Below are 67,211 nucleotides of genomic sequence, written 5' to 3'. Positions count from 1 at the left end.
TGTATGTAAATTGTTGGCAAACAAATCAACTTAAACAATTATGAATAGAGTCTATGACAGACAAGTTGTGGAGAAAGTAAATGGGTCTGAATAATTTCTGAAGACACTGTATATGTCTAAACCATTTCAGTGTACTTCAGTGTAAAGACTGGGCTACATATGTACGGGACACTGCAGGTCTGTCAGATTTTCAGTCCTTCCAATTTATTCAGTGACCCTTGATCTTCAGTAAATACACTCTTTACCAGAACATAACCCAAAATCTAAGGGTGTATTTAAGGAGCCCAAGTACGAAGCCCCAGGTGTGACATGAAGAGGAAAACTGATCTTCTTTTCAATTGCCATGGTTAGAAAGGATCCAGGTCATGTCAAAATGGCATTGCTCTTGGGTGAGCTTGAAGCTAGTTATATGGCCCTCCACTAATATTGGCACTCTTGTTAAATACAGTCCATAAGTATTTCAACAGTGTCACGATCGCCCCCAGTAGCTCTCTCAGTTACTGGTCCTCTACCACCCTGGTGTCCCTCATTTGGACTGTTCCCCCCAGCCCACGAACCCTGCACAGTTAGGTGGGACAGTTCTCACAGGTGTTTTGCACTTTGGTAATTATGATTGTGATTTCTGTCCTTGCTTTTCGTTGGTTCATTGAGCAGTATTGTTTGGCAGGTCAATGTAAGCGCTACAGTCTACTTTCTGCGCTTTAATTCTCAGTCTTCTAGCCTAATAGTGTATTAGGTGCTATCTGTTTCTTATTACCTAATAGAGTATTAAGTAGGTTCTGTTCTCTAGCCTTTTTTGTTTGTAGCATTCAGTGTTGTTAGGGTGCTTTAGCCTCATCCTGTTTTGCCATTTATTTTGGCTAGGTTTTGGGGCCCTGCCCTCTGTAGCGTCTTGTTCAGCCTGAGTGATCAATACAACACCTACACCTGAGCCCTTGGCTCAAGCCTCTTCCTTCTTCACCTTCCGTGACAGTGACAAAGTTATTAATTAGGTGTCTACCATATTAGAGTTGAAATTAAATAATTAACATCAAGTCAAAGTGCAGCTTTAATTTGAGGGAAATTACATCCATATTTTGGATGTAGGTAGTACAGCACTTTGCAGGAATTACAGCACTTTAAATGTGGTCCTGCCCTTTTTAGGATACCAAAAGTAATTGGACAATTGGCTGCTCAGCTGTACTATGGTCAGGTGTGTTACCTCTAGTTAATTTACAAGTAAGCAGATGAATGGTCTAAGTATGGCATTTCTAGGTTCAAGTGTGGCATTTGCTTCTGGAATTTGTTGCTATTATAACTCAATATGTTGTCCAAAGCGCTGTCACTCCAATGCAGAGCATCACCAGAGAAGAAACCCAGCATCTGTTGATGTTTTAGGCAGTCATGGACTGCAATGGATTTGCAACCAAGTATTAAAACTCGCATTTTAAATTGACTGTCAGTATGCCCAATAATATTTTAACCTTCTATAATCGGGGGGCTATGTACAAAAATTGACAAAACCCTTACATTAAAGATGAAAGTCTACACTTAAAGCACATCATGATTGCTTCCTTTCAAAACGGTTTTGGTTGAATGCATAGCCAAAATGCTAAATTGTGTCACTGTCCAAATAATTACAGACCTGACCATATGGGCAAAATGGCAGTGAAAAAATGTCTTTATTGTTTATGCTTTTGATCTTTCATTCAAAATATTTACAATATTCAAACTAAGTGATGTAAAACTATTGAAAGAAAATAAATTCTTAACATGAAACAAATATATTTCTCAAATTTGTGTGCCACAGTTATTGGCACCCCTTCATTTAATATTTTATCCAACCTGACTTTGCCAAGACTAAAGCTCTGAGTCTTCTCCCGTAATGGGTAAAGGCATCTGTGACCATTCCTCCATACAGAACCTCTCCAGTTCCTTCAGAATCTGGGTTCCATGTTTGTGGATTTCTTCAGCTCATCTCACAGGTTGTCTTTGGGGTTAAGGTCTGGGACTTGGATGGCCATGGCAAAACCTGGATTCTGTGGGCAGCTAACCATTTGAATAATGATTTCGAAGTGGGCTTTGGATCCTAGTCCTGCTGGAAGATCCAACCATGGCCCAGTTATAGCTTTGTGGCAGAGGCAGTCAGGTTTTGATTAAATATCTACTGGAACTTGATGTCCATGATAACATGTAGCCTAACAAGTTATCAATGGCATTTGGGAGAAAAACAGCTCCACAACATCAAAGATCCATCACCATACTTCACAGTGGGTATTAGGTACTTTTCTGCATGGCTATCTTTCTCTATGCCAAAACCATTCTGGTGTTTGTTTCCAAAAAGATCTATTTCAGGCTCATCTGTTGGCACTTGAGTTTGAGTTTTTCTCTGGACTTTCCTGTGGTGACGGATGACTATGGAAATATGTCACCTCATTTATACCGCAGTGAAACAGGAAATCATGGCTTACCACTTACACTGCATGTACAATTATTAGGCAAATCTTGCTCTCAGTCAATCCAAAATGTAATTCAACTTCAAACCTGAATGTTTAACAAAGGAAAAGTGAGTTTTGATCTTTCTTAGGGGAATACATAAGAGTGCAGAATTATTAGGCAAAAAAATAATAATCTCCCAACTCACGTGTTTATTCTAAATTTTTTAAATGTAACAAATAAGTAACACAAAATGACAATTTTTGTCCATACCATACCATACCATCTTCTTCCGCTTATCCGGGGCCGGGTCGCGGGGGCAGCAGTCTAAGCAGGGATGCCCAGACTTCCCTCTCCCCAGACACTTCCTCTAGCTCTTCCGGGGGGAAACCGAGGCGTTCCCAGGCCAGCCGGGAGACATAGTCCCTCCAGCGTGTCCTAGGTCTTCCCCGGGGTCTCCTCCCGGTGGGACGGGACCGGAACACCTTCCCAGGAAGGCGTTCCGGAGGCATCCGAAAAAGATGCCCAAGCCACCTCAGCTGACCCCTCTCGATGTGGAGGAGCAGCGGCTCTACTCTGAGCTCCTCCCGGGTGACCGAGCTTCTCACCCTATCTCTAAGGGATCGCCCAGCCACCCTGCGGAGAAAGCTCATTTCGGCCGCCTGTATCCGGGATCTTGTCCTTTCGGTCATGACCCAAAGCTCATGACCATAGGTGAGAGGAGGAACGTAGATTGACTGGTAAATCGAGAGCTTCGCCTTGCGGCTCAGCTCTTTCTTCACCACGACAGACCGATACATCGACTGCATTACTGCAGAAGCTGCACCGATCCGTCTGTCAATCTCCCGTTCCATCCTTCCCTCACTCGTGAACAAGACCCCTAGATACTTAAACTCCTCCACTTGAGGCAGGCACTCTCCACGAACCTGAAGCGGGCAAGCCACCCTTTTCCGACTGAGGACCATGGCCTCGGATTTGGAGGTACTGATTTTCATCCCCACCGCTTCACACTCGGCTGCAAACCGTCCCAGCGCATGCTGAAGGTCCTGGTTAGAAGGGGCCAACACGACAACATCATCTGCAAAAAGCAGAGACGAAATTGTGTGGTCCCCAAACCTGACACCCTCCGGCCCCTGGCTGCGCCTAGAAATTCTGTCCATAAAAATTACGAACAGAACCGGTGACAAAGGGCAGCCCTGCCGGAGTCCAACATGCACTGGGAACAAGTCTGACTTACTGCCGGCAATGCGGACCAAGCTCCTGCTTCGGTTGTACAGGGACCTGACAGCCCTTAGCAAAGGACCCAGGACCCCATATTCCCCAAGCACCCTCCACAAGATGCCGCGAGGGACACAGTCGAATGCCTTCTCCAAATCCACAAAACACATGTGGATTGGTTGGGCAAACTCCCATGAACCCTCCAACACCCCGTAGAGGGTATAGAGCTGGTCCAGTGTTCCACGGCCCGGACGAAAACCACACTGTTCCTCCTGAATCCGAGGTTCTACTATCGGCCGTATTCTCCTCTCCAGAACCCTGGCATAGACTTTCCCGGGGAGGCTGAGAAGTGTGATCCCCCTATAGTTGGAACACACCCTCCGGTCCCCCTTCTTAAAAAGAGGGACCACCACCCCGGTCTGCCATCCCAGAGGCACTGTCCCCGACCGCCACGCGATGTTGCACAGGCGTGTCAACCAAGACAGCCCCACAACATCCAGAGACTTGAGGTACTCAGGGCGGATATCATCCACCCCCGGTGCCTTGCCACCGAGGAGTTTCTTGACCACCTCAGTGACTTCAGCCCGGGTGATGGACGAGTCCACCTCTGAGCCCTCATCCTCTGCTTCCTCAATGGAAGAAGTGACAGCGGGATTGAGGAGATCCTCGAAGTATTCCTTCCACCGCCCGACGACATCCTCAGTTGAGGTCAACAGCTGCCCACCTCTACTGTAAACAGCGTTGGTAGGGCACTGTTTCCCTCTCCTGAGGCGCCGGATGGTTTGCCAGAATCTCTTCGAGGCCAGCCGATAGTCCTTCTCCATGGCCTCACCGAACTCCTCCCAGGCCCGAGTTTTTGCCTCCACAACCACCCGGGCTGCAGCCCGCTTGGCCTGTCGGTACCCGTCAGCTGCGTCAGGAGTCCCACAAGCCAACCAGGCCTGATAGGACTCCTTCTTCAGCTTGACGGCATCCCTTACTTCCGGTGTCCACCACCGGGTTCGGGGATTGCCGCCTCGACAGGCACCGGAGACCTTACGGCCACAGCTCCGAGCGGCCGCTTCGACAATGGCGGTGGAGAACATGGTCCACTCGGACTCAATATCTCCAACCTCCCTCGGGATCCAGTCGAAGCTCTGCCGGAGGTGGGAGTTAAAGATCTCTCTGACAGGAGACTCGGCCAGACGTTCCCAGCAGACCCTTACAGTACGCTTGGGCCTGCCGAGTCTGTCCAGCTTTCTCCCCCGCCATCGGATCCAACTCACCACCAGGTGGTGATCAGTTGACAGCTCCGCCCCTCTCTTCACCCGAGTGTCCAAGACATACGGCCGCAGGTCAGATGAGACGACAACAAAGTCGATCATCGACCTGCGGCCTAGGGTGTCCTGGTGCCACGTGCACTGATGGACACCCTTATGCTTGAACATGGTGTTCGTTATGGACAAATTGTGACTAGCACAGAAGTCCAATAACTGAATACCACTCGGGTTCAGATCAGGGGGGCCGTTCCTCCCAATCACGCCCCTCCAGGTGTCACTGTCGTTGCCCACGTGGGCGTTGAAGTCCCCCAGTAGAACAATAGAGTCCCCAGTCGGAGCACTTTCCAGCACCCCTCCCAGAGACTCCAAGAAGGTCGGGTACTCTGCACTGCCGTTCGGCCCGTAGGCACAAACAACAGTGAGAGACCTATCCCCGACCCGTAGGCGCAGGGAAACGACCCTCTCGTTCACCGGGGTAAACTCCAACACATGGCGGCAGAGCTGGGGAGCTATAAGCAAACCCACACCAGCCCGCCGCCTCTCACCATGGGCAACTCCAGAGTGGTGAAGAGTCCATCCTCTCTCAAGGAGTGTGGTTCCAGAGCCCAAGCCGTGCGTAGAGGTGATCCCGACTACCTCTAATCGGAACCTCTCAACCTCACGCACTAGCTCAGGCTCCTTCCCCGCCAGCGAGGTGACATTCCACGTCCCTAGAGCTAGTTTCCGTGTCCAGAGATCGGGTTGTCTAGGCCCCTGCCTTCGACTGCCGCCCGATCCTCTTCGCACCGGCCCCTTATGGTCCCTCCTGTGGGTGGTGAGCCCACGGGAGGGCGGCCCCACCTCACCCGTTCGGGCTGAGCCCGGCCGGGCCCCATGGGGGATGGCCCGGCCACCAGGCGCTCGCATACGAGCCCCAACCCCGGGCCTGGCTCCAGGGTGGGGCCCCGGCTGCGCCATACCGGGCGACGTCACGGTACTCATAATGTTGTTCTTCATTAAGGGGGGTTTGAACCGCTCTTAGTCTGACCCGTCGCCTAAGACCTCTTTGCCTTGGGAGACATATAGCCCCAGACAACATAGCTCCTAGGGTCACTCGGGTACTCAAACCCCTCCACCACGTTAAGGTGGCAGTTCTTGGAGGGGACAATTTTTGTCCTTTAAAAATATTCAGTGACCAATATAACCACCCTTTTCAATTACTGCCATGATGAGCCTTCCATCTATTGAGTCTGTCAATTTCTTGATCTGTTCACGATCAACTTTCACTGAAGCAGAAACCACAGCCTCCCAAATGCTGTTCAAAGAGGTGTATTGTCTTCCCTGACTGTAAATCTCGTTTGAGAAGGAACCACAAATTCTCAATAGGATTTAAGTCAGGAGAGGAAGGGGACCAGGTCATTATTCAGGCATCTTTGTGACCTTTGCTGGCTAACCAAGTAGTAGTGATGGAGGATTGTCCTGCATGAAGATCATGACATTCTTGAATGCTGAGAACTTCTTCCTGTACCACCATTTGAAGAAATTATCTTCCAGAAATTGGCAGTAGGTTTGGGAGTTGAGTTTCAGTCCATCTTCAACCTGAAAAGTTCCAATTACCTCATCCTTAATGATAACAGCCCATACTAGTACCCCTCCTCCACCTGGCTGGCGCCTGACTGAAGTGGTGCTGTGTGTCCATTAGTAATCCAACCACAGGCCCATTTATCCCATCAAGAGTCACTCATTTCTTCTGTTCATAAAACCTTTGAAAAATCTGTCTTAAGGTATTTCTTTGCCCAATCTATACAGTACTTTTCACATCTTATTTAGTGGTGGTCGTGTTTCAGCCTTCTTGACCTTCGCCATATTTCTGAGCACTTGACACCTTGTACTTCTGGACATTCCAGGTAAGTTGCAGTTCTGGAATATGGTGGCACTGGAGGATAATGGGTTCCTGGTAGCTTCATGTTTAATTCTTCTTAAGCTTTTTGCAGGTAATTTGCATGTTCTCTCCATCTAATGAACATTCAAGTTGATATGGTTTGGAGTTGGAAAATGTGCATAGAAATAATGATACGATCAGAATACTCACTTGCCTAATAACTGTGCACGCAGTGTAAGTGTTAGTAATCACCCAGGTGAAGTTAAAACTGTAAAATAAAAAGGGGGATTTACATTGGTTAGATTTCACTCATAAGAAGTTCTAGGGCTGCCAGTGATGGTGACATGACACGTTTTGCAGAAAAACTATTTCAAGGAGGAGACCCCGGGGAAGACCTAGGACACGCTGGAGGGACTATGTCTCCCGGCTGGCCTGGGAACGCCTCGGTGTCCCCCCGGAAGAGCTAGAGGAAGTGTCTGGGGAGAGGGAAGTCTGGGCATCCCTGCTTAGACTGCTGCCCCCGCGACCCGGCCCCGGGTAAGCGGAAGAAGATGGTATGGTATGGTAAATAAATGAAGAGGTGCAAATAATTGTGGCACACAAATCTGACACATTTTTTTTCAATTGTTATATTTTGAATAGATCAAGAGGATAAACAAAGATTTTTTTTCACAGCCCTTTCATATTGGCAAGGGTGCCAATATTTGTGAAGGGCCATGTAGCTACAGTTGCTTCAAACTCACCCAAGTGGAATGTCAGTTTGGCATAATTTGTATCCCGACCATCTGTTTTGCGGTATTTTGAGGCCTCAAAAGAGTATTTAGTTCCCTCGTATTATTTCATTCCTTCAAAATAATTATTTTGTGGCCTCAAAATAGTGTTTTGTTCCCACAAAATAATTTTCTTCATGTCACCTCTGGGGCTCCATATGCCTTATTTGTTATGTGTTTTTTTATTACTTGAAAACATTGTGTGAAAATATGGTAATTTCAAAATCAGCAACATTGAATATAAAGACCCTATTCACATTTTGCGCCAACACTAAGCTTGCAGTTGGTTGATGTTTTACCCCACACAACCACCAAACTTTTAAACTTTGCAGAAACTCCTGGCAAGCGCTTGGTTTATAATTCTCTGTAGATTTACTTTGGTCGGCTCAGTATGTCCGCAAGCACCTATGCCAGAGGTGTCAAAACGGTTCCATGGAGGGTCGAGTGTCTGCAGGTTTTCGCTCTCACCTTGTACTTGTTGTTTAGGTCTGAACTGGGAACCAATTTATTGGAAAAACCAAAAACCTGCACGCACTTGGCCCTCCGTGGAACCGTTTTGACACCCCTGACATATGCGTACGACTGCGGACGAGGCTCAACCATGCAACCACAGACGTTGTTGCGGAACTATTCGCCTGCGCGAATGTCACCTGCGATTATTTGGGCCACCAGCGATTGGTTTTCAAAACGCAAGATAAGGAAATAAACTAACCGGCATTCTTAGCTTAAAGTCAGTGTCATGAGTAGCCAATTATTTCCATTTATCTCACGTCTGAAGTCCAGAGCCAGCAGAATTACATTTATATATATGAAATTAATAAAGACTATAAAATAAAAAATAAAACATGCAAAGTCTCATAATATTTTCGCGCACTTGTAAAAGTTATGCAAGATGTAATCATAACTTTTCCCCCCAGAAGTATCTGTAATCCTATCACAATATGTTGGTAACATAACGGATTAATTACTGAGTAGGCTACACGCAAGTCCCCAAACCTGGTTCTCCCAGGGTTGGGATGCCTAAATATTGACTAACTACCTAGCTGACAAATAAAATACAAAAAAGGTTTAATTGTATGCTAAATAGATTTGATTGGTGTGCAACCTCCATCTGAGAAGAGAAAATATAACAAAACACCAATAAGTGTAATAAATGAAATATGGTCACTGATTGATCGAACCCATAGACAAGCTGATGAACTTAAACTAAGAAATGTTTTGTTTAACAGCATCACCTGGTGGCGTTTCCCTGTAGTGTGCTTTCCCAGAATGCAATTGATAATATTTAGAATGTACCACTATAACAAAACATAGGGAGACTGCCCTTCATCGTATACTGGTATAATCATTGTAAAATCATAAAGACACCATTAAAAATGTTAATCTATTCAGAAATGCTCGTCTAAATTCAACTAGATGCATATTGTTGGCTTCAATTTAATGGACCTACACCACTTGTTCATCTCAATATTGAATAACATTCTAATCTTCGTTATAATAGGATGACCCCACACAGCCGTAGGTATTTCCTTTCTCTGTACAATTCGCAGCCATGAGGTAAGGGCCTTACTTTTTGTCATGCATTTATTCGTTAAAAAATACGTTTTGATTTGTGTTTCAGTGTAACATAAAGTTAATGAATTTGTCACCAATGCATTCAACCCCTTAGGTACTCGATAAAGCAGTTAATTAAATGTTGTGTGCTGACATGGTCAGAAATCCGCTATCATTAGCTAGTAGTAGTAGTTCTAGCATGTCAAAACATGTCTACCACTAGCTTAGTCAGCCGGATGAATTCATTTGTCCAAGCAACCCAGCCTAACTAGAATTTTGTACTAGGATAGTCTTTCTCAGTTTATGGTAGCAGTAGTGGACGAGTAGTATACGTTTCTTGTTAGTAGTTTTCAGTGTAACTATCATACCTCGTTTGTCTTTGTGGGCTGGCTAGCTACTACTGGCATTGGAAAATACACTACACATGCCAAGATGTCACTGTCACTTCACAGTACAATGATGCATTTTATCTTTAGCTATGGTTGTACAACATCTGTAAAACTAGAAAATGAGACAAGGAAACATTTAAGTTGTGAACTACCTATTCCAATTAGTTCAGTAGTGCGTATGTGTCATTTTATTTGAAGGCTAACTTGGATTGTAACCAACTCGTACTTTTCGTTATTACCCAGCATGCTCAGGCTTCAGAAGCGTTTGGCGTCCAGCGTCTTGCGCTGTGGCAAGAAGAAGGTATGGTTGGACCCCAATGAAACGAATGAGATCGCCAATGCAAACTCCCGTAAGATTCCCCACTTTACACCTTACTGCGGAGATTGTAGCATCGACATATTCCACTGTTGCTGAAGTCAGCCTGGCTTTATCCCTCCAAATTATCACCAGCCTTGATTGTACTGGAATTTCCCGTAATGTAAAGCCAATCAGTGATCAAGGTTGCCTTGCCAGTTTAGGCACTTTTATTTGACCTGATCTGACCCGACCTTAAGCACTTTAAACATTTTTGTAAACATTGATACCAGAAGGCTGCAAATACATTTTTAATCGATTTGGGATGTGAGAACCATTCCATGCTGCACATTATTGGTGTGTTGTCTAATGTAAGCTCTATGGTGTAGGGATTTCCATAGTGTAATAATGCATTCCCAGCTTTAGTTTAGGGAAGTGGTTCATACTTTTCTTGTTGGTCCAAACCTCTCCGGTCCTTCATAAGATATAATTAGAGAGCTTGCAAACAAAATAATTGTCAACAGATTAAAGCCATTTGACTAGTTGATTCATGTCTGCTACAACAGAATTATGACATGACTGTGACAGGAGAGCATCTTTACAAACACTGAGTTAGCAGATTGTTGACTGAGTAATGTGAGATGCCATTAGAGATTCTTAAACTAGGTGGTAGTTTATGGTCTGCATTCTCAATTTTCTGTGCCGCAGGCCAATGTGCCAACATACTCAAAGATTAGCAGTACAAGATCCATATTTAACACTGTGAAATGGACCCTGTTTTGAAGGATGGCACCATGCAAGTTAATCACCCTTTCCAATCCTCCGCCCACACACAGGCCAGCAGATCCGCAAGCTGGTGAAGGATGGGCTGATCATCAGGAAGCCTGTGACTGTGCATTCCCGGGCCCGTTGCCGCAAGAACACCCTGGCCCGCCGCAAGGGCCGCCATACAGGCATCGGTAGGTGCAGGGGTCCACAACACCAGCAGCGTATTCATGCCAGCGACAACGCAATTGGTTGTGAAACTTAATTCAGAGTGTACTGGGTAGGGCTTATGCCTTCTCAAGGACCTGTCCGGAGGTCCGGCTTGTCAGTTTTTCAGCGACCGTTCCATTCCCACTGCCACGAGTGTCTAGATATTTCAAAATGCTTAAAATATCTAGACAATTAAAAGGCTATCTAATTCGGTTTGCAAAGGACAGTTCTGAAATCTGATCAATCCAGTGGTGACTAGCTCCCCCCCCCCCCCCCCCCCACACACACACACACACTTAATTGGCTAATTACACCTTTAATGGTCGATTGTCTTTCTCAGGTAAGAGGAAGGGTACGGCGAATGCCCGCATGCCGGAGAAGCTGTCATGGATGCGCCGCATGCGGATCCTGCGTCGTCTGCTGCGGCGGTACAGGGAGTCGAAGAAAATTGACCGGCACATGTGAGTCTGTACCCGTAGTGGTCCGACTGTGGATGATTGACGGGCGCATGTGAGTCTGTACCCGTAGTGGTCCGACTGTGGATGATTGACAGGCGTATGTGAGTCTGTACCCGTAGTGGTCCGACTGTGGATGATTGACAGGCGTATGTGAGTCTGTACCCGTAGTGGTCCGACTGTGGATGATTGACGGGCGCATGTGAGTCTGTACCCGTAGTGGTCCGACTGTGGATGATTGACGGGCGCATGTGAGTCTGTACCCGTAGTGGTCCGACTGTGGATGATTGACGGGCGCATGTGAGTCTGTACCCGTAGTGGTCCGACTGTGGATGATTGACGGGCGCATGTGAGTCTGTACCCGTAGTGGTCCGACTGTGGATGATTGACGGGCGCATGTGAGTCTGTACCCGTAGTGGTCCGACTGTGGATGATTGACGGGCGCATGTGAGTCTGTACCCGTAGTGGTCCGACTGTGGATGATTGACAGGCGCATGTGAGTCTGTACCCGTAGTGGTCCGACTGTGGATGATTGTCATCCTGCAAAAGTAAGAACATTCAGATATACTAAAATAAGGGACAGAACCACAGCTGAGTATCGAATCCAATTTTGATTCGTCAAGATTGTACTGGAGTGTTACATGTTATTGGAAGTCCTGTCATTTTCTTGGAGACATTCTGGGCCAGCCTGATGTGGTTAACTTTGAAAGAACCAGCACAGTTGAATTTGCTGACCTTGTGGACTGTTTAGCAGAGATGGGGACAAGTCACACATGGTCAAGTCCAAGCAAGTCTCAAGTCTAAACCATCAAGTCTCGAGTCAAGTCTCAAGTCACAGTTCAGATAAATCATGCAAGACAAGTCAAGGGTTCACCCTAAGCAAGTCGAGTTCTTATAAGTTTCAAGTCAAGTCACAGAACTAAAGAGATGAACACACACACACACTGTCCTCTGTTTCTGACGTGCGCTCGGTGCGAAGCTCGATTTCAAAATCAAATATTTTCCTCCTCTGTGGTACAATTTTGAGGGGACGAAGCGGAGGGATCTTGAATCAACCTGAAGGGGTTGTATTCGCTATAACAACCGCCTCGCTATACCTTATCCCGCTTATTACATGGCTACCTACCAAATAAATCTATAATTTGACACAAAATATTGATTTCAAAAGGAATTTATTGATTTAAAAACGATTGTATTGCTTCCTCTAAAGAAAATAGTCCATTCCGTCTCTGGTTAGAATCCTGCTGCGTCCATAGCAACGCGCTGTTGTTCATGGCAACGGTCTGTAATCAAGAAATAACACTCATTTTGCACTGGAATTCAGCCAATCCATGTAATAAGGGCTAATTATTGTGACTGGAAAGCTGCCTAATATGTAATTACGCTGTAATTATTCTTTAAAAAAAACAACTCTTCGAAATGTTTAGGTGCTTGTAATCACATCGGCGCCTCCATGTTAGCCTTTCATGCAGTAAAGTTAACTGTTATGGAGTAAGCACAATGCTTTTTAGTTTCTACACGCAGTCCACAAACACTTGAAAATGCCCACATTTAATACAGACATTATGGCCTACGTGTAATAATATACATGCCCGCTCATTTTAAGATGCCCATCAACATTAAAATTCAGGCTATGCCACTGTTATAGTCAAATGCCCTTAAATCTATTTACCAGACATATTCAGTAATGATAATGGTCACATTTCTAACAAGAAAAAAAAAAAATATATATATATATAATATGCAACCAAAGCCAAATTATGACAAACAAAATATTAATTAATTACATTAGTAACTTAATCGTTATAGATCTTAGTGAAACTGAATATAAAGAGATTCCTTTCTTACCTTTCCTTGTGGTTCTTAAAATAACGAATTAAATTTGACGTTGTTGCATATTTTGCATCTGGCAAATCTTTTTTTATTCACACGGTACAGTTCAAAGTCCTTGTATCCAAACGATACTATTTGTGGAGTTCGACTAACGTTAATGTCTGCCATGTTTGGCGCGGTTTGAATTGTGCAGCGTTAAAGGCACATACACTGATTAGTGGTGCTGATGTCACAACATTTAAAATAATTGTATTGCTGTTTGTTTATTATAAGTTCAAGTCATTGTCGAGTCTTCCACTTCAAGTCAAGTCTCAAGTAACTTGTTCTCAAGTCCAAGTCAAGTCATTTTCATACTTTAATCAAGCAAGTCACAAGTCCTGAAAATTGACTCGAGTCAAGTCATGTGACTCGAGTCCCCCACCTCTGCTGTTTAGTAATGAAACCCATACAAACAGGTATTGTTTAAATGGTTACTGAAAACAAACCTTGTCACCTGGTCTACCAAAGCCAACAGCCACAGATTCTTTCCCCTGGATACATTGGTGCCACTACGTTTTATTTGGTGACACCAGCCCATGATTTTATCGTGGAAACATTGGTGTAGCAGAACTGTTATTACCTTTGTCAGTTCATGCCAATGCAAATCTTATTTTTTTGGTCGATTCTTTTTCTATCAATATAGTTTAGTTTTAGTAGCAGAGTAGTGTCCTTTGGATTCTTATGACCTATTGGAATACAATGAATGTACTTTTTATTGAATACATTTTTAAATGTGCCTTGACTTGCACCAATGCAACCATAATAAAAACAAGCTGAAACTTTGAGGGGTTGAACACCACTAAAATGTTGCAGTCTGGAGCCACACTATTGGTTTTAGCTAACTTAAATAATGTGTGGTGTGACTGCAAATGGGGTGTTATTTTTGATGTTTTGTCATGTAAATGAAAGCATGTCCATTATCTTTTTTAGCCTGAGCCAGCCCCTTTTTCATATTCTATAAAGAGATTTCACTTATAAACTAAATGAAAAATGCAGTTATCCTTTAATGGGGGTTGTATAATTTTATCACAGTGAAGCAAGAACTTCCTCGTAACAGCGTAGCGATTGGTGCTTGGGTGCTCAAGACAAATGGGGGGCAGTGTTGTGGAAGATGATTGGTTTGTGACTAAGCCAATGTGCATCCTGCCAGGAATTCCCACAACTTTCTTACTGGCAATTGAAGGCCAAGTGGCTGTCATATCATTGACATTGTTCTCTCCCCAGGTACCACAGCCTCTACTTGAAGGTGAAGGGCAATGTCTTCAAGAACAAGCGCATCTTAATGGAGCACATTCACAAGCTGAAGGCAGACAAGGCTCGCAAGAAGCTCCTGTCGTAAGTCAACACTACAGCTGCTGTCAACCTTAAAGACTGCTGCCCATTACCTAGCTGAAACCAATATTTATTCACTTCAGATTTGTAATCCAGTCACATTTTGAAGCATTGGCTAATTACTGCAAATTTTAAATGTGTCCTGGGCTAATTAAATATATCGGGGCAGACTGTAGGACTAGGCTGTCCCTATCCTGTTCAGGGAGAGCTACAGTCCTATAGGTATTCTTTCCAACATCAATCTAGCCCACCTGATTCTAATCATCCTGGATGAAAAGCTAAGTCAGGTTAGGCACACCTGTGGAGGCCTACAGGATGGTAGATCTCCTGAATCTGTTTGGCAGCTCTGCTCTGGTACCTGGGCTGTAATGTCTTTGCATCCTCTGATCTCTATGTTCTGTCTCTCACCAGTGACCAGGCTGAGGCTCGCCGTTCGAAGACCAAGGAGGCCCGCAAGCGCAGAGAGGAGCGCATAGCAGCCAAGAAGGAAGAAATCATCAAGACCATGTCGAAGGAGGAGGAGACAACCAAAAAATGATTAGACCTTTCACCTGAAACCCATTTTCAATGTTAATAAAAAAATTGATCTTAAACAGGAAATGCTGCAGTCTATTTAATTCCTTATTGGTAAGAATGTATTTGAAGTTTGTAAAGATCAGTGTTGGACTGCAATGTTAATCTGACTTAACCTGAAGTTCTTTCGAGGCCAATTACTGAATTCTTTGACTGAGGCAATTTCCACATTGATAGTAGTGTTTAACAATGTGAAATGGGACCATAGTGATAAATTCTCTCATGGGTGATTTCAAATATCTGGTGGTTGCACATGATCATCCTTGATGAAACTCTGCTAACTGGGATGACATTTTACTAATGGATAACAATGGTAACACCAACTTTTGTGTCATAAAGGAGAGGGTTTATGGCGATTGTTTATGGAATATGAACGCACCATAGCCTGACATTTACTAGACTACACTAGATTCTGTGAATTTCACCCAAGATTAAGTCCAGTAGACACAGCCAGCCCGATAACTTTTTTTTTGCTCAATATCTTTCCAAGTTTCCTCTTTTTATTTGGATGTCCATTTGCACCTGTCAAAGCTAGTGCTTCTCTTTCTGGGGTCTGAAGATAACATGAATAATTGTAATAAAAATTACAAATAATATTTAATATACCACTGCCAAGCAGTCCATGTTGGATCCTCTGAGGAATTTGCTGTCTATTGTGAATAGCAATGAGAAGATTCCAGAAGATCCAGTAGACGTCATTCAGATGATTTCTGTCTCACAGTCATTACTCAATACAGACGTGACTTTTCTTCGTTGGAATTGGCCAGGACTCTGGGTTCTTCCAGAGTACCACAGTCATGTTTAAAATAAGCATTATTTTTAAATGACATCAAGTCAGACTAAACTGAGATTTCCTCTTTATCAGCCAACTAGCCGTGTCATATTCTGCGCCAACCACCGTTGGTACCAGTGGTGTCTGTTCAGTTGAATATAAGGTATTGCAAAGTGTGTGCAGGAGGTGGGAGGCACCTGTTGCTATTTTGACATAACTCATGACTCTTAATGACAACTGGTTGTTTCGAACTGTGATCTCTGTTGTAGCGTACAGAGCAGGCTGCATTAATGCAGGTTAGACATTTCACACATTTTATAAATATTAAATGTTATTAAACAATTTTTCGCAATTAAAACTGGTTGAAAGGAATATGTTCACCCCCTCAATTGCTACTCCTAAAATCATAACTGCCTGGTAACCACTTTAACTGCTGTCGCTAAATATTCACACATATAAGGTTTTAGATGTTATGTGCTAGCTGAGGACCCCCAGACCATCACATTACGTACACCATGCTTGACAGAGGCATCACGTACTCTTCCAGCAGCTTGTAATTTGGTCTGTATCTCACGAATGTTCTTCTTAGTGAAAACCTCAAACTTAGATTTCTCTGTCCAGTGTCTGTGTTCTTTTGCCCATTTTAATCTTTTCTTTTTAGTGGCCAGTCTGAGATATGTCTTTTTCTTTGCAACTCTGCCTAGAAGGCCGTATCCTGGAGTTGCCTCTTTACAGCTGAATTTGGGACTAGAGAAGTTGAGGACCTGTGCGTCTATCTCTCAACCTAGACACTCTAATGTCTTCTTGCTCAGTTGTGTTCTGGCGTCTCTCACTCCTCTTTCTAATCTGGTTGGAGCCAGTTTGTGCTGTTCTGTGAAGGATGTAGTACACAGCGTTGTATGAAATCTTCAGTTTCTTGTCAATTTCTCGCATGGAATAGCCTTCATCTCTCAGAACAAGAACAGACTTAAGAGTTTCAGATAATTGTTTTTGTTTCTGGACATTTTTAGCCTGTAATCAAAATGATACCGAAAGGCCAGTTTATTTACTTCTTAAAACAGTTTTAAGCCATTAAAAATATGTGCTAACATAATTGGAAAAGGGTTTTCTAATGATTTTCTGTTGAATTAGCCTTCTGAAATGATAAACTTGGATTACCAAACATAGCGTTCCATTCAAACACAGGACTGGTGGTTCCTGATAATGGGCCTATGTAGATATTCCATAAAAATCAGCTGCTTCCAGCTACAATAGTCATTTACAACATTAACAAAGTAAATTAACACTATTTCTGATCAATTTGATGTTATTTGAATGTAAAAAATTGCTTTTCTTTAGAAAACAAGGACATTTGAAAGTGACCCCAAACTTTTGAATACTACTGTACATAGCAACATAACATGTGACAGGACATGAAATGGTTGATACTGTATGTTGCAGAGTAAGCTTTAATATCATCAGTGATTCACTTCTTTATTACACACATTATAGACTTAACATGACTAATACGATTGAATCCAGCCCACTACTCTTTCAGCAAAAAAATCATTCCACCCCCACCTGCCAAATAAAGCATAAACAAATACCCTGAATTATAGCAAAAACTCCCAATGAATTTGGTAGAGCTGAAGATCGTGTCTTTCCAAAGTGTTATTGGTGCCAAGCAATATTCTGCTGTCAAGGCTCAAACTTTAACTTTGGTGGTTAGCTTGGTGTTTCAAAAGTCTTAGAACACTGTGCCATCAGGTGAATCCACCAATTTATGGTGTATCTACTTCAGCTAAGACTATATAGAACAGATTAGTATTACTTTAGGGTTGGGACATGTTAAATAGGACATCAGCCCTTTTTTGTTGTTGTTCATGAATCAATATATCAGCTTTTCTAAACATTACATGATAGATTGAATTCTTCCCTCTTATAGATGCAGAATGATGGAAGGATGCATACTACAAAATACATACTAATTTAGAATGTGAACTATATATTAACACCCATACAGTGACACAAATATACTGTAGCGATATGAATTTTTCAGACTTCAGATACAATCAAATCAATCATTCAAATTTATTTTCCGAAGCCCTTTTTACATCAGCAGTTATCACAAAGTGCTTTTACAGATACCCAGCCTGAAATCCCAAAGAGCTAGCCACAAGAGTTAATGCACAGTGGCTTGGAAAACATACAACTGGGGTCAAACTCTAGGAGGAAACCTAGAGAGGAACCAGACTTTGACTGTGCCATGTGACAATCATAAGAGTACATAAACTTTTGGGCTATGTCAATGTTTTGCATGATCAGAAGATAAGCTGGTCATTTAATGTATGTGGGCTGTGTCCTTAAACAGAATCCAAGTCAGGTGCATAACCAGGTGGACAAGGACATGGACATGAATACTTTCAGACTGTCCCTTGTCCCCAGTCACATAAACTTATACAACATAACAATTGGGACTTCAGTTCAATCAATCAAATTGATTTTATACGAAAACAAAGTGGTCCATTGATTTTTTTCAACAACATGACAGCGTGTGAATACAGAGTAAGTTGATGTTTTTTTTCTTTTGTGGTCAAAACTTTGTTTTGAAACATGACATCAGACAAACATGAGTTGGTTTTCCTTCCTCTTTTTTTATGATGTTTTGATATTGATGAATCAGTAATATTACTCAACTCTCTGGGATTAAAGCATATATAAGATGTTCCCTGGCTACACACCACACAATCCAGACATTTTTGAGGAAGAAACATGAAGACCTTCAAAATTTGCCTACTATTAGTCAGTTTGGCAATAGCAGTTCACTCTTTGCCAATAACACCAAGCAAAGAAGATGAAGTTCTTGCAGAGGTATGTTTTCTGTTACAATCTTATGCCTGGAAGCTCTTTATGACTTTTTCCAACATAAATTACTACGATGGTACAAATACATGTAATATAATTTGGCTTGGTCACAACATCAGTGTTAAAAAAAAAACTGATTTACCTTTTGAAATGTAGGCAAAACTCATTGCCTTGGTATCTGTACTTAACTTAGTAAATTGTATATTTAAAATATTTCTATGAGAGCCGTGTACACCTTTTATAACTCTGTAGTATGGTACCATAATTGGCTTTCATACTGACATCATGCTTTCTGTACTTACTGTAGACGTACCTGAAAAGGTTCTATAACCTGACAGAGGAGACCGGTCCAACAGCCAGACAGGGGCCAAGTCAGAGGAGCAGGAAGGTCCAAGAGATGCAGAAGTTCTTTGGCCTAAAGTTGACAGGAACCTTGGATGCTGAGACTTTGGCAATGATGAAGAAGCCACGCTGTGGTCTACCTGATGTTCATATTGGGCACTTTAGCACCTTCGACAACCTGAAGTGGAAGACAAACCAGCTTACCTACAGGTGAGGGGTGAGACAGATAAAGTTGACCATGTTAAATTGATTCTAAGTCAAAATGACAAAACCAATGATGTTCTCATTGAACTTCGAAAACACTCAAAATGAAAATCAGTTGTTTGTTATTCATTTAAATTGTTTTAGAGATTTGAAGAATTATGTTTTTGTATTTGCATACTGTACATCAAAACTCTGCAGATGACATTATCAACATTGAAAACTGTTTTCTGATGTTGACTGTTGGTGCATTGTGTTCTTCAGGATTGAGAACTACACACCTGACATGTCTGTGGCTGAGGTGGACCAGTCCATAACGAGAGCACTACAGGTGTGGGCCAAGGTCTCCCCCCTGAGGTTCACCCGCATCAACAGTGGTACTGCAGACATCATGATCTCCTTTACGAGAGGAGGTACGCAGTCTTGATTTGAAGAGTTAGGAATAGTTTGCCAAAAACTGTCTTTGGGTGAATTTATTGACATTTTATATCTGAAGGCTCATGGTGTCAAGATTCTTAATAAACCATTGTTTACTTTGGCCCCAGCCTTGAGTTAGTCTAACTAGCATTGTCAAAATTAAGTGAAACCTTGCAACCACTATTACAAAAGTTGCATTGCCAGAGGAACCTTCTTCTTAAATTCACCTCGAAAGGAACATTTACCTCAAGGTTTCCTTCCCATAAGAATATGGTTACTCTTGCAAAAGAATTCCTAATTCTTGTTGTGCTGATAATTCCTGTTTTTGTCTGTCAGTTTTGTTTAGAAGTATCAGTCCGTGTCTATTACTTACCCCAGAGGAAAGTGTCTTCTTGTGTCACTTATTATACACAAATATTTGTGTGGTCACATTACTACGGAAATAGTGCAATTACTGGGAGCAGGGGCGCCGCCAGGAGTTTTGGGCCCCATGACAAAACATTTAATTGGGCCCCCTCGGCGAAGCTGTTACCTATTTTTTGGGGCCCTTGTCAGTCATTGGCCCTTGGAATTGTCCTAACATTCCCCCCTATACAGCACCCCTGACTGGGAGAACTAACTCCATTGGCTAGTTCAGCAGCATTACATTTGAAAATCTCTGATGAAGTGACAAATTACTAAACTTAGTTTGAAGTGTTTTCGAGGAAGTTTCCTCTTGTAATGCAACTTTTGATATAAAATAATGTATGGTTTGGATTACTTAATCAAAGTAAGGTCATTTATTTACTTAGATTATGTGATTATTTCATGAGAGAAACATTAGTAGTGTTTAAATGGTGTTTTACAGATGAGTTTAGAAGAGTGTAGAAATTGTATGTTCCATATGGGCTATATCTAAAAGCATTTTTCACTGGCTGTCTATTGTCCAAAAGAAAGTGAAAAGCAGTTGATGCTAAACTTCACAAAAAAACATTATTGGGTTAAATTGTATTCTTTATCCAGACATCAGTTTTACCACCTGCTGAAATAAAGTTGAAATAAGATAACAAATACCTGTCTGCACAGTGATTAACAACCACAATCTGTAAGGCAAGAATAACTGAAAAAACTCACATTAAGATTTCTCCCATTTGTGTAGATCATGGTGATAACAGCCCCTTCGATGGCCCTGGTGGCTTCCTAGCCCATGCCTTTGCCCCTGGCCCTAACATTGGAGGAGATGTTCATTTTGATGAAGATGAGGACTTCACCTTCAGGTCAATCAGAGGTAAGACCTTCTATAACAACACATTTCAATCATTTACTTTATTTACCCTGTTACAATTGTATGACATTCCTGGGTGTTATGTCATGAAAGGTACCCCAAAAGAGTAGATGTGTAGTAACGGTATTTTCCTTATATAGAGTACAACTTGTTCCTGGTTGCTGCCCATGAGTTTGGTCATTCCCTGGGTCTCAGCCACTCTAATGACCCTGGAGCACTGATGTTCCCAATATACAGCTACACAGACCCCAGAACCTTCTCTCTGCCTCGTGATGATGTCAATGGCATCCAGTACATCTATGGTCAGTATTCAATTATAATTATTCTTCCCTCTTTAGCCTAATATTATTGTGTTTCACTTATTTTTCCTTTTAATTGATCAATAAACAGGCTCAGGCAAAAAACTTGCTATAATTAATCTCCATATAACTAAATAATGAGACCTAAATGTCCAATCCATACTGGAACTCTGATTAATGTCTCTGCGTCCTCCAGGCCCAAACCCAGATGTGAACCCCAAACCCGGCAAGCCAGACCCTACACCCCCTTCCACTCCTGATGCCTGTGACCCCTCCCTGGTTCTGGATGCTGTCACAACACTTCGTGGAGAGAAGATGTTCTTCAAGGGCAGGTACAGACCATAATGTAACCTACATGCATGAAACGGTTTCTCAGGAAAACAAAATGGCGAATTGTTCATCTGTGATCTAGCACTCCAATTTGCTAATGTCCTCTATTGATCTTCAGGTTCTTCTGGCGTAGCTACTCTCAGAACAGCCAACCAGAACAGAACCTTATCAAGACCTTCTGGCCTGAACTCCCTGCAAATATTGACGCTGCTTATGAGAGTCTCCTATCTGACAGAGTGTTAATCTTCAAAGGTATGAAAGGGTCACTTAAAGCCCCAAATTATTCCTGGTTTGCCTGTTGTCTTGATTACATGTCTTGATTGATGATGAATCAACACTAGCCCCATAAAACATTACTAACCTACAGGCTACAACATACTGTACATTAGGATCATAAACCAACTGAACCTGTTTATTTGGAGCCTGTATATTCAGTAATAATACTGTATGTTCCTGCAGGTCGTAAGGTCTGGGCTATCTCAGGTTATGATATAGTCTCTGGCTATCCCAAGTCCCTGAAAAGCATGGGCCTACCACAAACTGTAAAGAAAATTGATGCTGCCCTGTATGATGAAGGCTCTAGCAAGACCTTGTTCTTTGTTGGTAACTACTACTACAGGTCAGTGGTTTATAGTGTACTATTATAGTTTTATGTACTATACATGTGTTGCCATCCAGTATTGATTTGAGAAGTATCACAATCTCATGACTTTTTCTGTTGCCATAGTTATGATGAAGAAAAGAAAAGGATGGACAAAGGTTTCCCCAAGCGTGTGGATGAAGGGTTCCCAGGCATGAAAAGCAAAGTGACTGCAGCCTTCCAAGTCCAAGGTGAGTGTGAAACAGCAATCCAAACATACAAGTGTGCCAAGCCAAGGAAAATGTTATTCTTTATAAAATATCCAAAAGTTCCCCATTCAGTCCTTCTAATTCATATTCCAGATTTATTTAGTATTTAATATTTGTTAGAGTGGCATGTTGCTGAACTCTCTACCCTGACTGTCTTTTCAGGATTCACTTACCTCTTCAGTGGTCCCTTTATGTTTGAGTACAGCATGTGGACAAGAAGACAGCTCCGTGTTCTGGGAAACAATTATTTCCTGTCCTGTTAGAACATCAACCTTCGTTTAAGTAGTAGCTGTGTGGCCAAAAATGTTATTATTTTCTAATATAAAGTTGTGTTTGGTTCGATGTTACAGATTTGTTTTCTAACAAATATTCTTGTTACATCTAATTATCTATTCATGTTCCTAATTTATTTGACTTGTTTCTCGATTCAGTTTTAACCACAAAATGTAAAACTATATCAACTATATTTATTAACCCAAACCAATTTATAACTTGAATATTTAAATAAAAGTGATGTTATTTTGATATCTGTGTCATAGGTTTTGTTATAGTGTATTTTTAGTGGAAACATTATGAACAATAGATGTTTTTTTCCAATGCTGAACACATGTTACTTGCGTAGTTGCGTATCTCTGAAAATGCGTGAGGCAACTAGCACATGACAAACCCGCTTCTGAAGGGAAATGTCCTGACAGAGATCCTACGTGATACTGAATTACTCATCACTACAAAACAAGATCTACAAAAAACCTGAACACTTTACAACAGTTTTTCTCATTGAGATGATTAGATATATAGAATCTATCAAAACACGTTTATTACTGAAATCACTACATTTCTTAATGACTCAGTGTAACTGAGCATGTGGGTACTGACTACTGATAACCTACACAACCACACAAATTCTACACGGTCACTATTTTTGTTACTATGTGCATGAATTATCACAAATTTCCAGTCAGATAATTCTGAATTGGTTATATTGCTTACCAACCCAGAAGTATATTTGAAGGCACCACTTAGGTAATTTGAAAGAGAACTTTAAATTAAATATATTCAGTAATTACACTAAATATTGAAACTGTCAAATGTCTCATTTCAGAGTATGTTGGTATTAAAATATGTAATGTATTAACATTGTCTCACATTTTAAATCTTCAGCTGTAAATTGTTCACTGCAATACCTACTTAGTACTTAAGGGTGCATACTCTTACTATGGCAGTCCAGACAGTTGGTGGTACCCACATTCTCTTACTGACTTAATCCAGTAAATGTCTCCATAACAAAACCAACTGAAAACCTACAGTAATGTAACCATAAAGCTTTTATATAAATAACATACAGTCACCACTCAGTCTGCATCAAATTAGTTCCATTCTGAACAGTTGTAATTATATTTTCAAAAACAAAGAAAATAAAAATGAAAGAGCAGCCCAAATTCCCATGAAAACTATGTGCTTAAGAACACATCTCCATCTCCAAACTGAATGTCAGAATGGGAAAGAAAGGTGATTTAAGCAATTTTGAGCGTGTCATGGTTGTTGGTGCCAGACGGGCCGGTCTGAGTATTTCACAATCTGCTCAATTACTGGGATTTTGACCCACAACCATTTCTAGGGTTTACAAAGAATGGTGTGAAAAGGGAAAAACATCCAGTATGCGGCAGTCCTGTGGGCAAAAATGCCTTGTTGATGCTAGAGGTCAGAGGAGAATGGGCCGACTGTTTCAAGCTGATAGAAGAGCAACTTTGACTGAAATAACCACTTGTTACAACCGAGGTATGCAGCAAAGCATTTGTGAAGCCACAACACGCACAACCTTGAGGCGGATGGGCTACAACAGTAGAAGACCCCACCGGGTACCACTCATCTCCACTACAAATAGGAAAAAGAGGCTACAATTTGCACAAGCACACCAAAATTGGACAGTTGAAGACTGGAAGAATGTTGCCTGGTCTGATGAGTCTCGATTTCTGTTGAGACATTCAGATGGTAGAGTCAGAATCTGGCGTAAAAAGAATGAGAACATGGATCCATCATAACTTGTTACCACTGTGCAGGCTGGTGGTGGTGGTGTAATGGGATGTGGGGGATGTTTTCTTGGCACACTTTAGGCCCCTTAGTGCCAATTGGGCATCGTTTAAATGCCACGGCCTACCTGAGCATTGTTTCCGACCATGTCCATCCCTTTATGAGCACCATGTAACCATCCTCTGATGGCTACTTCCAGCAGGATAATGCACCATGTCACAAAGTTCGAATCATTTCAAATTGGTTTCTTGAACATGACAATGAGTTCACTGTACTGAAATGTCCCCCACAGTCACCAGATCTCAACCCAATAGAGCATCTTTGGGATGTGGTGGAACGGGAGCTTCGTGCCCTGTATTTGCATCCCACAAATCTCCATCAACTGCAAAATGCTATCCTATCAATATGGGCCAACATTTCTAAAGAATGCTTTCAGCACCTTGTTGAATCAATGCCACGTAGAATTAAGGCAGTTCTGAAGGCGAAAGGGGGTCAAACACAGTATTGGTATGGTGTTCCTAATAATCCTTTAGGTGAGTGTATATTGTAGTAATTGCATTTATTTTATCTCAAATGGTTGGGGCCGGTCAGGGGGTACTTGGCTGAGAAAAAATTTGATAGTGGGTACGTCATTGAAAAAAGATTGAGAAGCACTGCAGGGCAGTCTTAATTCCCATTGTGGAGAGTCCTTGTCACCCGGATGGAATGGAACAGGTTAGCGGCGCCGGTAGCGCTCTTAAGCAAGCAGAGGCTAAGGGCGATGGTGCAACGCCATTAACGCTGACTCGCTTTGATCTCATGTCTAGCCAGATGTCCAGTTTCGACGCTCGTGTGAAGTTGCGAGGAGCAGGCTAAACTGTCAGAATACAACTACAAGTTAGAAGTCAGGAAAATGAGGCAGAGTATAAGTTCCGACAACTAGAGATAGACGGTAAAGTCGCTATAGCACGGGCTGTGCAGGAAATATCACCTGCGCAGCGGTCGACCACATTTCTACAGCCATTCAGTCAGCTGACCGGTTTGATATCACCATAAATATTGCACTAGTTCCGCCGGTCAGAGAGTCCGAAGTGCAGGGCCGGCTCTAGCCCTCTGGTTGCCCTAGGTGAGATTGAGTTTTGCACCCCCCCCCCCAACTAATAAGTTGCATATACTACAAAAAAATTTCAAAGGCATTTAATTATGACTCAAACCATGGATGAACAAGCTAAAATGCTTTAATAGTCACTGCAACACTTTAACAAGCAAATTATAAGGATAAACAGTAATAAATTGTTCATACACAAATGCTGCAAAGAATGTTCGAGGATATTTACATAGATTATAATAACTGTGCAAAACTATACCCTCTACAAACAAAAGTCCCTTTCGGCTTTCACCTTCAAAATTAACACAGCATTACAATTTGACTTGTCTGGACTTCCTAATGGCAAATTCGTTGATGGTATCATCAAATGATATTTTACTTGAGACCTCTTGGTTGATACTCATCAGTGCAAGCCCAGTGAGGCGTTCCTGACTCATCGGTGACCTCAGGTAGGTCTTAAGTAATTTTAATTTAGAGAAGCTTCTTTCAGCAGAAGCTACTGTCACCGGTAGTGTGACAGCAATTCTTAGGACCACCCACATATTAGGAAAAACTTCTTCAAGTTTCTTCTCCTTCAAGTAATTCAGAATTTCCATTGTCGTCATGCCAGCTTTTGGCAACACTGGGAAATTTTTCAACTCAAGTGCCAGTTCCCTCCCATCAACACTCCTTTGCAAGGTCTTCCTCTGGCAAATTAGGAAAGTTCACCAACACTCCAAACTTGTCCTCAACATCACCCAAGAGCTTGAAGCGTTCATGCAGTAATGTAACTGACACATGAAAAAAAAATGACATTGAAAAAGGAAATTTCCATTTTCTTTAGCGCATTTCCCTCTGGCTCATCAGGGGATTCATAAGAGAACTGTCTTTTGTTTTTTCTCAGCCTCTTCTGCTTTAGGACAATGTCCACATTCATCTCCTCACTGAGATCTCTTGCAGATACCTGAGCAGAAACAAACCCACTGCTTCTGTAGCTGACCAGAGAGGCTTCAGTTGTCCTCAGGAGATTCAGAGCCACATCCAGTTGCATAGACATGGACTGTAATGCTTTGCTGACATGATGAATTTTGGCCAGCATGTCATACCACACAACGCTACAAATGGAGAAGCGGTATGATCCAACCTCTTCAGCCAAAGACTGTGCCTCAGTTTTAATCACAGAATCTGTGGCTTTCTCCCTGACCTCAAGAAGGGCATCCCTCACCTCCGCTGTCTGGAATCTCACAGCCTGTACACTGTCAATGCGACTTTCCCATCTTGTATCTGACCAGGATTTCACAGTTGTTTTGATGTGGTGCTTTAGGATGGTCCACCTTTGTGTGGAGGCAGAGAATAGTGTAAAAATTCTCTGTAGGTAGCCAAAATAGTTAATTAGATCTGTGGAGCTTTTTGCTGCATCAGCAACAACAAGATTTAATGTATGTGCCCCGCAATGGACAAATAAAGCCCTGGGATTTTGGCCTTTCTCCCGTGGATGATTCCACCTCAAGGAACCCCATGAAATATTATTTTACTGTAGGGGTGTCTGTGTCATCTACTGCAACCATTCTAACTATAACATATAACTGTTCTATATGGCTGAGGTCTGGGGTGCAATCCAAAATAATTGAATAGTATCACCTGTATACAAGCAAACTGTATAGCCAGACAAGCAGTGAGTGAAATAATGAATGTGGTTGAACTTCTTTAAGAAAACAAGCTATTGTATTTTAATACATGCTAACTTTTTTTTTTATTGTACTTTAAAGTATGGATGTGGCTTGAATAAATACTATTAAATAGACTCACTTGATGCAGGCTGTGTGTTCCTGGCCTGTGTTTCACTGGTCCCTGGAGTACTACTACTGGATGTCCCTACTCCTGCAGCTGTATCATATTTAAACACAGAGCTTATCCATGCTGTTTGTTACACAACTGCATTTGGTCATTTCTATCATCCTACCACTGTACCACATAGTTGCATTGTACAAATCAATTTTATCTCTGACCATGTAACTTGTAGTGGATAAATTACAATTACTACCACCACTACTAGTATTACTAATCTATTAGGCTGCTAAAAGGCTAAATAATACTACTGATTACAATTAGTAGAATTAATGTGATGTGATTATAAAAGTAATAAATGCTAATAATAATAACAATAACAAAAACAGCAACAATAGTACTAGTTGTACTTACAAAGTTCAGATGAAGGATCAGGTGTCCTTTCTCCAGCAGGTGCCGGCCTGAGTGCATCTGGCCATGGCCAAAAAAATCGAGTGATCGATTCAATCGAGTGATACTGGTCTTTTGACATTTACATCCAGGTAAGTTAACTTAGGTTATCAGTGAAGTTACGTTTGCTAGTAATACGTAGCAAACTAGCAAAGTAATAACTAACAGTTAGCTAGCTAGTGATAGCTTAGTGACAGCAATGAAACGTTCAATATTAGGTGATGATGCACGAGCACAATACTAAGCAATTTTTTCTCATTTAACACCCTAATGGCTGAGATGAGAAGATTTACCTCTACACCGGGTTTTCTCCGTTTTCGTCCCTGTGCACCGGAGGGTTAATTAGATCGCTTCATGTTATCAAACAGTTTGTGGCGTGGATGTGAAGGGTCCCTGGTGATGCCGTGTGCCCTGCAATTACACCGCTTACGCTGAAGCTCTACAATGGCTGAGAGCTGGGTACGAGTGATGTACTGGGCGGTTTTCACCACTCGTTTTAGGGCCTTTCGGTTGGCTACAGAGCAACCACCAAACCACACTGTGGCACTGTTAGACAGAATGCAACCATAATAAATATAAGCTGAAACATACAGGGCTTGAACGAATGCCACTAAAATGTTGCAGTCTGGAGACACACTTGGTGGGAATGACAATTTTATTGCATGAGACTGACCATAACTTTATTTGTCATATATTGGCTTTAGCTAACTTAATGTAAGGTGTGACTGCAAATGGTGTGTTATTTCTGATGTTTGGTCATGTAAATTAAAACATGTCCATTATAATCTTGTCAAGCCTGAGCCAGCCCCTTTTTCATATTCCATAAGAGAAGCTAATTCACTTATAAACTAAATGAAAAATTGCAGTTATCCTTTAATGGGGGTTGTATAATGTTATCACAGTGCCCTGCACAGACACTGCTTTCGTTGAAGGTCTACAATGTCTGGGAGCTGGGTACGCGTGATGAACTGGGCGGTTTTCACCACCCGTTTTAGGGCCTTTCGGTTGGCTAAGGAGTAACCACCAAACCACACTGTGGCACTGTTGACATTGTTCTCTCCCCAGGTACCACAGCCTCTACTTGAAGGTGTAGGGCAATGTCTTCAAGAACAAGTGCATCTTAATGGAGCACATTCACAAGCTGAAGACAGACAAGGCTCGCAAGAAGCTCCTGTCGTAAGTCAACACTACAGCTGCTGTCAACCTTGAAGACTGCTGCCCATTACCTAGCTGAAACCAATATTTATTCACTTCAGATTTGTAATCCGGTCACATTTTGATGCATTGGCTAATTACTGCCAATTTTAAATGTATCCTGGGCTAATTAAATATATCGGGGCAGCCTGTAGGACTAGGCTGTCCCTATCCTGTTCAGGGAGAGCTACAGTCCTATAGGTATTCTTTCCAACATGAATCTAACAAGGGAATCCTTTTGTAAATTGTTCATTAAGGAAATACCAATATTTCTTTATTACATAACCTAATTCCTTATAAGTAAGAATGTATTTGAAGTTTGAGGTTCTTCCGAGGCCAATTACTGAATTGTTTGACTGAGGCAATTTCCACATATTGATAGTAGTGTTTAACAATGTGAAATGGGACCATAGTGATACATTCTCTCATGGGTGATTTCAAATATCTGGTGGTTGCACATGATCATCCTTGATGAAACTCTGCTAACGGGGATGACATTTTACTAATGGATAACAATGGTAACACCAACTTTTGTGTCATAAAGGAGAGGATTAATGGCGATAGTTTATGGAACATGAACGCACCTGTCAGGGCTGCGTGCGAAAGAGGAGCAGGAGACGTGGATTCGTTTAAAAATAACGTTTTATATTTTTTATATGCGGAATCACTGACTTGTGCTCACAAACGTTGAGACAATAACACACAAAGACCGGGGAAGCAGAGGGAACATATATACTGGGGGGAATGATGAGAAAGAGGACCAGGTGCGCTAAACAAGACAACAGGTTAAATGAATGAATGAGATGGGCGGTGGTGTTAGAAGACCTGCCATTTACTAGACAGATTGGCAAAGATTCTGTGGATGTCACACAAGCTTAATTCCAGTAGACTGCATGATTCCCCGTCAGCACAATTTGAACTTTTTCACATTTTATTTCATAATTTGCTTTTAGAATTTTCTTGCTTGTGCTTCTTTCCATTGAGTGGTCCAGTAAATTTTACATGGACTGGTGCCCCAGGTTGGTTAAGATTTCTGTTAGGAACCAATTTAATGTGGAGTGGGCTGTGCCAAAACAACTTGCTCAATATCTTTCCAAGTTCCCTGTGACAACTGCGCCCTCTGCTGGTTCACCTCCCCCTGCAGCGGGCGGGCTCCAGCGGTCGACGTCACCGACCTTCTGACACCACCGTCTCATCATACATTTCACCTGTGTCCTGTTTAGTGCACCTGTTCCTCATCATCATTATTACCCCCGGTATATATGTTCCCTCTGCTCCCCCTGTCTTTGTGTGTGATTGTCTCCGACTGTGACAAAGAGCTGTGCGACGCTTCGTACTGTATATATATTGTATATTTCTTCTGGATACCATTAAATATCCTTCTACCACGCCTTCTCCTGCTCCTCCTTGTTCCCAAACCCCAAAGCCGTGACATTCCCTCTTTATTTGGATGTCAATTTGCTCTTGCATTAGCTGGTGCTTCTCTTTCTGGGGTCTGCAGATAGCATGAATAATTGTAATATAAATCACAAATATTATTTCATATACCACTGCCAAGCAGTGCATGTTGGAGCCTCTCAGGTATTTGCTATAGAATGTGAATAGCAATGAGAAGATTCCTTCAGAACATCAAGTAGACGTCATTCAGATGATTTCTGTCTCACAGTCGTTACTCAATACAGACATGATTTTACTTCCTTGGAATTGGCCAGGACTCTGGATTCTTCCAGAGTATAACAGTCATGTTAAAAATAAGCATTATACTGAGATCTCTGTTGTAGCGTACACAGCAAGCTGCATTAATGCAGGTTAGACATTTCACACATTTTACAAATATTCAGTGTTATTAAACAATCTTTCTCACTCAATTAAAACTGGTTAAAATATGTTCATCCCTTTAATTGCTACTCTCAAAATCATAACAGACAATTAAAGAACAAAGTCAATATTAAATACTTAGTAGACTAAGGAATTGTTGAAGTGATGTTTCTCCGACCTTTAGGCCAGAAGCACATAAAATTGTTGAAACAGCCTGGTAACCACTTTAACTGCTGTCGCTAAATATAATCTGTGTCGGTGTTCTTTTGCCCATCTTAATTTTTTCTTTTTATTGGCCAGTCTGAGATATGTCTTTTTCTTTCCAACTCTGCCTAGAAGGCCGTATCCTGGAGTTGCCTCTTTACAGTTGACATTGAGACTAGAGAAGTTAAGGACCTGTGCGTCTATCTCTCAACCTAGACACTCTACTGTCCTCTTGCTCAGTTGTGCTCTGGCGCCTCTCACTCCTCTTTCTAATCTGGTAGAGCCAGTTTGTGCTGTTCTGTGTTTGCCACACTGCGCCAAGCAATGTTCTGCTGTTTGCCACACTGCCCTTCATGAGTGAAAACATGTCTGAGGACCTGCTCACTCACTTGACCACCTCAGAAAGCTTTACATGTGTCAGCCATCCAGAGGGAGTTGCTAGAGTTTAGTGACTTAACAGCACAGTCAAGGATCAGACTTTAACTTTGGTGATTAGCTTGGTGTTTCAAATGTCTTAGAACACTGTGCCTTCAGGTGAATTCACCAATGTATGGTTTATCTACTTCAGCTAGGACTATATAGGACAGATTTGTATTACTTTAGGGTTGGGACATGTTAAATAGGACAGCAGCCAATGAGTCCATCTTATCTAATGTTTATAACACTTTTTTGTTGTTGGTCCTGAATCAATATATCAGCTTTTCCAAACACTACATGATGGATAGAATTCTTCCCTCTTATAGATGCAGAATGATGGAAACATGCATACTACAAAATTGCTCTAATTTAGAATGTGAAACTTTATGTTAACAACACATATACAGTGACAGAAATGTACTATAGCTATATGAATTTACCAAATGTTTCAACATTCCCATCAAGACTTCAGATACAATCAATTCAATCATTCAAATTTAATTTCTGAAGCCCTTTTTACATCAGCAGATGCTTTTAAAAGTGCTTATACAGATACCCAGCCTGAAATCCCAAAAAGCTAGCCACAAGAGTTAATGCACAGTGGCTTGGAAAAACTTCCAACTTGGTTCTAAACTCTAGGAGGAAACCTAGAGAGGAACCAGACTTTGAGGGGTGGCCATTCTTCTATTGACTGTGCCATGTGACGATCATAAGAGTACATACCCTTTGGGCCATGTCAATGTTTTGCATGATCAGAAGACAAGCCGGTCATTTAATGTATGTGGGCTGTGTCCTTAAACAGAATCCAAGTCAGGTGCATAACCAAGTGGACAAGGACATGGACAATGAGATGGGTAGTGGCCGCAGGAATCATGAAGCAGCAACTTGATCTGAAACACATCCTGGAGGACTTTGGACAGTAACAGCCAAGAGTCATTAGGGCCTGGTAGTCCTGGGGTCGGGTCCAAGAGCTCATGTCCTCATTAAGTTAAACAGGTCACCAGGAAATGTAAAGAGATGCATTCCTAGGATTCACAAAGATATGTAAGAATACTTTCAGACTGTCCCTTGTACCCCAACACACAAACTTATGCAACATAACAATTGGGACTTCAGTTCAATCAATCAAATTGATTTTATACGAAAACAGTGATCCATAGATTTTTTGATTAAAGGACAACATGACAGCGTGTGAATACAGAGTAAGTTGATGTTTTTTTTCTTTTGTGGTCAAAACTTTGTTTTGAAACATGATATCAGACAAACATGAGTTGGTTTTCCTTCCTCTTTTTTTATGATGTTTTGATATTGATGAATCAGTAATATTACTCAACTCTCTGGGATTAAAGCATATATAAGATGTTCCCTGGCTACACACCACACAATCCAGACATTTTTGAGGAAGAAACATGAAGACCTTCAAAATTTGCCTACTATTAGTCAGTTTGGCAATAGCAGTTCACTCTTTGCCAATAACACCAAGCAAAGAAGATGAAGTTCTTGCAGAGGTATGTTTTCTGTTACAATCTTATGGCTGGAAGCTCTTTATGACTTTTTCCAACATAAATTACTACGATGGTACAAATACATGTAATATCATTTGGCTTGGTCACAACATCAGTGTTAAAAAAATTTGATTTACCTATTGAAATGTAGGCAAAACTCATTGCCTTGAAGTGCAGTAAACACTTGTTTGGTATCTGTACTTAACTTAGTAAATTGTATATTTAAATTATTTCTATGAGAGCCGTGTACACCTTTTATAACTCTGTAGTATGGTACCATAATTGGCTTTTATACTGACATCATGCTTTCTGTACTTACTGTAGACGTACCTGAAAAGGTTCTATAACCTGACAGAGGAGACTGGTCCAACAGCCAGACAGGGGCCAAGTCAGAGGAGCAGGAAGGTCCAAGAGATGCAAAAGTTCTTTGGCCTAAAGTTGACAGGAACCTTGGATGCTGAGACTTTGGCAATGATGAAGAAGCCACGCTGTGGTCTACCTGATGTTCAAATTGGGCACTTTAGCACCTTCGACAACCTGAAGTGGAAGACAAACCAGCTTACCTACAGGTGAGGGGTGAGACAGGCAAAGTTGACCATGTTAAATTGACTACTTACAGGTGACGGGTGACACATACAAAGTCAAAATGACAAAACCTATGATGTTGTCATTGAACTTCGAAAACACTCAAAATGAAAATCAGTTGTAGGTTATTAATTTAAATTGTTTTAGTGATATGAAGAATTAAGTTTTTGCATTTGCAAACTGTACATCAAAACTCTGCAGATGACATTATCAACATTGAAAACTGTTTTCTGATGTTGACTGTTGGTGCATTGTGTTCTTCAGGATTGAGAACTACACACCTGACATGTCTGTGGCTGAGGTGGACCAGTCCATAACGAGAGCACTACAGGTGTGGGCCAAGGTCTCCCCCCTGAGGCTCACCCGTATCAACAGTGGTACTGCAGACATCATGATCTCCTTTACGAGAGGAGGTACGCAGTCTTGATTTGAAGAGTTAGGAATAGTTTGCCAAAAACTGTCTTTGGGTGAATTTATTGACATTTTATATCTGAAGGCTCATGGTGTCAAGATTCTTAATAAACCATTGTTTACTTTGGCCCCAGCCTTGAGTTAGTCTAACTAGCATTGTCAAAATTAAACAAGTGAAACCTTGCAACCACTATTACAAAAGTTGCATTGCCAGAGGAACCTTCTTCTTAAATTCACCTCGAAAGGAACATTTACCTCAAGGTTTCCTTCCCATAAGAATATGGTTACTCTTGCAAAAGAATTCCTAATTCTTGTTGTGCTGATAATTCCTGTTTTTGTCTGTCAGTTTTGTTTAGAAGTATCAGTCCGTGTCTATTACTTACCCCAGAGGAAAGTATCTTCTTGTGTCACTTATTATACACAAATATTTGTGTGGCCACATTACTACGGAAATAATGCAATTACTGGGAGCAGGGGCGCCGCCGGGAGTTTTGGGCCCCATGCCAAAAAATTTCATTGGGCCCCCTCGGCGAAGCTGTTACCTATTATTTGGGGCCCCTGTCAGTCATTGGCCCTTGGAATTGTCCTAACTTTCCCCCCTATACAGCGCCCCTGACTGGGAGAACTAACTCCGTCGGCTAGTTCAGCAGCATTACATTTGAAAATCTCTGTTGAAGTGACAAATTACTAAACTTAGTTTGAAGTGTTTTCGAGGAAGTTTCCTCTTGTAATGCAACTTTTTATATAAAATAATGTAGGGTTTGGATTACTTAATCAAATTAAGGTAATTTAATTACTTACATTTTGTGATTACTTCGTGAAAGAAACATTAGTAATGTTTAAATTGTGTTTTAAACACAAGGAGTTTAGAAGAGTGTAGAAATTCTATGTTCCATATGGGCTATGCCTAAAAGCACATTTTTCACTGGCTGTCTAGTGTCCAAAAGAAAGTGAAAAGCAGTTGATGCTAAACTTCACTAAAACCATTTTTGGGTTAAATTGTATTCTTTATCAGTTTTACCACCTGCTGAAATAAAGTTGAAATAAGAAAACAAATACCTGTCTGCACAGTGATTAACAACCACAATCTGTAAGGCAAGAATAACTGAAAAAACTCACATTAAGATTTCTCCCATTTGTGTAGATCATGGTGATAACAGCCCCTTCGATGGCCCTGGTGGCTTCCTAGCCCATGCCTTTGCCCCTGGCCCTAACATTGGAGGAGATGTTCATTTTGATGAAGATGAGGACTTCAGCTTCAGCTCAACCAGAGGTAAGACCTTCTATCACAACACATTTGAATCATTTTCTATATTTACCCTGTTACAATTTTATGACAGTCCTGGGTGTAATGTCATGAAAGTTACCCCAAAAGAGTAGATGTGTAGTAACAGTATTTTCCTTATATAGGGTACAACTTGTTCCTGGTTGCTGCCCATGAGTTTGGTCATTCCCTGGGTCTCAGCCACTCTAATGACCCTGGAGCACTGATGTTCCCAATATACAGCTACACAGACCCCAGAACCTTCTCTCTGCCTCGTGATGATGTCAATGGCATCCAGGACATCTATGGTCAGTATTCAATTATAATTCTTCTTCCCTCTTTAGCCTAATATTATTGTGTTTCACTTATTTTTCCTTTTAATTGATCAATAAACAGGCTCAGGCAAAAAACTTGCTATAATTAATCTCCATATAACTAAATAATGAGACCTAAATGTCCAATCCATACTGGAACTCTGATTAATGTCTCTGCGTCCTCCAGGCACAAACCCAGATGTGAACCCCAAACCCGGCAAGCCAGACCCTACACCCCCTTCCACTCCTGATGCCTGTGACCCCTCCCTGGTTCTGGATGCTGTCACAACACTTCGTGGAGAGAAGATGTTCTTCAAGGGCAGGTACAGACCATAATGTAACCTACATGCATGAAACGGTTTCTCAGGAAAACAAAATGGCGAATTGTTCATCTGTGATCTAGCACTCCAATTTGCTAATGTCCTCTATTGATCTTCAGGTTCTTCTGGCGTAGCTACTCTCAGAACAGCCAACCAGAACAGAACCTTATCAAGACCTTCTGGCCTGAACTCCCTGCAAATATTGATGCTGCTTATGAGAGTCTCCTATCTGACAGAGTGTTAATCTTCAAAGGTATGAGACGGTCACTAATTGCCTCAAATTATTCCTGGTATGTCTGTTGTCTTGATAACACGTCTTGATAAAAACAATTGAGTCTCCAGATGAATTAGCACTAGCCCCATAAAACATTACTAACCTACAGGCTACAACATACTGTACATTAGGATCATAAACCAACTGAACCTGTTTATTTGGAGCCTGTATATTCAGTAATAATACTGTATGTTCCTGCAGGTCGTAAGGTCTGGGCTATCTCAGGTTATGACATAGTCTCTGGCTATCCCAAGTCCCTGAAAAGCATGGGTCTACCACAAACTGTAAAGAAAATTGATGCTGCCCTGTATGATGAAGGCTCTAGCAAAACCTTGTTCTTTGTTGGTGACTACTACTACAGGTCAGTGGTTTATAGAGTACTATTATAGTTCCATGTACAATACATGTGTTGCCATCCAATATTGATTTGAGAAGTATCACAATCTCATGACTTTTTCTGTTGCCATAGTTATGATGAAGAAAAGAAAAGGATGGACCAAGGTTTCCCCAAGCGTGTGGATGAAGGGTTCCCAGGCATGACAAGCAAAGTGACTGCAGCCTTCCAAGTCCGAGGTGAGTGTGAAACAGCAATCCAAACATACAAGTGTGCCAAGCCAAGGAAAATGTTATTCTTTATAAAATATCAAAAAGTCCCCTGTTCAGTCCCATTTATTTAGTATTTAATGCTTGTTTGAGTGGCATGTTGCTGACCTCTCTACCCTGACTGTCTTTTCAGGATTCACTTACCTCTTCAGTGGTCCCTTAATGTTTGAGTATAGCATGAGCACAAGAAGACAGCGCCGTGTTCTGGGAAACAGTTACTTCCTGTCCTGTTAGAACATCAACCTTCGTCTAAGTAGTAGCTGTGTGGCCAATAAACAATGTAGCCATATCCCAAACTTTCTTTCTAATATAAAGAAAAAAAAGTTAAATTGAGCATTATTACAGCATTACATTTTGGCTAAGTGTTTGTTCCCCTGCTTTCTTTACATGACAGATTAATGAAACCTGCCTTTTCTTATATGCAGCTGAAGTACTAAGTAATAACCTTGAGAAGAATGTGAATAATACGAGTTTTGTGTGTGTGTGTGTGTGGTGTGCATCTTTTAATAAATTCAGCATCTGTTCTTCATGGCAACCATGACTGGTGTATTTCCCTGTATCCTAAAACATCAGCTTTCCCCTGAATATGGATGTATTGTGATAGTTTAGCAGATTTGTGTTAAAAATGACTAAATATGTTTGAGGACACAGATAGACAGGAGGTATTCTCATATATTTTTCTACCTTTCATTTGAAATGGAAATGTTCTGTGTGTACATGAACCCAGATGAATGTTTCAGAACCATGAGGTTCTACAGACGATTGCACCCCACTTAAAAAACCTGAAGCACTTAGTTATGATCACTTTAAGATAAGGAACTTAACAGGGTAGGAAATAAATCTGATATGAAATCTTTGATGCATCAATACTTTCTACTACTATCTCAGAACTGTGCTTTGTGCAGACCTTCTGTGTAGGTTGGTAATTAAATAAACCAGTCCAGGAGCAGCATACAAATGGACCACAGAGGCTGTGTCCACCTGCATCTTTTCTGAAGCACTTTTACAAAGCTGAGTTCTGCATTACGTAACTGGGAAACTTGCCCTTGATACATTTATTTTACTTTTGTATTTCTTTTTACAATACACAGAAACAAAACACCAAAATTACATAGATTAATAAACAAATGAATAATAATAATAATAAATAATCATATAAAATCCCAACGTCAAAAGGGAGTCTCTGCATTGAGATTTAGATTAAACTTTGTCATTGAACAGTACAGTACAAAAGAATGTACTTTGCAAATTAAACGCTTCTGTTCCTCACTCAAAACTTTCCTTTTCAACTTTTTTGGAAAAGAAAGGAAAAGGTGCAGTGTTCTCTTAATTCTTTCTGGAGTTGTATATATTTATTTATTTATTTGTAAAGCATATTGAATTGCTTCTATGTTTGAATTTTGCTATACAAATAAATGTGCATGCTTGCTAGGTATGTAGGTATGTATGTATTTTTAAGGAGTAGAGTACTGTAGCATGTGCAACTGAAATGCAGGGATAGCAGCAATGAGGTTCCCAAGGTAGACGTGTATGTAATAATTCATAATGCAACTATAGTGGAAGTTCTAAAAGTGCAATGATGGCAAGTTTAAGGTGCAAGTCGGCATGTGGAAATGAAATACAGGAACAGCAGCAAAGACACGTACCTGTAGACAAATGTAAACCTTTGTTGTTAGACAGTGACAGAGTCCAGTAGTACAAGGGGTGGGTATAGTTAGTGATGGGAAGTCACAGAGTTCACCAGGGTTACAGTGGATGGAAATAAACTGTTCCTGAGCCTGCTGGTGTGAGAATGAAGAGACCTGTACGGCCCGCCTGATGGGAGGAGGGCAAACAGTTTGTGGCGTGGATGTGAAGGGTCCCTGGTGATGCCGTGTGCCCTGCACAGACACTGCTTTTGCTGAAGGTCTACAATGTCTGGGAGCTGGGTACGAGTGATGTACTGGGTGGTTTTCACCACCCGTTTTAGGGCCTTTCGGTTGGCTACAGAGCAACCACCAAAGCACACTGTGGCACTGTTAGACAGAATGCTCTCCATTATGAAGCGGTAAAAGTTCACAAGGATCTTGGTAGACAGATGGGCCTTCTTAAGCTGCCACACCTTTTTGATCAGGGTTGAGGTGCTGAGGGACCAGGAGAGGTCCTAAGAGATGTGGACACCCAGGACTTTGAAGCTGGACACGCTCCACCTCAGTGCCATCGGTACGAACTGGGGTGTGGCTGCAGCCTTTAGATTTCCTGTAATCCACAATGAGCTCCTTGGTTTTCTGTGCATTGAGAGCCAGGTTGTTGTCAGTGCACCATGCCGCCAAGCGCTTGACCTCCTCCCTGACAACCACCGTGTTGTCGTCTGCGAACTAGACGATGGTGTTGGAACTCTATACAGGAACGCATTCGTAGGTGAAGAGGGAGTACAAGAGGATCAGGGTGGAGGAGGTGAGGTTGTCTAACCTGACAGACTGGGGTCTGATGGTAAGGAAGTCTAAATTCCAGTTCCAGAGAGAGGCTGATCTCCAGGTCATGCAGTTTGTTGACCAGCCTAGAGGGAATGATCGTGTTGAATGCTGAGCTAAAGTCTATGAACATCATTCTCACATAGCTGTTGATTTTGTCCAGGTGAGTCAGGGCAGAGTGTAAAGCTGTGGAGATGGCGTCCTCTGTAGACCTGTTCTACTGGCTGGGAAACTGGTAGGGATCCAGGGAGGCAGGACTTAATGTGCACCAGAACTAGTCTTTCGAGGCACTTCATGATCGTGGGGGTGAGTGCATCAGGTGGAAAGTCATTCAGACTAGACACCGACGACAGTATCAGCACTGGCACAATGGTTGCAATCTGGAAGGACGTGGGGACCACCACCTGGGCTAGTGACAGGTAGAAAATGTCAGTGAAGACCTCGGCCAGTGAAAATCCTCAATAAAAGGATGCCAGTTATAGAAAAAGAACTGGAGCCCTTGAGGGAGAATTTAAAGGGATAGTTCTTCTAAAAATCATAATCAAAAGTTGTTCAGGAATGCACAAAGAGTAATTTTTTCAAACCACCCATTATTCAGCTCTGTCCCCAGCTGTAATTAACGTTCTTAGCATCGTCCAAATTCATTAATGGAAACTTATCGTCACACTACAGCAAAGCTGCATTGCAAGCAGAAAACTAAATTTCTTCATTACTTTTCACCGTCATTATGTATTATTTGACTGTTCTTCTTTGGAACTGGACAGGTGTCATGGGTGTAATTGCATATGGGAACCATGTTGGTTGCTAACTAATCTAGTCCTTACTGAGACTTCCTGGTTATCTGCCAACTGCTGGTGTCACATATTTTGAGTCATGTGAATTACAGTGGCGTCAATTGAGCTGAACTATTTGGTAAGCATGACACAGTTTAATGCAATTGGCAATACGCTTATGGAAACTGTACAACATCTTAAGTTGTCTACCGGCTTACAAACTTTTTAAAAGTTGTTTTTAGCAGCTTAGCAATAGAGCTACTGCAAATAGTTAACAGCTCCCTCTTAACAGGCAATTTTCCAAAGGCCTTAAGCCTGTTAAAAAAGCATAGCCTAGACCCTTGTGTAGTCAGCAACTACAGACCTATATCAAATTTAGTTTAAATGTTGCTCCTCTGCTCCCCTCATTGGTCGGTCATTGTTCCTTGTTTGTTTTGCTATTAAATATACTCAACGTCGACTGCCACACTGCCTGCTTCTGGTTCCTCCTCTCCACCACTACAATATCCGTGACAATATGCTACTGCTAGCCCAAATCATGCAAAGCCACAGAATTGCTTATCATAATTATGCAGATGACACCCAAATGTATATAGCTATCTCATCTAGAGAATACGGTCCCACAGACTCACTCTGCCAGTGCCTTGGACAAATCAATGATTGGATGTGCCTGTCACGTCCTGGCTGTGCCCCTAGCCATCTCTGCGCTGGGCTCGGGGCATAGCCAGGACAGGGCAGGAGGTGGCATCTAGCCACCTCTAATCGTTTTTGGTCTCTCCAATTGGAGGCAGGTGTTGGTCATTGCCTCCAATTGGGGACCCTATTTAAGTTCATTGGGTTGGCCATGCTGATGTGGTTCATTTTGGTTTTGCCTGAGTTTCATTAAGACCCATGTCACTGGTTGCAGCTTTTTGTTTGCTGTTCTTATCATCGTCCAAGTTGATTAATGGAAACTTATCGTCACACTACAGCAAAGCTGCATTGCAAGCTGAAAACTACATTTCTTCATTACTTTTCACTGTCATTACATATTATTTGACTGTTCTTCTTTGGAACTGGACAGGTGTCATGGGTCTAATTGCATATGGGAACCATGTTGGTTGCTAACTAATCTAGTCCTTACTGAGACTTCCTGGTTATCTGCCAACTGCTGGTGTCACATATTTTGAGTCATGTGAATTACAGTGGCGTCAATTGAGCTGAACTATTTGGTAAGCATGACACAGTTTAATGCAATTGGCAATACGCTTATGGAAACTGTACAACATCTTAAGTTGTCTACCGGCTGCCTTGATGCTCTGCCTACAAACTTTTTAAAAGTTGTTTTTAGCTGCTTAGCAATAAAGCTACTGCAAATAGTTAACAGCTCCCTCTTAACAGGCAATTTTCCAAAGGCCCTGAAAATGTCATTTAAACCTGTTAAAAAAGCATAGCCTAGACCACAGGTGTCAAACCGGTTCCACGGAGGGCCGAGTGTCTGCAGGTTTTCGCTCTCACCTTGTACTTGATTGATTAATTAGTTCACTAATTGGTTAATTTCTACCCCCACCTGGTTGTTCAGGTCTGACCTGGGAACCAATTTAAAGGAAAACCCAAAGACCTGCAGACACTCGGCCCTCCGTGGAACCGGTTTGACACCCCTGGCCTAGAACCTTGTGTAGTGTTGAGAAAAAGGGAAGGGTACAGGAGGTGAGCCGAGGGTTTCGGGAGCAGCAGCCAAGGACGGATCATCAATCTACACCAGGACCTGAGACGGATGACGTCCAACTACCCCCCTCCCCCTTGGTGATAATCTACACCAGGACCTGAGACGGATGACGTACAACTACCCCCCTCCCCCCTGGTGTTTGTCTTTGAACCGAACGAAGACCCCAGTAAAACAGAAAACTTTCAACAGCTGTTTGAATAAATGGGGAGGGCCTACATAGACTCCAAATAAGGACCATGGGAGAGGTGGTAATGTCTGATGTAATGTGTTAATGATAAACCAATCAATTGGTTGTATAATGTTGCATAATATGTATATACTTCATACACAAAGGGAGGGAACTGAAATATGATATGGTAAACCAATCATTGTACAGTTATGTAAAATGTGTACCTCCTTCATGAACCTCATGAATACAAAATGTTATAAAAGGGCCTGGAGGGTCCGATAACGGCACTTTTTTTGCTTTTGGAGCGAAGACTCAAGAAGAGTTGATCTGACTCTGGGTTATTGGACCCTCCCTGAACCCGGCGCTGTCTGTACTAGTGATTGACTAAATAAAGGTAGAAAAGCTCTGTCTCCTCTTGGACTCTGTGTGGGTGTGATTGTCAAATGCTTGATCATAATTCCTTAGCCTGTGAGCTGCAGCCCTGTTTTTACTACAGATAGTAATCAATGAGATTCTGCGTTCTCCATAAATCAAAACTTAGACCTAAAGACGATATCAGTTCCCCGTCCAGGTCCCTTGCAGGCCACTGAGAGAAAGGGGTAGACGCAATCGTCAGTGAGAGGGTGTTTGGTCTCTCTGTTGCGCACTTGTGCTGTATTGCTGGCAATACTCTGCCCTCATTCAGGGTGGTTGTGGTTGGTGGGTGTCCCTTTGGTTGATGCCTGGCAATGTGGGTGGATTGATTTCCTGCCTGTTGGGCCCTGTCCGGGGCCTTCCCTGGGTAGGACCACAGTCTCGCCGGACCCCCCCTGTCTCAGTCCCAAGATCTTACGCTGCAATACTATTGTGCTGGGGATTGGGTCAGTTCTCCTTCCCCACTAAGTTCTCCTTCTCCACTATAAATCGTTATTGATATGAGGAATGCATTTTCTGAAATTTCCCAGTCTCCTCCCATTTTAAACTTTAGGAGGAAATGAGGTCCTGGTCCACACCTGCGGAGTGCCTGGTTTGGGGGGCCCATTACTGTCCCTGTCCTTATCCATCTGGTCATACTTCTGACCTAGTCTAAATTTAAATAGACTCTAGATTTAGCTCACATGGAAGCTCACTCGTGGACATGACCCCTAGCTACTTAAACTCCTCCACTTGAGGCAGGCACTCTCGACCAACCAGAAGTGGGCAAGCCACGACTGAGGACCATGGCCTCGGATTTGGAGGTACTGATTCACACTCGGCTGCAAACCGTCCCAGTGCATGCTAAAGGTCCTGGTTTGAAGGGGCCAACACGACAACATCATCCGCAAAAAGCAGAGATGAAATCGAGTGGTCCCTAAACCTGACACGCTCCGGCCCCTGGCAGCGCCTAGAAATTCTGTCCATAAAAATTACGAACAGAACCGGCGACAAAGGGCAGCCCTGCCGGAGTCCAACATGCACTGGGAACAAGTCTGACTTACTGCCGGCAATGCGGACCAAGCTCTTGCTTCGGTCATACAGGGACCTGACAGCCCTTAGCAAAGGACCCAGGACCCCATATTCCCGAAGCATCTCCACAGGATGCCGCGAGGGACACAGTCGAATGCCTTCTCCAAATCCACAAAACACATGTGGATTGGTTGGGCAAACTCCCTCCAACACCCCGTAGAGGGTTTAGAGCTGGTCCAGTGTTCCACGGCCCGGACAAAAACCACACTGTTCCTCTTGAATCTGAGGTTCTACTATTGGGCGTATTCTCCTCTCCAGAACCCTGGCATAGACTTTCCCGGGGAGGCTGAGAAGAGACTTGCGGTACTCAGGGCGGGTGTCATTCACCCCCGGTGCCTTGCCACCGAGGAGTTTCTTGACCACCTCTGTGACTTCAGCCCGGGTAAAGGACGAGTCCACCTCTGAGCCTCTGCTTCCTCAATGGAAGACGTGGCGGCGGGATTGAGGAGATCCTCGAAGTACTCCTTCCACCGCCCGACGACATCCCCAGTTGAGGTCAACAGCTGCCCACCTCTACTGTAAACAGTAGGGCTGTTGGTAGGGCACTGTTTCCCTCTCCTGAGGCGCCGGAATGTTTGCCAGAATCTCTTCGAGGCCAGCCGATAGTCCTTCTCCATGGCCTCACCGAACTCCTCCCAGGCATGAGTTTTTGCTTCCACAACCACCCGGGTTGCAGTCCGCTTGGCCTGTCGGTACCTGTCAGTTGCCTCAGGAGTCCCACAAGCCAACCAGGCCTGATAGGACTCCTTCTTCAGCTTGACGGCATCCCTTACTTCCGGTGTCCACCACCGGGTTCGGGGATTGCCACCTCGACAGGCACCGGAGACCTTACGGCCACAGCTCTGAGCGGCTGCTTCGACAATGGCGGTGGAGAACATGGTCCACTCGGACTCAATATCTCCAGCCTCCCTCGGGATCCAGTCGAAGTTCTGCCGGAGGTGGGAGTTAAAGATCTCTCTGACAGGAGACTCGGCCAGACGTTCCCAGCAGACCCTTACAGTACGCTTGGGCCTGCCGAGTCTGTCCAGCTTCCTCCCCCGCCATCGGATCCAACTCACCACCAGGTGGTGATCAGTTGACAGCTCTGCCCTTCTCTTCACCCGAGTGTCCAAGACATACGGCCGCAGGTCAGATGAAACGACAACAAAGTCGATCATCGACCTGCGGTCTAGGGTGTCCTGGTGCCACGTGCACTGATGGACACCCTTATGCTTGAACATGGTGTTCGTTATGGACAAACTGTGACTAGCACAGAAGTCCAATAACTGAACACCACTCGGGTTCAGATCAGGGAGGCTGTTCCTCCCAATCACGCCCCTCCAGGTGTCACTGTTGTTGCCCACGTGGGCGTTGACGTCCCCCAGTAGAACGATAGAGTCCCCAGTCAGAGCACTTTCCAGCACCCCTCCCCGAGACTCCAAGAAGGTCGGGTACTCTGCACTGCCGTTCGGCCCGTAGGCACAAACAACAGTGAGAGACCTATCCCCGACCTGTAGGCGCAGGGAAACAACCCTCTCGTTCACCGGGGTAAACTCCAACACATGGCGGCAGAGCTGGGGAGCTATAAGCAAACCCACACCAGCCCGCCGCCTCTCACCATGGGCAACTCCAGAGTGGTGAAGAGTCCATCCTTTCTCAAGGAGTGTGGTTCCAGAGCCCAAGCCGTGCATAGAGGTAATCCCGACTACCTCTAGTTGGAACCTCTCAACCTGACGCACGATCTCAGGCTCCTTCCTCGCCAGCTAGTTTCCGTATCCAGGGATCGGGTTGTCTAGGCCTCCGCTTTCGACTGCCGCCCGATCCTCTCCGCACCGGCCCCTTATGGTCCCTCCTGTGGGTGGTGAGCCCACGGGAAGGCGGCCCCACGTCGCTCCTTCGGGCTGAGCCCGGCCGGGCCCCATGGGGAAAGGCCCGGCCACCAGGCGCTCGCGTACGAGCCCCAACCCCGGGCCTGGCTCCAGGGTGACCTCTTAAATCTAAGCTAAATATATTTGATTTCATCTGCCTTTTATTAATCTTTTAGCCATCTTATATGTGAGATTTGTATTTTGTATGATTTGTCTTTTATACTTAATCTACAGCTTTGGAAAAAATCATGTGACCACTCCTAATTTTTCTTAAATCAGCATCTCTACATACCGTACAGGCCAAAAGTTTGGACACACCTTCTCATTCAATGCGTACAGTACAGTATATGGCAGCTATTTCATTCCAAATCTGTGGTTTGGTCTGATGAGTCCAAATTTTAGATCTTTGGTTCCAACCGCCGTGTCTTTGTGTGACGCAGAATAGGTGAACGGATGGAATCTACATGCCTAATTCCCACCGTGTAGCATGGAGGAGGAGGTGTGATGGTGTGGGGTTGCTTTGCTGGTGACACTGTTAGGGATTTATTCAACAACATGCCACCCTATCCGTTTGCATTTAGTTGGACCATCATTTATTTTTCAACAGGAAAATGACCCCAAACACACCTCCAGGCTGTGTAAGGGCTATTTGGCCCGTACTGTATATGGCAGCTATTTCATTCCAGTGTCTGTTAAATTCCAACACAGGCAAACCTAATTTTAATTAATAAGGTCCTGATTAGATGATTACCTGAACCAAATCTAATTTAACAAGGGAAAGTATAAAAACCACTGCTGTGGTCATCACTATTCTCTTGCAATAAAACCAGCTGTATGGCAAAAACAGTGCAAGTAGTACCTCAAAAGGTAATTTGAATTAAAAAAAATATTCAGCATGACAAAAGAGTTGAAAAGAAAAGCTTTGAGTGAGGAAAAGAAGGGTTCAAATCTGGCTTTACTGGCAGAGGGATACATTGAGTGTCAGGTTGCTTCCATCCTGAAAAACTCAAATACAGCGGTTCATAAGAACAAGGTCAAGCAACAGACATTGGGGACAACAAAGCTACAGACTGGCAGAGGGCGTAAAACGACTGTCCACTGACCGAGATAACCATCAACTCATTCAAATTTCACTCAACAACCGTAGGATGACATCAAGTGACCTACAAAAAGAATGGCAAACAGCAGCTGGGGTGAAGTGCACGGAAAGGACGGTTTGATACAGGCTCCTAGGGGCAGGGCTGAAGTCATGCAAAGCCAGAAAAAAGTTTGCAAAAAATCATAAGGATTGGACTGTAGAGAATTGGAGTAAGGTCATCTTCTCTGACGAGTCGATTTTTCAGCTTTAATTAATTTGTTTTCTTTGCATTATTTGAGGTCTGAAAACAATGTATATTTTTTGGGTTATAATGACCAGTTGTTATTTTCTACAAATAAATATTCAAAATGACAATATTTTTATTTGGAATTTGAGAGTAATGTTGTCAGTAGTTTGTAGAATAAAACAAAACAGTTCATTTTACTCAAATACATACCTATGAATAGTAAAATCTAAGTAACTGATCATTTTGCAGTGGTCTCTTAATATTTTCCAGAGCTGTATTTCCATGATTCCTAACATTGTCTCTGATGTAAAGCACTTTGAATTTCCCTGTGTATGAAATGTGAAATACAAATAAGCTTGCCCTACCTTGCCTTGGGTGGAAGATGACTCCTATTTTACACATTTAACAAATATTCAAAGATTATTAAACAATCTTTCTTACTAATTATTAAATCATGTTTTCATATGCCTTGAGTGTACAACAAAAATAGCAATTTTTACTTTAATGTCCCAATACTTACAAAGGGCAGGGCACTGTATCTTTGCGCAAACTTGGTCAATTACATGGTCCTGGTCAACCCTCCAATGAGGAATTGGTAGAACAGTCATTTAGAATGCATTAAGCTTCAACGATAGCCTACCTATCTTTATCAGTCATTTTCTGAAAAATGTATATAGATAGAAAAACAAAAAACACTCGCTTGAAGTAAAGTGTTGAGAAATGTATTATCGTAATATGCAAATTAGCTAATATTTAAGGACTTTTAGCCTCATTTGCATATTTTACCAGTTAAATAAATGAAATTTGTAATACAAACATATCTTGTATTTATGATTACTTGGAACTGGTTAAGTATCAGTCTGATAAGAGTAAAGGAAAAAAATAACCCTATTTAGAGAGTGTTACCTGGCCTTTGTTTGTGTGTGAGAACATCAAAAACAATGATAATGATATGTCCTTGGATTGGAAGAAGGAGTGTGTCAATCTTTGACTGGCAGGGGAGTTGCAGCGATGAGACAGGACCTTAATCAGAAACTGGACATTACAAAATAAGGTGGGGATGAAATAATTCAGTAAAACAAAAGAGCCTACACAAATTACACTATTCTAACACCAACCCTAAATGATCAGTCCAAGCCCCAACAACAACTTATTTCTTACAGTAATATTTTGAGGCATGGAGGCAGGACACAAGTACAGAGGTTGTCATGGGCGACCGTAGTTTAATACGTTTTCCAGAGAAACAAAAGGCACAAACGGCAGCAACAGCAAACACAAAAAATGAACAAGAAACACTGGTGCAGGAGGATCTTAAATAGGGAGGAAAAACACCAAACATAACAGGCTACATTCAAAACCAAAAGCTAAACCAAACAGAAAACCTCATAGTAGTAAGGCACTGTTCATGCTACTGTAGCTACAGCCTGCATGTTACTGCCTCCACCAGTTTCAACAAAGTATTAGTTTAAAGGCGTGCACACTTATGCATCCCCAGGTTATTGTGAGGTTTTTATTTTACATTTTTCCCCCTTGAAGATTTCAGTTAGTTTTTCAATGTAATTGTTCACAGTGTAGGTCACATTAAAAGTGGAAAAAGTTCTGACCTGATCTATCTTTGTCTCATTCTTTCACATCACAAAAACCTGGCATTTTAACAGGGGTGTGTAGACTTTTTATATTCACTGTTACGCACGCCTCCTGGAGGAGAGAGCGCAACACCCCGCTACACGTGAAGCACCATAGGAATTGACAGAAAGGGTATGGGGTCGTGGGTGTGAGTATGGACGACAGAGGCAGGACTACCGTTCAAAGGCCTATTTATTTAGCACAACGGTAATTCAGGGAAAAGGGGCTGGATGGAACCAAAGCAAAGAACATAAAAATAAACCCAACCCTCTAACCCTAACTTACCTGTCAAACAGAGATCTAACCTAACTAGCACCTCTTGCGCCGGAGCTCTAACCAAACTACAGGGGGTGGTCCGCCCAGGTCTTACCTAGTGGTTTTAGACAGAGTAAAGCTACGGGAGGTGTATGCCCCAGGTCTTACCTAGTGGTTTTAGACAGAGTAAAGCTACGGGAGGTGTATGCCCCAGGTCTTACCTAGTGGTTTTAGACAGAGTAAGCTACGGGAGGTGTATGCCCCAGGTCTTACCTAGTGGTTTTAGACAGAGTAAAGCTACGGGAGGTGTATGCCCCAGGTCTTACCTAGTGGTTTTAGACAGAGTAAGCTACGGGAGGTGTATGCCCCAGGTCTTACCTAGTGGTTTTAGACAGAGTAAGCTACGGGAGGTGTATGTCCCAGGTCTTACCTAGTGGTTTTAGACAGAGTAAAGCTACAGCAGGTGTATGCCCCAGGGCCTCTTGCCTAAAGCACAATGGCTTTCCCCTTCCCCCTGGAAAAAAATGAAAAAGATTTGAACACAAACAATTGCCACAATGCACTTAAAGATTTGAACAAAAACAATTGCCACAACACACAATGCACTTAATCACAAATGTTCGTTCTATCTCGCAGACAGCAACACAGACCAAAAGCAACAGCAGGTGTGACTCTCCTGTGAGATACCAGAACTGTGGCTTATATGCAGGCTAAACCAGCTGCAACCATTGATGAGCGGGCGTAGGGGCTCTCCAATCAGCCCAAAACCGACCAATCAGCTGCAACCGGTGATCAGGAAGCCAATTAGCCTGCAACCACAACATAGAACAACAAGGGACAAAAACACATACGAACACAGAGCAAAAGAAAGCACTGGGGACGTAACAACTGTAAGGGCTAATACATATGCTCTAAATAAATGAACAACAGCAAAACAAGAAAAAACAGTGTGCTGGCTTCTCCTCAGTTCAAAAACTAAACAACCTTAATGGAGCATTCAACAAATCTTGTTCAGTGAGTTATCCAGCTAACTTCTCTACAATGATTTTTAATTCATAGAAAGATAAGCTTGAAATGGTTATAGTCTCATGACTCATGACCAATACACAAATCTATAGTCATTTCTGATTTTCTTCTCAAGTTAGCCTGCCAAATACAACCTCCTTTGTAATAGTTTCCATTTCTTTGTATAAATCTACCCCCTCCTGGTCAATTGACTGTTGTATACTTTAAGTGATGAGCATGATTAAAGTAATATCCAGCCCTTAACCTGACTTTCAGTGGCCAGTCAACATATGGAATTGTTAACTATAATGTTTAGATTTCCAAACCTCTCCTTTGGAGTAAAGAGCCAAAATATGTAAAAAACATAAAAGGAGCCAGGCAAGCCTAGTTCAGCTGACCTGCAATTAATTGTGATAAGTGTCGCTGCACTCACCGGATTTGAAACCAGGTCTCCCATGTGAGTGGCTGTGTCTTTAACCACTACACCATGGTGCTACACATTTGCTCTGTGTCGGTGTAGCATCTCGACATTAGATCATTTTGTCACGTATTAACATCACACCAAGTTTGAATATTTCGTTAGATAGCAATAAGCAATTTTGATAACGTTTCTTATTAAGTTTACCTCTACCGCAAATAGCATCTTTGAACTGGATGGCTTTTGCCACTGGTGGTTTAAACAGCTTGTTAGCCAGTAATAGGCTTATTAGTATGTAACTTACTACTTGGAATAGTCATAAGATTTGAGCAATTTCTAGCGAGACTGAATATGAACTTAACATAGCCAAAGCTATTTCATGGCACAACAATGTTCGTTTTTCTTTCATTTGTGAATGACGTTGATACAATAACTATCAATATAGGTGACAAATCATGGACGGATAATTCCAGTAGCCACAATATAAACAGTTTTATTTTAAGCTTACTATAACATGCTGAAGGTAGCAGCCAACAAAGATTTTATCTATCCTGTCCCAAAAAGCATGCATGGATGCGTACATCAAAAATCCACCAGAAATAGTTGCAATATAACTGCAATATAACAGTTTTATTTTAGGCTTACTATAAAGCAGCTACTGAAGGTTGTAACCAGCAAAGTTTTAATCTATCCGGAACAAAACCTAATGCATAATTTGCTTTGACAGGATGTGAACACAGGACCTATTGGTTAGAGGTCCACGTCTCTAACCACCACGCTATTTAACAAGAGGTAGTCAGTCAGTCACTCACTCAGTCAGTCAGTAAGAGACACTCACTCTTCTTGGCAGGCACCACTTACGTGGTCCAGCAAAAAGGTTTCATTATCCCAATAATTACAGTGGGTACTGAGAACCAAGTTTTTATATTCACACCGAAATTGCGTAATATAAGTAATTTAGCAAAATTCTAACTATAGCCTGTTGTGAAATGCATCAAGATGAGTTATGCAACTATCCATGGAATTATCCATTTGTGTATGGAATTATCCATTTGAACAAAACCTGTAAACCAAGCAAGCCTAGTTGAATATTTCATTAGACACCATTAACCATTGTGTTAAACTGAGTAACGTTTCTTATTAGGTTTACCTCCACCACAAATAGTATCTATGAACTGTATGAATTTTGCCACTGGCCATTATGAAAGCTTATTAGCCAGTAATATGTCGTTAGACGGCATTAAGCATTGTGTTAAACTTAGTAATGTTTCTTATTAAGTTTACATCCACCACAAATAGCATCTATTAAAACCCTTGGTAGCCTATGGGGATTTCGGCCGGATTTCACTACTTGGAAATTTTGGGTCCTAGATTCATTTCTGTAACAGATACAACCTATTATGATGTATCCTAGTAATAACAACCCCTCTGGCTACAATAAAAACACATAAAAACAGACTTCTGGGTCACTATTTATAAAACTCATCTGTTTGAAAGGCAACAAATTTTTTTCGGAAAACATTTCTGCCATTCAGCATCAAGATTTTTTTTTGAAAGCATTATGAGGTTTTGTGTCAATGGTATTTCCTCATACTTTCATGCCTTTACTATCAAATTACACTGTAATTGGGTTGAAAATAATGAAATAATAGAAGGTAAAAAATATAGGCACCCCCAAAAAATAAAACACTATAAAATGAAAGATTATAACCCTATCTATCTTTTTTTATGGTGTAATGACACAAAACGGCAGCACTAGATCGCTAGTTACGTTTGGACTTATATATTTTATAAACTCAGAAAAATCACCAACTTCTTCCCAAAAACTCAAGAACACCCCCATACTATGTGGACTAAATATTTATTTTTATATCATATTTATAATACAAACGATGTATTATGGTTCAAAACATCATATGTACACCCTTGTAATCTCTATTCTTGTCTGCACAAGATGCATGGTCAATGTCTTTGCCTGGTGAAAGGTTCTCATAGCAACCCAAACTATACAACTATACAACCCATATTATACACGGACAACCCCAATTATACACGGAACGCTTCACGAAAGTGGCTACGAATAATATACCATTGGAATCGGACGATTATGGCGAATCTATTTTTTGAAATATTTATGCAAATGAGCACTGTCCGCGGTTCCGCGGATGTCGACTTATGGCTTTTGACAATGGCCGTTTTAACAGCTTATTAGCCATTCGTGAATGACATTGATACAATAACTACGGTATCAATATAAGTGACGAGAGAATGAAAAGATGAAAAGACGAGTCAAGTGAAAAGATGAGAGAATCGTGTAGCCAGCAAAGTGTTTGACTATCCTGAAGAAATCCTAAGACATAATAAAAAAATCCACCAGATATAGTCAAAATATTAAACAGTTTCATTTTAGGCTTCCCGTAGCTACTGAAGGTTGTAGCCAGCTACATTTTTGTCAATCCTGAAAAAATCCTCTTTTTCCACTGACCGTTTTAACAGCAAATTATCCATTCGTGAATGACAATGGTACAGTATCTATCAATATAGTGAAAAGACGAGAGAGTCGTGTTGGCAGCGAAGTGTTTGTCTATCCTGAACAAATCCTAATATCCACCAGAACTGTTTAATTTTAGGCTTCCTATTACGTAGCTACACAAGGTTATAACCAGCAAAGTTTTTCTCTGTCCTGAACCTCAGGCATAATGTGTTTTAACTGTTATGGGAGTCTGATGTTCCGTAGCTCGCGTCTCTAACTACTACACTATTTAACAAGAGGAATCAGTCAGTCAGGCACTCACTCACTTCAGTCAGTCAGTAATAGACATTTACTCTTTTAGGCTGGCTTCGCTTAAACGGTTCAGCAAAAAGACAGGTTCTGATTAAATTAAGATTTCATGTGAACACAAAAAACAAATCCATAGTTAAATGTTTTCACATACTTTCAAGTAGTACTGTGTATAGAATCACAAATCATAGGCAAGTCAATCCTGAATGGACACCTAAGGTCCTTTTCCATTACTTCCAGGGACATGAATCCTTCTTTGTTTATATTGGTGTTATACTAATTGCTTCCATATCTCTCTGTTTTCTCCTTCAACAATTATTAACATTCCCCAACAGGTTATTCCCCAGACTTCCTGTTCAGGGTCGTCCACTTCCTGTTCCCAAGCTTTGAAACCAAATAATTCCCTTTTGGTCCCCTACGAGGTGCTGCTGAGTTAGGTTCCCAGCATGCTGAAACACACAGGTGTGCCACACTGGACCACAGGAATGAATTGGTTTTTGAATCCCATGGCTCCTTGTGACAGGGTTCTGTAGGGGTGTAGGTACTAACAAGAACAGGGTAACCTCAATAAATCGTCGAAAATTTTATTTTATAAATCAGCAGTTTTCATAAAGTGCTTTTTCAAACACCCAGGCTGAAACCCCAAATAGGCAACAACAGGGTATCCATTTTTAAATCCAGGATAAAAACACTCTGACTGAGTGCTTGAACTTAACCAAATTGTTAGCCTTACAGCTTTTATAGCTTCCTCATGGAATCTACCACGGAATTGACCTGTTAAGTTTTTGTTTTGTTTTTATTGTTTCATTCTGTTTTATTATTATGATGTGTTATTGTTTTTATTCTAGAATTTGTTTTCATTCTATTGTATTTTTATATTTCTCTTTTTCTTTGTAAAGCACACTGAATTGCTTCTATGAATGTATTGTGCTATATAAATAAACTAGCTTGCTTTTACTTTTCGTGTCACAATACTCCCTGCTCCAGTTTCCTTATTAGGTCATTTAAGTCTGATAGTCATGATGTGGGCGTGGACCCAAAAGGTCCCACTAATGGATTCTTCCTCCTTACAGTGAATTACTTATTTAACTTCCTTGACCTCTGTTTCCAGTACATAAACTACTTCGTCTGGTTCTGGGCTTTTCCCTTTAGGTTGATTAATCATGTATTTTGGGACTTCCTGCCGTTCATCTAAGTGAGATTATTCCATATTTGGATATCAGCACTCCTCCTTCACTTCAGATGAGCCTTTCTTAGCGATGTCCTTTCTGAGTATTGCTAATTATTGTGCCACATTTAACTATTCCTACTCTGATACGGGTCATTATGATGAACAACAGCAATGCTATTCCGATCGCTAGAGCTACCACGACCGCAGTTCCTTTAACCTTTACCTATGCCTTGTATAGTTGCTCCTATCCTTAGGGTTGATCTAATTATGGAGCAACTTGTTCCTGTACATGAGAGAAAATTATCATTGTATAATATCAATTGGAGCCACTCCTGTGCTGTTCCTTTCAGGCCAAAATAAATGGACAGGGGTGACTTTGTTTTATTCTCATTCATTGCTAAAGTTACTTCTGGATAAGATCTGTCTTTGTAGGGTCGATCACGTTTGTGGGTAGAAATACTTAGGTCCATCTTGATTTGCGAACGTTAGGGAGCATTTTTTATAGTTTTGTATTTTTAAACATTTACATACATTTTATTTAACAGAAAATCCCTGTCATGTATATTCTTTCACTCAGGCTAGAAAAATTGGCCTTCACAATCCATATTGCTGTTGTTGTGTAATGGATTCTCACTATGACTTGATGTTAGCTATCTCAGTTAGTAATTTATTTGAAACATATTTTTTTTTCCATACAGTAACTATGCAAACAGTACAATACGCCGCACAATAAGGGACAGCTGTGAAGCAAAGTTTTAAAATACCCTTAACTGGGGCAATACTGTGTGTATAAAACAGAGCCCAAACAACACGACTTCTGGCACTGTCTAAATACTAACTGCATTGCTAGTCGTCTTAACATTAAACTGTTATATCTGTTAATCACAATCTATCACATCTTTTTGGAACAACAAGCTGCATATACAAGTTATTTTCTTTCTTTAAACTTATAAAATATTGGGTATAATTATCATATTCTACACATTTTTAACTACACATAATTCTCTGATCAGGGCCATGTAAATTGGTGAGAATGTTTAGAACAATTCGGTACATAAAATGTCACTTGTCTGACTTTGTTGATATAACAATACAATGAGTTGGATTTATTCAGATTTAAAAAAAACAAAAAACAGAGCTTGCTTTCTTTTATTTTTAGCCCTCCCAAACTAATTTTATACAGAGTGTAGGTGGTTGGTACAATAATACATGGCAACAGGACGTAGGAGTAAAGGTTGATATTTTGCTGTATCAGAGTAAACTATAATATCAACTGTCTTTGACTCACTTATTTATTGCACAAGTATTAAACTTAACATGATGAATATGCTTGAATCTGGACAACTTATTAAGTAGGTGTTTTTGTCTTTAGTAAACCATGAGTTGGTTTCCCTTCCTCTTGTGTTGTGATGGGAAGATTTCACACCCATGACTCATTATTATTACTTAACTCTCCAGGATTAAGAGTATATAAGATGTTCCCTGATCAAACACCACAAACCAGATTCTATTAAGGATCAAACATGAAGCCTGTCAGTCTGTGCCTGATACTGGCCAATATGGCATTAGTGGTTTACTCTTTGCCAATAACGGAACCTACAGAAGAAGATTATGCTTTTGGAGAGGTATGCTTTTTGTTAAATCTTATGACTGGAGGGACATTAAGACTTTTGAAAACATAAATGATTACAATGGAACAGATGTGAACATGTAACTTAACTTGGCCTTGTCATTTAGTAAGTATAGAAAATAATGTTTCTTCAAAGATTTACCTGGTTAAATGTAGGCAAATGGATTGGAATGTTAATCATATGAAGGTGTGTGAACTATGTAAATCCCTGCTTAGTGGCTATACACAGTTAATTCAGGGTTGTACAGTAAGGATGGCCCGATGGCCAGTAGAAACACCAAGTGGATCTCGTCATTCTATGGCCCAACCCGTGCCAGTAACTTTCTCATCACATTTTCAGTTCTACATATAGTCTGTCTTAGTCTAGCACTGACTCTACTGTTGACAAACATGAAAGTTACCAGGAAAGCCTAGTTCTGCTGGGCCCGCGATTAGAAGGGATAAATGTTGTTGTCATGCGTGGATTCGATCTGTGATTTCCTATGTGGTGGACTGCATCTTTATACACTGTTAGTCCACTACACTATTTAAACAGTGGGTGTTGTTGCTTGGGATACGTGCGTAGAGATGTGGTGTCTGTATACTTCTGCCTTGTTTAGTTAGTCGAAACTCCACGGATCTCGAAACTAGTTTCTTATATTAGCTAATATCCAAACCAACAACAGGTATGCTACACTATGTTCAACGTTTTAAATTACCAAAATATTATTCTAGATAGCAGGCTAATAGCTATACACTAATGAAAACAAAGACTCTAATCACTCCATGGGTGGTTCCACTATGTTATGTGAACTAGGCTATGTTAATCAAAAACAGAGAAGAATGTGTTCTTTGCCGGTGCCGTTTGTCCACCGAAATATAACCGAAAACTGTTTTATTTTAGGCTTACTATAAAGTAGCTACTGATGCTTGTAGCCAGAAAAGTTTTAGTCTATCCCGGAACAAATCCTAATGCATCATTTGTTTTGTCCGCGGCAAGGATCAAAGGCCGATTGCCTAACCACTACGCTGTTTATCATGGATAATCAGTCACTCCTGTATTCACTCAGTAAGACACATTCGCTCTTCTAGAGATGTCCACACCCAAACATCTATTTAAAACATTTTACGGATAAGCCTTGCATTCAAACTTTCTCAACTCAGTTAGCACAGTCACAGATGCACTTATTTCAAAGCGGTTTGCGCTGGGCAGCCGAAGTGTTGCATTTCACGTGTCTGAAGATCAATACCCACATAGCCAATACGCTACGATCTGCGTTTCTGTTGCTTCCCCGTGCGCATGGTTAATAGTGATATTTATGGTGACCAGATTTCTGAAATGAAAACCGGGGGGGACATTTCCAGTTCGCCGATCAGTATATCATTAAAATATTACCATATATATACCATGGAACACAGTGAAGACAGTCATCATCAAGTGGAGAAAATATGGCACGACAGAGACATTACCAAGAACTGGACATCCCACCAATATTTATGAAAAGACAAGAAGAAAACTGGTCAGGGAGGCTTCCAAGAGGCCTACAGTAGCATTAAAGGAACTGCAGGAATTTCTGGCAAGTACTGGCTGTGTGCTACATGTGACAACAATCTCCCGTATTCTTCATATGAATGGGCTATGGGGAGGGTGGCAAGACGGAAGCCTTTTTTTTTTACAAAGAAAAACATCCAAGCCCGGCTGAAGTTTGCAGAAACAAACATCAAGTCCCACAAAAGCACGTGGGAAAATGTGTTATGGTCTGATGAAACCAAGGTTGAACATTTTGGCCATAATTCCAAAAGGTTTGTTTGGTGCAAAAACAACACTGCACATTACCCAAAGAACAGAGTCAGGGTGGAGGGAATTATGAACAGTTCCAAATACCAGGCAATTTTGGCACAAAACCTTCAGGAGTCCTTTAGAAAGCTGAAGATAAAGAGGAGGTTCACCTTTCAGCACGACAACGACCCAAAGCACACATCTAAATCGACAAATGCATGGCTTCACCAGAAGAAGATTAACATTTTGGAATGGCCCAGCCAGAGCCCAGACCTGAATCCAATAGAACATCTGTGGGGTGATCTGAAGAGGGCTGTGCACAGGAGATGTCCTCGCAATCTCAAAGATTTGGAGCGCTTTTGCAAAGAAGAGTGGGCAAATACTGCCATGTCAAATTGTGCCATGCTAATAGCTCCTACTCAAATAGACTGAGTGCTGTAATAAAATCAAAAGGTGAATTAGTTAAAGGGTGTGCACAGTTATGCAACCAGGTTATTGTGAGTTTAAAAAAACGTTTTTCAATTGAATTGTCCACGTTATAGGTCACATTAAAGGTGGAAAAGGTTCTGACATGATTTCCCTTTGTCCCATTCTTTTACATCACAAGAACCTGGCATTTTAACAGGGGTATGTAGACCTTTTATGTCCACTGTATTTAGTCTAACAGGTACATCACAGTACAGAAACACTACAGTCAAGACATTTGTATGAACTGAACAACCATTCAGTGGTCCTGGTATTCTGGGTTGCATAAGAGCAGAAGAGAACATGAGCAAAATGTCTTCTCCAGTCTTTCTCCTCTTCCCTTCACTCATCTTCTCTTTCTTAATTTCCACCTCACTCTTCTACACTCACCTTGCTTCCCTCTTTTTACTTCCTAATGTTTCCTTTTCATTCTCTTCTTCTAACTCTCCAATCTTTAATAATATGTAGTACACTATTACATTAAATACTTTGGTTAACAGATTCTTAGTCTATATAGCTATCGTTATCGTTAACGTAATTGCTACAGAATATTTTGCATATATTCTGCATATTTTACAGAATGTTGCATGCTAAAGCATTATTATTTAAGTTGGTGCCAAGGCATGAAGTATGGTCTTTGCTAAATTATATTGCACAAATATTCAATACAAAACTTTGTAGACTAAATTTGTCAGGGTATTTCTGAGGTGGGCTACAAAAAACCCAGTGAAATGTAAGCAATCCATCAATTTTGTTTCCTTTATAGGATGTGCTTCTCTCTTCAGAATTACTGTATTAATAAATGGCTTTTTAAAAATAACATAACAACAACATTTTTCCCAAGAAACAACGCATACTATAGCATACCAACCTACAATATACACGCCCTGATTGACTCTAATTTATTTAAGAAATTCAAGGAGCAATGAGAAAAACTTTAACGTAGAAAATGATTCCTATGAGAGCTTCATATATTCATCACTTTATATTCATAGGACATTAGTATGGTACCATAATTGGCTTTCATACTGACATCATGCTATCTGTACTTACTGTAGACGTACCTGAAAAGGTTCTATAACCTGACAGAGGAGACCGGTCCAACATCCAGACAGGGGCCAAGTCAGAGGAGCAGGAAGGTCCAAGAGATGCAGAAGTTCTTTGGCCTAAAGTTGACAGGAACCTTGGACTCTGAGACTTTGGCAATGATGAAGAAGCCACGTTGTGGTGTACCTGATGTTCAAATTGGGCACTTTAGTACCTTCAACAACCGGAAGTGGAAGACAAACCAGCTTACCTACAGGTGAGGGGTGAGACAGACAAAGTTGACCATGTTAAATTGATTGTCAGTCAAAAGATTATTGCTTAGTAATGGCAACACTAATAAAGTTGTCTTTAAACTTTGAGAAAATAATTTGTTTTAATCATCTCATTAATTTGGAGATTTGTTTGTATTTTCAAGCTATACACAGAGGCACTATGAGTGATAGTCCTTTTCATGTTTAACTGATGACATTTTGAACATTGAAAACTGTTTCCTGATGTTGACTGTTGGTGCATTGTGTTCTTCAGGATTGAGAACTACACACCTGACATGTCTGTGGCTGAGGTGGACCAGTCCATAACGAGAGCACTACAGGTGTGGGCCAAGGTCTCCCCCCTGAGGTTCACCCGCATCTACCGTGGTACTGCAGACATCATGATCTCCTTTACGAGAGGAGGTACGCAGTCTTGATTTGAAGAGTTAAAGGAATTATTCTTGATTTGGTTGTATTTGAAGGCTTATGGTGTCAAACTCCACAATAAGCCATTGTTAAGTTCTGCCTGAAGTTAGCCTAACTGGCATTGTCAAAATGAATGAATTGAAACCATGCACTTTAACACTAAGACATGAGCTACATTTAAAGACGAAATTACCTCTTAAAACACATTATGATTGCTTAATTTACCTCAAACAACCTGCCAGTGTTTCCATCCCAATGCTTTCTTCTTATTTTTGCAATAGAATTCCTATCTGTAATTGCAATGATACTTCCTATTTTTAAATACACATATACTTCCTACGGTTACCTGTCAATATTGTATTGATCTGTAAAAGTATCAATCTGCATCTATTTCCTTCCCCAGAGGAAAGTCCTGGCATGTCAGGCATGCCTTCTCTCCCTCATGTGTAGCATGTACACCTGTTTGTGATTATTACCCTCACCTGTGTTCCTCATCACTGTCCCTATTTAAGTCCTTCCTTTCCTATTGGGTTTTGTCAGTTTTATTTGGTTTACACGCCAGTGTAACTATTTTCAGTTTTGTGTGTTATTTGAATTTTGTTAGGTCTTAGTTATTTTTATAAAATGTCCTCCATTCTCCCAGTGCATGTGTCCTGCCTCCTGTTGCAATGTCATAAATATTTTTGTGTCTCTTGGTAAATACAAACGCTTATCATGTGCTAGCTGGATGCTAGCTGGATGTATCATAAGCAGAAGATTAAAAACTAGCTGCTATAGTGAAACATTTCTAAACTCAGTTAACAATAAAACAACAATAAAACAATAAAACAAGTTTTTGGATTACTCAAAATCAGTAAAGTAATTGGATTGAATAGATGTATGGATTAGTTTCCTATTAAGAGTTTTACCAATTGAAAGATATTGTCTTACAATTTCTTTAACATAAGGTTATATACAGCTCTGGAAAAATGTAAGAGACCACTGGACCTTTCTCTTTCCTTTACAAAAAAGTTTTGAGTGAGGAACAGAAGCATTAAATTTGCAGTGGTCTCTTAATTTTAACCCCTCTGTGCCTCGTTCAAAACCTTCCTTTTTGACTTTTTGGGAAAAGGAATGAAAAAAGTTAATTTTTTCCGGAGCAGTATAGATGGCCACATACAGATTTTGTCTTTTACTTTATTGGTTATGTATACAGTGAGGGAAAAAATAATTTTATCCCCTACTAATTTTGTACGTTTTCCCACTGACAAAGAAAAGATCAGTCTATCATTTTAATGATAGGTTTATTTGAAATATCTGGCAGGCCTTTTCTACCATGTTACTTGAAGAGGATCTTTGTCTGCACCATGAGCACTCAGTACTAGTGTTCCAAAGCGGTCTGATCTAGGCCCTCTTCTCTTTGAAAACCAATATCCTTGGCTACGTCGCATCATCACACTGCTATGTTCACAACCTCTGAAACCTTTACTTACCAGAGTATCCAAAACATCCAATATGTTACTCCACAACACATTTGTGGTAATCTCTGATAGCTCCTACTATGATTTCTCCCATTTGTGTAGATCATGGTGATTTCAACCCCTTCGATGGCCCTGGTAGCATCCTTGCCCATGCCTTTGCCCCTGGCCCTTACATTGGAGGAGATGCCCATTTTGATGATGATGAAAACTTCAGCTTCAGCTCAACCAGAGGTAAGACATTCACAACAACATGGAACATTACTTTATTTACCTTGTTACAAATGTAGGACAATCCTGGGTGTTATGTCATGAAAGGGACCCCAAAAGCATAGATGTGTAGTTATGGCTTTTCTTATATAGGGTACAACTTGTTCCTGGTTGCTGCCCATGAGTTTGGTCATTCCCTGGGTCTCAGCCACTCTAATGACCCTGGAGCACTGATGTTCCCAACATACAGCTACAGAGACCCCAGAACCTTCTCTCTGCCTCGTGATGATGTCAATGGTATCCAGTACATCTATGGTCGGTATTCCAATATCGTTTGTCCTTTTACTCTCTTCAGTCTAATATTGTTATTTTTCAATTTGTTTGCCTCATAAAAAAATACATTATATGATTGATCTCCAAATAAATAAATAATGAGACTTGTTCATTTCATACTGGAACTTGAACGAATGTGTCTCTGCGTCCTCCAGGCCCAAACCCAGATGTGAACCCCAAACCAGACAAGCCAGACCCTACATCCCCTTCCACTCCAGATGCCTGTGACCCCTCCCTGGTTCTGGATGCTGTCACAACACTTCGTGGAGAGAAGATGTTCTTCAAGGGCAGGTACAGACCATCATGTAACCTACATGCATGAAACGCTTTCTCAGGAAAACAAAATGCCGAATTGTTCATCTATGATCTAGCACTACAATTTGCTAATGTCCTCTATTGATCTTCAGGTTCTTCTGGCGTAGCTACTCTCAGAACAGCCAACCAGAGCAGATGCTTATCAAGACCTTCTGGCCTGAACTCCCTGAAAATATTGACGCTGCTTATGAGAGAATCCTATCTGACAGAGTGTTCATATTCAAAGGTATGAGACGGTCACTAATTGCCCCAAATTATTCTTGGTATGTCTGTTGTCTTGATAACATGTCTTTATAAAAACAATTGAGGCTCCAGATGAATTAGCACTAGCCCCATAAAACATTATTAACCTACAGGCTACAACATACTGTACATTAGTATCATAAACCAACTGAACCTGTTTATTTGGAGCCTGTATCTTCAGTAATAATACTGTATGTTCCTGCAGGTCGTAAGGTCTGGGCTATCTCAGGTTATGATATAGTCTCTGGCTATCCCAAGTCCCTGAAAAGCATTGGTCTACCACAAACTGTAAAGAAAATTGATGCTGCCCTGTATGATGAAGGCTCTAGCAAAACCTTGTTCTTTGTTGGTGACTACTACTACAGGTCAGTGGTTTATAGAGTACTATTATAGTTCTATGTACTATACATGTGTTGCCATCCAATATTGATTTGAGAAGTATCACAATCTCATGACTTTTTCTGTTGCCATAGTTATGATGAAGAAAAGAAAAGGATGGACCAAGGTTTCCCCAAGCGTGTGGATGAAGGGTTCCCAGGCATGACAAGCAAAGTGACTGCAGCCTTCCAAGTCCGAGGTGAGTGTGAAACAGCAATCCAAACATACAAGTGTGCCAAGCCAAGGAAAATGTTAGTCCTTCTTATTCATATACCAGATTTATTTAGTATTAAATATTTGTTAGAGTGGCATGTTGCTGACCTCTCTACCCTGACTGTCTTTTCAGGATTCACTTACCTCTTCAGTGGTCCCTTAGTGTTTGAGTATAGCATGTGGACAAGAAGACAGCGCCGTGTTCTGGGAAACAATTACTTCCTGTCCTGTTAGAACATCAACCTTCGTCTAAGTAGTAGCTGTGTGGCCAATAAACAATGTAGCCATATCCCAAACTTTCTTTCTAATATAAAGTTGCGTTTGGTTCGATGTTACAGATTTGTTTTCTAACAAATATTCTTGTTACATCTAATTATCTATTCATGTTCCTAATTTATTTGACTTGTTTCTCGATTCAGTTTTAACCACAAAATGTAAAACTATATCAACTATATTTATTAACCCAAACAAATTTATAATTTGAATATTTAAATAAAAGTGATGTTATTTTGATATCTGTGTCATAGGTTTTGTTATAGTGTATTTTTAGTGGAAACATTGTACACAAATTTATACACGAGTATGTAAAACTGAAACAGGACCGGTGGCAGAAATGTATTTTTGGGAAGAAGTTAGTAATTTTTATAGTTCATAAAAAATATAAGTCCAAACGTAACTAGCGATCTAGTGATCCGTTTTGCGTCATTACATGGGGAAAAAAGTGAGAAGATAATTATCTTTCATTTTATTGTGTTTTATTTCTAATTTTTTGGGGGTGCCTATATTTTTTACCTTCTATTATTTATTTATTTCATTATTTTCAACCCAATTACAGTGTAATTTGATAGTAAAGGCATGAAAGTGCATGAGGAAATACATTTGACACAAAACTTCATAATGCTTTCAAAAAAAAATCTTTATGCTGAATGGCAGAAATGTTTTCCGAAAACAATTTGTTTGCCTTTCAAACAGATGAGTTTTATAAATAGTGACCCAGAAGTCTGTTTTTATGTGTTTTTACTGTAGCCAGAGGGGTTGTTATTACCAGGATACATCATAATAGGTTGTATCTGTTACAGAAATGAATCTAGGACCCAAAATGTCCAAGTAGTGAAATCCGGCCGAAATCCCCACAGTCTACTTAGGGTGGCTGAGCAGATTCAACTTGGCACCACCAACCATTTAAAAAGTAATAGCAAGGTAAACTATGCAGTAAACAAGAAAAGCAAACTTTCCATAGGGGAAAAAGATGAGGAGGAAATAGGAACTTCTCTGGTTCAGAAAACCTAACATTAGAACAAAACAAAAACAGAACAAGGAGAAGATTGGGTGCACCCATGTCTATAACTCCTGTGAAACAAATGAAAAACTAGGATCTATAATCGTTCAAACGTGCAGAAAAAAGAAATGCTCCTGATCAATATCCCAGCTGAAATAAAAAGACTTCGCGATAATAACGGTTTACACATGTGAAAACTCTCCCATTCCTTTTGGCAAACACCCATCATTGAATAAACATAACCGTTGCATGGATGCTCATAATTTTTTTTAAATTTTTTTTTTAAATATATATATTTTTTTAATTATGAGCACCGTGACGTCGCCCGGTATGGCGCAGCCGGGGCCCCACCCTGGAGCCAGGCCCGGAGTTGGGGCTCGTATGCGAGCGCCTGGTGGCCGGGCCTTCCCCCATGGGGCCCGGCCGGGCTCAGCCCGAACGGGCGACGTGGGGCCGCCCTCCCGTGGGCTCACCACCCACAGGAGGGACCATAAGGGGCCGGTGCGAAGAGGATCGGGTGGCGGTCGAAGGCAGGGGCCTAGACAACCCGATCTCTGGACACGGAAACTAGCTCTAGGGACGTGGAATGTCACCTCGCTGGCGGGGAAGGAGCCTGAGTTAGTGCGTGAGGTTGAGAGGTTCCGATTAGAGGTAGTCGGGATCACCTCTACGCACGGCTTGGGCTCTGGAACCACACTCCTTGAGAGAGGATGGACTCTTCACCACTCTGGAGTTGCCCATGGTGAGAGGCGGCGGGCTGGTGTGGGTTTGCTTATAGCTCCCCAGCTCTGCCGCCATGTGTTGGAGTTTACCCCGGTGAACGAGAGGGTCGTTTCCCTGCGCCTACGGGTCGGGGATAGGTCTCTCACTGTTGTTTGTGCCTACGGGCCGAACCGCAGTGCAGAGTACCCGACCTTCTTGGAGTCTCTGGGAGGGGTGCTGGAAAGTGCTCCGACTGGGGACTCTATTGTTCTACTGAGGGACTTCAACGCCCACGTGGGCAACGACAGTGACACCTGGAGGGGCGTGATTGGGAGGAACGGCCCCCCTGATCTGAACCCGAGTGGTGTTCAGTTATTGGACTTCTGTGCTAGTCACAGTTTGTCCATAACGAACACCATGTTCAAGCATAAGGGTGTCCATCAGTGCACGTGGCACCAGGACACCCTAGGCCTCAGGTCGATGATCGACTTTGTTGTCGTCTCATCTGACCTGCGGCCGTATGTCTTGGACACTCGGGTGAAGAGAGGGGCGGAGCTGTCAACTGATCACCACCTGGTGGTGAGTTGGATCCGATGGCGGGGGAGGAAGCTGGACAGACTCGGCAGGCCCAAGCGTACTGTAAGGGTCTGCTGGGAACGTCTGGCCGAGTCTCCTGTCAGAGAGATCTTTAACTCCCACCTCCTGGCAGAGCTTCGACTGGATCCCGAGGGAGGCTGGAGATATTGAGTCCGAGTGGACCATGTTCTCCACCGCCATTGTCGAAGCGGCCGCTCGGAGCTGTGGCCGTAAGGTCTCCGGTGCCTGTCGAGGCGGCAATCCCCGAACCCGGTGGTGGACACCGGAAGTAAGGGATGCCGTCAAGCTGAAGAAGGAGTCCTATCAGGCCTGGTTGGCTTGTGGGACTCCTGACGCAGCTGACGGGTACCGACAGGCCAAGCGGGCTGCAGCCCGGGTGGTTGTGGAGGCAAAAACTCGGGCCTGGGAGGAGTTCGGTGAGGCCATGGAGAAGGACTATCGGCTGGCCTCGAAGAGATTCTGGCAAACCATCCGGCGCCTCAGGAGAGGGAAACAGTGCCCTACCAACGCTGTTTACAGTAGAGGTGGGCAGCTGTTGACCTCAACTGAGGATGTCGTCGGGCGGTGGAAGGAGTACTTCGAGGATCTCCTCAATCCCGCTGTCACTTCTTCCATTGAGGAAGCAGAGGATGAGGGCTCAGAGGTGGACTCGTCCATCACCCGGGCTGAAGTCACTGAGGTGGTCAAGAAACTCCTCGGTGGCAAGGCACCGGGGGTGGATGAGATCCGCCCTGAGTACCTCAAGTCTCTGGATGTTGTGGGGCTGTCTTGGTTGACACGCCTGTGCAACATCGCGTGGCGGTCGGGGACAGTGCCTCTGGGATGGCAGACCGGGGTGGTGGTCCCTCTTTTTAGGAAGGGGGACCGGAGGGTGTGTTCCAACTATAGGGGGATCACACTTCTCAGCCTCCCCGGGAAAGTCTATGCCAGGGTTCTGGAGAGGAGAATAAGGCCGATAGTAGAACCTCGGATTCAGGAGGAACAGTGTGGTTTTCGTCCGGGCCGTGGAACACTGGACCAGCTCTATACCCTCTACGGGGTGTTGGAGGGTTCATGGGAGTTTGCCCAACCAATCCACATGTGTTTTGTGGATTTGGAGAAGGCTTTCGACTGTGTCCCTCGTGGCATCTTGTGGAGGGTGCTTGGGGAATATGGGGTCCTGGGTCCTTTGCTAAGGGCTGTCAGGTCCCTGTACAACCGAAGCTGGAGCTTGGTCCGCATTGCCGGCAGTAAGTCAGACTTGTTCCCAGTGCATGTTGGACTCCGGCAGGGCTGCCCTTTGTCACCGGTTCTGTTCATAATTTTTATGGACAGAATTTCTAGGCGCAGCCAGGGGCCGGAGGGTGTCAGGTTTGGGGACCACACAATTTCGTCTCTGCTCTTTGCAGATGATGTTGTCGTGTTGGCCCCTTCTAACCAGGACCTTCAGCATGCGCTGGGACGGTTTGCAGCCGAGTGTGAAGCGGTGGGGATGAAAATCAGTACCTCCAAATCCGAGGCCATGGTCCTCAGTCGGAAAAGGGTGGCTTGCCCACTTCAGGTTGGTGGAGAGTGCCTGCATCAAGTGGAGGAGTTTAAGTATCTAGGGGTCTTGTTCACGAGTGAGGGAAGGATGGAACGGGAGATTGACAGACGGATCGGTGCAGCTTCTGCAGTAATGCAGTCGATGTATCGGTCTGTCGTGTTGAAGAAAGAGCTGAGCCGCAAGGCGAAGCTCTCGATTTACCAGTCAATCTACGTTCCTACTCTCACCTATGGTCATGAGCTTTGGGTCATGACCGAAAGGACAAGATCCCGGATAACAGGCGGCCGAAATGAGCTTTCTCCGCAGGGTGGCCGGGCGATCCCTTAGAGATAGGGTGAGAAGCTCGGTCACCCGGGAGGAGCTCAGAGTAGAGCCGCTGCTCCTCCACATCGAGAGGGGTCAGCTGAGGTGGCTTGGGCATCTTTTTCGGATGCCTCTGGAACGCCTTCCTGGGAAGGTGTTCCGGTCCCGTCCCACCGGGAGGAGACCCCGGGGAAGACCTAGGACACGCTGGAGGGACTATGTCTCCCGGCTGGCCTGGGAACGCCTCGGTGTCCCCCCGGAAGAGCTAGAGGAAGTGTCTGGGGAGAGGGAAGTCTGGGCATCCCTGCTTAGACTGCTGCCCCCGCGACCCGGCCCCGGATAAGCGGAAGAAGATGGTATGGTATGGTATGGTTGCATGGATCATATTGCCGGTAAGACGAAAAGCCAAAAGAGTTTTCTGCGTGCCGTTTGCTTTGAAGGCCAACACGGCTGGGATGCTCAGGACAGATCGGATTGAAGGCTCTCCTCGCGGCACGAATTGTAGGCGAAATGTCAGGAGCGATACGGAGA

General features: G+C 42.2%; 3 protein-coding genes across 6 annotated transcripts; all 3 read left to right on the top strand.

Annotated features, from left to right (window-relative positions):
- The first annotated feature begins 9,060 nt into the window (after positions 1–9,060).
- Positions 9,061–14,983, top strand: LOC105008443 (60S ribosomal protein L19). Its single transcript, NM_001310894.1, is given in 6 exon segments — positions 9,061–9,080; positions 9,710–9,816; positions 10,598–10,720; positions 11,077–11,197; positions 14,288–14,398; positions 14,807–14,983. Coding segments are annotated over 6 exon segments (594 nt in total). The 5' UTR covers positions 9,061–9,075; the 3' UTR covers positions 14,934–14,983.
- A 3,385-nt stretch (positions 14,984–18,368) lies between these two features.
- LOC105008444 (matrix metalloproteinase-18-like) lies at positions 18,369–22,612 on the top strand. Its single transcript, XM_029119659.2, has 10 exons — positions 18,369–18,590; positions 18,892–19,136; positions 19,392–19,540; positions 20,683–20,811; positions 20,949–21,110; positions 21,304–21,439; positions 21,556–21,689; positions 21,897–22,056; positions 22,165–22,268; positions 22,449–22,612. The coding sequence occupies exons 1-10, from the start codon at positions 18,492–18,494 to the stop codon at positions 22,547–22,549; spliced, it is 1,419 nt and encodes a 472-aa protein (XP_028975492.2). The 5' UTR covers positions 18,369–18,491; the 3' UTR covers positions 22,550–22,612.
- Positions 22,613–28,692: 6,080 nt separating this feature from the next.
- On the top strand, positions 28,693–62,589 carry LOC105009335 (collagenase 3-like). Of its 4 annotated transcripts, none has more exons than XM_034292150.1 (10): positions 28,693–28,797; positions 33,084–33,328; positions 33,609–33,757; positions 34,900–35,028; positions 35,166–35,327; positions 35,521–35,656; positions 35,773–35,906; positions 36,129–36,288; positions 36,397–36,500; positions 36,664–37,060. In XM_034292150.1, the coding sequence occupies exons 2-10, from the start codon at positions 33,174–33,176 to the stop codon at positions 36,762–36,764; spliced, it is 1,230 nt and encodes a 409-aa protein (XP_034148041.1). In that variant the 5' UTR covers positions 28,693–28,797; positions 33,084–33,173; the 3' UTR covers positions 36,765–37,060. The 4 variants fall into 4 exon arrangements, with proteins under 4 accessions (XP_034148041.1, XP_034148040.1, XP_034148039.1 ...); XM_034292149.1 differs by lacking the exon at positions 28,693–28,797 and adding an exon at positions 32,479–32,762; XM_034292148.1 differs by lacking the exons at positions 28,693–28,797; positions 33,084–33,328; positions 33,609–33,757; ... (5 more) ...; positions 36,397–36,500; positions 36,664–37,060 and adding exons at positions 32,492–32,762; positions 58,460–58,704; positions 58,974–59,122; ... (5 more) ...; positions 62,157–62,260; positions 62,408–62,589.
- Positions 62,590–67,211: the final 4,622 nt, after the last annotated feature.

Source organism: Esox lucius, chromosome 5, assembly GCF_011004845.1.
Source record: "Esox lucius isolate fEsoLuc1 chromosome 5, fEsoLuc1.pri, whole genome shotgun sequence".
NCBI lineage: Eukaryota > Metazoa > Chordata > Actinopteri > Esociformes > Esocidae > Esox > Esox lucius.
This window is presented reverse-complemented; position numbering and strand designations above follow the sequence as displayed.

What these genes read in the sequence shown, in the direction of transcription:
- LOC105008444 (XM_029119659.2), top strand. Translation starts at nt 18,492, where the DNA reads ATGAAGACCTTCAAAATTTGCCTACTATTAGTCAGTTTGGCAATAGCA. An exon ending in AAGATGAAGTTCTTGCAGAG is followed by an intron (nt 18,591 to 18,891) that starts GTATGTTTTCTG and finishes TACTTACTGTAG; the next exon opens with ACGTACCTGAAAAGGTTCTA. An exon ending in TGCAGCCTTCCAAGTCCAAG is followed by an intron (nt 22,269 to 22,448) that starts GTGAGTGTGAAA and finishes CTGTCTTTTCAG; the next exon opens with GATTCACTTACCTCTTCAGT.
- LOC105009335 (XM_029119971.2), top strand. Translation starts at nt 55,071, where the DNA reads ATGAAGCCTGTCAGTCTGTGCCTGATACTGGCCAATATGGCATTAGTG. An exon ending in AAGATTATGCTTTTGGAGAG is followed by an intron (nt 55,173 to 58,459) that starts GTATGCTTTTTG and finishes TACTTACTGTAG; the next exon opens with ACGTACCTGAAAAGGTTCTA. An exon ending in TGGTATCCAGTACATCTATG is followed by an intron (nt 61,108 to 61,280) that starts GTCGGTATTCCA and finishes TGCGTCCTCCAG; the next exon opens with GCCCAAACCCAGATGTGAAC.